General features: G+C 48.6%; 1 long non-coding RNA gene across 3 annotated transcripts; it reads right to left on the bottom strand.

The window, feature by feature from the left end:
* Positions 1-770: 770 nt before the first annotated feature.
* Positions 771-25,670, bottom strand: LOC119966595. Of its 3 annotated transcripts, none has more exons than XR_005460801.1 (3): positions 25,651-25,670; positions 3,277-3,611; positions 771-1,813 (listed from the first exon to the last, which is right to left on the bottom strand). It is a non-coding gene; the product is annotated as an uncharacterized LOC119966595 (long non-coding RNA). The 3 variants fall into 3 exon arrangements; XR_005460799.1 differs by lacking the exon at positions 25,651-25,670 and adding an exon at positions 8,389-8,429; XR_005460800.1 differs by lacking the exon at positions 25,651-25,670 and adding an exon at positions 8,074-8,094.
* Positions 25,671-60,948: the final 35,278 nt, after the last annotated feature.

The raw sequence follows: 60,948 nt of genomic DNA, 5'->3' as shown, positions 1-60,948 counted from the left end.
ATTAAGGTGCTAAACTGGGGAAAGGCAAATTACAATATCAGACAGGAAATGAAGAATTTGGATTGGGTGTGGGAGAGTAAATCAACATCAGCCATGTGGGAGTCTTCCAAGCAACTTGATTAGGATTCAGGAAAACCACATTCCTCAGAGAATGTAGTAGTATTGGAAGCTTAGGGAGCCTTGGATAACGTGGGATATTGTTAACCTTGTCAAAAAGAGGCTTTTGCACGGTCTAGAAGGGTGGGGACAGTCAGAACCCTCAAGTATGAAGTAGGAAGGTACTGAAGCAGGAAGGGGTCGTGAAAAGTCCTTGGTAAGTAGGATTAAGGTGAATCCCAAAGTTTTTTATTCATATGTAAAAAGGGAAAGGATTGGACCACTTAAGGACAGTAGGGGGGGGGAATCTAGGTGTTGAGCCAGAGGAAATAGGCTGAGGTACTAAATGAGTACTTTGCATCAGTGTTCACCAAAGAAAAGGACTTTTTGGAAGATGATTCTTTGATAGGGTGTGGGGATGGACAGTTTGGGTCACGTTGACATCAAGTAGTAGTATTGGGCATTGATGGCACGATGGATGTGTTCACTGGATCTAGGGGGACATGTAACAAATCCAAAACCCCATCTAGCACACATGGCCTAACCAGGCTGAACACTGGAGCAAACCTCAAATGGGAACACAATGAATGGAAGAGCACTGACTACTGGGAGATATGAAATAAAGTGGGAGATGACATGTGGAAAACACAAGCATGTTTGCAAATGATAAGCCATTTAGTCAGAACAATTAGTTTAATTAAATGATTGCAAAATAGCTTCAATGTATTACACAATTCCAAATGGCATTATGGTCTATTATAATTGAGTCCCAAATCAAGAAACTTGACAACTCAAATGCTGCATTTAGCACATCCATCCACACAAGTCTGCCTCCTACCAGATATTCACTACAAAGCCCAGGCAGTGTCTCACCCTGTCCTGGAATTTGTTCATGAGCTTAGTCTGCACCCATCAGACTGCAAACAGGTACCTGCTCAGACTGGGACTGGGGCTATGAGGTACCCTGCCTCCCCACCCCCCGTGCTGACGGTATGCACAACTGGATCATGATGCAGAGCGAGACCAGCAGCACAGGTTCAATTCTCATACAGGCTGAGATCATTCAGTTTTTTGTTTTAAAAGTACCCAATTCTTTTTCTCCCCCCCAATTGAGGGGCAGTTTAGCGTGGCTAACCTGCACATGTGTGGAGGTGAAACCCAGACATGGGAAGAATCAGTAAACTGGGCCGCAGTGCTAACCACTGCGTCACCGTGCCATCCTGGCCAAGGTCATTCATGAGGGCCCCGCCTTCTCAACCTTGCCCGAGGTGTGGTGACCCTCAGGTTAAATCATCACCTGTCAGCTCGCCCTCTCAAAGGGGAAAGCAGCCTTTGGTCATCTGGGGCTATGGTCACTTAAGGCTGCTACACCTGTAATGTTTTCCAATTCCGATGATGAACTGGATAGTTAATTATTTCTTGCTGCACAGCAGCTCCCCAACCGGCTGAGTATTTCTAACATTTTCTGCTTTTATTCAAACTCATGAGATGATCTCGGGTGAATTGCCCAGCTGATAATTCTGACTTTCCTCCCAGCTTTAGCCTCACTGACACTAGGGAACATCCTGTGCCATTCCTCAATTCGCAGGACTCATTTCACACCCCCATGGCGAGATGGGGGCATTCCAGCCAGACTGATGTTCTTCCAGTTTATTTCCCCCGGTCTAACCATGCTGCTTGTAAGAATTCCAGTCAGGATCAGTTCATTTCTTCAAATCTAAAACAGAAGGTAAAGACACTTTTATTATTCTGCATTTGGTGTTGGTGTTGAAACTTTCAATCACTCCCATAGCCAGATTTGGACATGCTCTGAAATGTTAAAGGAACATTGGCACAGTTCTTGAATCATCAAAACTTTTTTTAAAATGCTAGTTCAGGACAGAATGGTCTTGCTCGGGCAATGTGTCTCCAGTTCAACATTAGAAACTCTGCACGTCAGTCAACAGAGAGCTGGACATTGACCCTATCTTATGATCCCCCACTGCAACAGTTGTCCAACATCCAAGATTGGGGGCAGAGGCGCAAGACAAAGAACAAAGGAAAGTACAGCACAGGAACAGGCCCTTCAAGTTCGTGCCGACCATGCTGCCCGTCTAAACTAAAATCTTCTACACTTCCTGGGTCCTGGGTCCGTATCCCTCTATTCCCATCCTATTCATGTATTTATCAAGATGTCCCCTAAATGTCACTATCGTCCCTACTTCCACCACCTCCTCCGGCAGCAAGTTCCAGACACCCACTGCCATGTAAAAAAACTTGCCTCGTACATCTCCTCTAAACCTTGCCCCTCGCACCTTAAACCTACGCCCCCTAGTAATTGATCCCTCTACCCTGGGAAAAAGTCTGACTATCCACTCTGTCTATGCCCCTCATAATTTTGTAGACATTTTGGAGCATTTCCTGCCATCAAGCCATTGTCTTCAGAGCCTGTTCCCTAGATCTTCCTGCAGCTCTCTACATGGTAATATGGTTGAATCAAACTGGTTTAGTCAACGGAGATGAACTTCCAACCCCACACCTCAGCACTGCCAAGATATTTTCCAACACAATCCCATTTTAACAGATGCACATAAGGAGGTCCAAGGTAGTTTAGAATCGATGTGACCTGCTTCAATACTTTGCCTAGCTCTGCACTCAGTTCTTTGGTTACTAGCTGCTCCCTGTGAATGAGACAGTGAGTCCAAACAGCAGTTGGAACAACTCTGCACCAAGGCACGCAGCCCAAACTTGTGGCCCACCACAGATGGAGCACAATCTGTATAAAATCCTAACATGCGATCCCAGGGAATCTCTATCCTCCCTGTAGCCCTGTAACACACTGAATATTCCCTGTGCCACTTCATCAGGACACAGGGAAACAGAAGAATGTCTTCATGAATATTATTCTCCCACATGTAGCACACAAAAGCCAATGTGCACACCACACCCCTCACTGCTCACATCAACTTGCAGAGCAAAAGCAGATGTGCAGTTCAGACGTTCCGCTAATGTAAATTCCTGATCAGCTGCAATTGCTCCAGTTCTCTGCTTCACTATGCTGCTCAAGAGGGGGATACTGATCTAAGCTTATTTGCCTCCACCTCCCAACACTTTATTTTGACTATATTGATTGTAGCTGGTAAAAATTAAAGATCCTGCGATCGCGCGAGGCTCCTTTGCCCAGGCGATCCGATAGCTCACCTCAAAAGATGCTCTTCCAGCTTGCTTAGACACTCGCTGTCAAAAGATGCTCTTCCAGCTTGCTTAGACACTCGCTGTCACTCGCTCATTTCCGATGCTGAAAAAACAATCACGGTTTTCCGACACATTCCTTGTGAACACACTCCTAAGCGTCGCCTGAGCTTATTTGGCTTCATGCTTTCACTGGACAGCACTCGAAACGAAGGAGATACTTGGGGCTTTTCTTCAGATTTGTCAATTATGCTCGTGAGCCCATGGTCAAGGAAAAGAGTCAGCATATTTCCAAACACGTTTCTTACTTTGTGTCTCAGTTGCAATGGAATCAGGTCGAAGCTCTGCTGAAAGATTTGTCCAGTGTTAGAAGTTGCTGTTAATACCCAAAATGACAACAGTTGTGCAGACATGGCCTTCTGAAAGAAATTTAACTGTAAACGGCAACCGGCAGGAACCAATGTGCCGACTGTATCTGTGTGGCACATCAGCAATGGACTCCAGAGAAATAGACACCATAGGGATTCTATAATTGGTGGGGATTGATTCCAATTCAAAGTGACAGATCTTATGCCCTGATTTACTGTTTTAACTTAATAATCTTTATTGTCACAATTAGGCTTACATTAACACTGAAACACAGGGGCTGGTTTAGCTCACCAGGCTAAATCACTGGCTTTTAAAGCAGACCAAGCATGCCAGCAGCACGGTTCGATCCCCGTACCAGCCTCCCCGGACAGGTGCCGGAATGTGGCGACTAGGGGCTTTTCACAGTAACTTCATTGAAGCCTACTCGTGACAATAAGCGATTTTCATTTCAAATGAAGTTACTGTGAAAATCCCCTAGTCGCCACATTCCGGCGCCTGTTTGGTACACTGAGGGAGAAACTGGAGGAAACCCACTCCGACACTGGGAGAACGTGCAGACCTGCAGAGACAGTGATCTAATCCAGGTATCGAACCTGGGACCCCAGCACTGTGAAGCAAGTGATAACCGCTGTGCTACTGTGCCCCCCTCTGTGACCCATTTTGGGAACAGCTGGTTCACTTGAGGAATTTACATTTAGAATCTACATGCAACGCGCTTCATTTTACTGTCATCTTATAACGGACACCCATTCGCCTGACAACCCCTGCTCCCAACCTATACTGGTTCATCAACCTGTCCTCGATTTGGGTTTACAGCTCAAAATTTTTATCGTCGCACACGTCACCAATAACTCTCCCATGATCTGCTTCTACAATTTTTGCCGCGCCTCATTTTACTGTTAATGGCACTACACACGTATGAAGAGTAAATTTAACAGCTCCCATTACCTGTAAAACGCAACCCATGCTCTGACATTTATACAAGCTTTCCTTTAATCTGAATACAAGTCAGGGGCAGGAATAGGCCATTCGGCCCCTCCAGCCTCACTAAGCTCGTGTCTGATTGCGGCCTCAATTCCACTCTCCACCCATTCCCATTAATGACTGTCCTGACAATCAAGACCTCACGGTAGCATGGTGGTTAGCATCAATGCTTCACAGCTCCAGGGTCCCAGGTTCGATTCCCGGCTGGGTCACTGTCTGTGTGGAGTCTGCACGTCCTCCCTGTGTGTGCGTGGGTTTCCTCCGGGTGCTCCGGTTTCCTCCCACAGTCCAAAGATGTGCGGGTTAGGTGGATTGGACATGCTAAATTGCCCATAGTGTAAGGTTAATGGGGGGATTGTTGGGTTACGGGTATACGGGTTACGTGGGTTTAAGTAGGGTGATCACTGCTCGGCACAACATCGAGGGCCGAAGGGCCTGTTCTGTGCTGTACTGTTCTATGTTCTATGTTCTATGTAATTCAGCCGTAAAAAATATTCTATGACCTTGCCTCTATTGCTCTTGTGGGAGCGGAGACTTGCAACCCTCAGGAAACAAATTCGCATCTCTTGTCTTAAACGCAAAATCTGTTCTGTTCTCAGCCACAAGAGGTAACATCCCCTCCCCGCAGGATCGAGTATGTTTCAATCAGATTGCCCCTTGTTCTTCTAAACTCCAGCAGATACAGGCCAAACCTGTCCTTGTGGATAACCCCACACCCCAGGAACCAGTTGAGCAAACCTTCACTGAACTGTCTTTCCGAGACCACAGCTGTAGACTACTCTATATGTGGCCTCACCAATAGCCTTTAGCACCTGCAGCAAAACATACTAACTTTGTGATTCATGCACCCAGAAGCCAGATCCCTCTGTTCAAATATGCTTTTTTAATCTTTCTGTCAAAGTGGACAAGCTCATATTTGCCCACATTATACTCCATCTGCCAAATTTTTGCCCACTCACTTAACCAATCTATATCCCCTACATCAAAAATTGTTGAAATCAAAAGTACAGCACATTACAGGTTACCCTTTATCCACGCTGTTCGTTACTTCCACAAAGAACTTCAATAAATTAGTCAAACACCATTTCCCTTCCACAAAATCAGACTCTGGGTGGCTTTGTGAAGGGAAAATCAAGTTTGAGTTATTTGTGGAATTCACAAGCAACGTGGACCAAAAGATCTAGCCCCCCCCCCCCCCCCCCCCCAACTCCTTGACAAAAGAGCAAGGGACAAGGTCACCAAGGCCGACTCCGAAACTTGCAAGCCAGAGAAATGTTATCCTGTACTTGGCGTTGGGACCTACCAATCACTCCTACACAGCCAGACGGGCACATGTTCTTCAGTTTAAAAAGGATCAGCACAGCTTTTTAGAAAAAGACATGAATAATCAGTCTCAGGGCTACATCACTCCATGCTTTCCAGCAATATTTGCTAGGTTCATTGTTGCACCTCTCATAGCAACATTTAAAAACCTACGGTTCCGCATTAAAGTCAACACCCAGCTGTACCTGACCACTAGCTCTTCCCAGTCCACTGCCACCCAATGACCCAACATTCAGTTTTGGGAGCAGAATCTTCTGCAATTAAATACTAGGGCGAACAAAGCCACTGGCTTCAGACCCTGCTCCCTAGCTCTTTCCACTTCCCTTTCTGTGACCACTTGTTTACAGCCTTGCATAAAACCTGCCCGTATGAACGTCAAAACTCACCTGCCCCGTCTACCAGGCTACCCATTTCCCATCCGTGCTCATCTAAACTCATCCAAGCCCAAGACCTGCATCCATACTTTGCCTCTAATTTTCACTACTTAAACGCTGATGCAACCAGCAATACTCCCCCAACCCTCCGGAATTTCCTCCATAAACCTACGCTTCCTCAAAGATGTTCCATAACACCTACATCTGTTCTAATCTCACATAGCGCAGCACCATCAATTCTATTTGATTATGCTGCTGTGAAGCATCCTGGGAATGTTAAAGCATTGTATAAATGCACGTTGGTGCCAAACGAAGCAGACGTGAGGATATACCATCAGCATGATCTTATTAAATGGCAGAGCAGGCTCGAAGGGCTGAATGGCCTACACCTGTTCCTATTTCTTATGGTCCTAAATATGGAATGGTTCCTCCATTCTAACTAACGTTCATAATTTTGACAATGCACGTCTTGAACGCCACTGGTTTGAACCTTTGAAATCTCAAACTAGTCAAGTAGCACCTTTGAGAAAAACATGTGGCTCTTTCTGGAGAGTGGGAGGATGAGAAAAAGTCTAACAAAACAAAGATTGAGCCAGAGGGGGGAGAAGGAATAGCCATGAACTGAAAAATACAGGGGTTTGGGACCATTTTCAAAACAGGGGCAGCAGAAACAAGATAGACAAAACCTGCAGTACTGAACACAGCTTTGGTCTCTTTTAGGATATTCATGCATTGGAGGCAATACAGAAAAGGCCCACAAACTGGTTTCTGGGATGATGTGGTTGTCCTATGACAGGAGGCTGAATAAGTTGGGCCCATGTTCTAAGGATGTTTCTCATTGAAACATACAGCATTCTGAAAGGGTTTGATCACGTCGATGCTGAAAGTGGGTGAAAGGTGCCACACAAATGGCTATTAGGCAAGAGGAAATTAAGGTGATCAATACCAGCAAAGAAAATGTATTAAAAGTCAAGGGATTAAAATGCAAAAAGCCCCCAGGACATGACCTGAACAGATCTAGGGAAAAGAAAATCGGCCATTCTTGCCTGGTCTGGCCTACATGTGACTAGATCCACAGCGATGTGGTTGACTCTTAAATGCCCTCTGAAAAGCACTCAGGCATGGGAAATGAATGCCAACCACATGCCAAGAAATAATTTTAAACACGTGATGAGTTGCGAGTAGAGGCAGTGGTTTGCACTGCCCCCTCACCAGGGCAAAGGGAGCCAGGTTCAATTTCAGCACTGGGGTGACTGCGTGAACTTTGCCCTTCCACCCACCAAGCCTGCACCGACCATGCTGCCTGTCTAAACTAAAATCGTCTGCACTTCCGGGGTCCATATCCCATCAATGTATTTGTTAAGATGTCCCTTAAGCATCACTATTGCCCCTGCTTCCACCACCTCCTCCGGCAGAGTTCCAGGCACCCTTTGTGTAAAAAAAACTTGCCTCATACCTCCTCTAAACCTTGCCCCTTAAACCTATGCCCCCCAGTATACCCTGGGGAATCCTCCCACAGATGTGGTTAAGCGGATTGGTCATGATCGATATGCAGCATTACAGGGACATGGGGGTGGACCCTCCAAAAGAGCACTCTACCTGGGCCCACTACCACGTGACTGGACCATAGCCACCAGCACTGGGCCACCTCGCCTCCCAGGAGGACCTCTCCCACCTGTACCTGGTTATAACATTGTCCACACAGGCAGACAGCAGGGAAATGGGACCAGTGTGCCAAAGGATGGTTCACAGAAACCTGCCATCTCCTTCTGACCACCGGTGCAAAACATCCCCAAAAGCAGCCATGGCACCTCACCTTGCAAGAGAACAAGGTGCAGGGGGACAATAGGGGGAAAACAACGTCAAAGCTCTGGGTGGGTATAAGCGGGATGTATGAAGGTCCTATAAACCTTGTTCCAAAAAGTGAATAAGGTCTCAAACCCCTCGTTATTAATATAGCAAGTATTAGGAAGAGACAGCTCACAGTGAGCTGTCCTGCTGTGACTTGCATTGAAGATACAGGCAGCCTGCGGCCTACAGGCCCCATAGCCCGACATTAACTCCTACTCACCTCACCCCACCGCCGCCGCCTCCGGAAAAGACCGAGCCGCGCTCCGTCACCGCCTTTTATAGCGGCCGTCACCCCCTCCACGTGACCGCCGCCCGACCAATTCGACGGTTCGTGGAGACGGACCGACGAGCTGTGGAAGCGACAAGAGGGCCCCTCCCCGTCTCCCGCGAGGCCGTCACTCCCCTGCACAGCGCCGCCACCTTGGAGGACCGCCGGTGCGGATTGTGCTTCTGCTGCTTCAAAAAGGGGGTGTTGACTGCATCGACCCCCCCACCCCCTTCCTAACAGCACTTCGGGGCCTCACGGTAGCATGGTGGTTAGCATCAATGCTTCACAGCTCCAGGGTCCCACGTTCGATTCCCGGCTGGGTCACTGTCTGTGCGGAGTCTGCACGTCCTCCCCGTGTGTGCGTGGGTTTCCTCCGGGTGCTCCGGTTTCCTCCCACAGTCCAAAGATGTGCGGTTTAGGTGGATTGGCCATGCTAAATTGCCCGTAGTGTAAGGTTAATGGGGGGATTGTTGGGTTACGGGTATGCGGGTTACGTGGGTTTAAGTGGGGTGATCATGGCTCGGCACAACATTGAGGGCCGAAGGGCCTGTTCTGTGCTGTACTGTTCTATGTTCTATGTTCACTTTCACGGGGTCAAAAGCCTGGAATCCCCTCCCTAACAGCACAGTGGGTGTACCTACACCTCAGTGACTGCAGCGGTTCAAGGCGACGGCTCATTGCCACATCCGGAAGGGGCAACGAGGGATGGGCAACAAATGCTTCACAACCACACCCTATGGAAGGAATCGTGCGACTCGACCAATGTAGTCTACCTCATACGCTGCAGGAAAGGATGTCCCGAAGCGTGGTACATTGGCGAGACCATGCAGACACTGCGACAACGAATAAACGGGCATCGTGCGACTATCAACAGGCAGGACTGTTCCCTTCCAGTTGGGGAACACTTCAGCAGTCAAGGACATTCAGCCTCTGATCTCCGGGTCAGCATTCTACAAGGAGGCCTTCAGGAGACGCGACAACGCAAAATTGCTGAGCAAAAACTTATAGCTAAGTTCCGCACGCATGAATGCGGACTCAACCGGGATCTGGGATTCATGTCGCATTACATTCGGCCCCCACCAACAAGCCTGGACTTGCAGAGGCCTACCGACGGAACTGGCTTGGGACAATTCACACCTCTTTAACCTGGAGTTACCTCTCTCTCTGCATCTTTGATGATTTGATTGCCTGCAGGTGCTCGCATTCCGGGGCATCTCTGACTGTGTCTATATAAACATTTCTGGAACAAGCCTTTCCATTCACCTGAAGAAGGAGCCGTGCTCCGAAAGCTCGTGTTTGAAACAAACCTGTTGGACTTTAACCTGGTGTTGTAAGACTTCTTACTGTGCTCACCCCAGTCCAACGCCGGCATCTCCACATTATGGAAGGGTCAACAGTACACTGCAGCTTACTGCAGTCAATGCTACCAACCCTCCAAGCACAGCCCGGGAGTCAAATTTACATTTATTAGGATGTGAAATGAAATTAAATGAAAATCGCTTATTGTCACGGGTAGGCTTCAATGAAGTTACTGTGAAAAGCCCCTAGTCGCCACATTCCGGCGCCTGTCCGGGGAGGCTGGTACGGGAATCGAACCGTGCTGCTGGCCTCCCTTGGTCTGCTTTAAAAGTCAGCAATTTAGCCGAGTGAGCTAAACCAGCCCCTGTGAGCTAAACCAGTGTAATCTCCCGGTCGCTGCCATCAGCAAAGAGGGACTGCAAGTGTTCTAGATTTTAAAACATTTCCTTTGAATAGTTTCATTGGGCGTATGAAAATACTGGGATGTAAAAAGGCTTTTTGGGTTGGAGGTGGTATGATAAAACCTACAGGAATATTCGCAACCAGAGTCGGCAGCCCACCTGCAGTTGAAGATAGAGTTTTATGATCATTAAACCAAGAACAATACAGCACAGGAACAGGCCCTTTGGCCCTCCAAGCCTGTACCAGTCATGATACCACCTTTGGCCAAAACCCTCAGCACTTCCTAGTGCCGTATCCCTCTATACCCATTCTGTCCATGTGTTGGTCAAGATGCTTTTTGAATGCCGTTAATGTATCTGCTTCCACAGCCTCCCCTGGCAATACGTTCCAGGCACTCATCACCCTCTGTGTAAAAAACCTGCCTCACACATTGCCTCTAAACTTTGCCCCATGGACCTTAAACCTATGACCCCTAGTGACTGATCCCTCCACCCTGGGAAAGAGTGCCTGCCCATCCACTCTATTCATGCCCCTCAATCTTGTAAACCTCTATCAGGTCGGCCCTCAACCTCCGTCGTTCTAATGAAAATAGTCCGAGTCTATTCAGCCTCTCTGCATAGCTAACACCCTCCAGACCAGGCAGCATCCTGGTAAACCTCCTCTGCACCCTCTCCAAAGCTTCCGCATCTTCTGGTAGTGTTTGTGGCAACTAGATTTGTACGCAATATTCCAAGTGTGGCCTTACAAAGGTTCTACAGAACTCTAGCATGACTTGCCAGTTTTTATAATCGATGTCCCGTCCAATGAAGGCAAGCTTTCTTGACTGCCTTGTCCACTTGTGTTGGCACTGTGGATCTGCACACCCAGATCTCTCTGACGTCCTCTATTCCTAAGAGTTTTGCCATTTACGGTATATTTCTCCTCTATGTTAGGCCTACCAAAATGTATTTGTCCGGATTAAACTCCATTTGCCATTTCTCTGCTCAACCTATCCAATAATAATAATCTTTATTGTCACACGCAGACTTTCATTAACACTGCAATAACATTGACTGTGTGTCCTGCAGTATGCTCTGATAATTCTCAACACTTCTGTGCTGTAACTTTTCTATGATTCTACTATCTGCCACTCCACCAACCTTGGTGTCATCCACGAACTTAGGGCGAAATTCTCCCCCCCCCACGACGGCTGGGAGAATAGGGGGAGGGCCTTCCCGACTTTTTTGGCGCCCTCCCGCTATTCTCCCCCCCCCCCCCCCCCCCCCCCCCCGCCGAAATCCCGACACGAATCGCTGCCGCCGTTTTTTTACGGCCGGCAGCGATTCTCAGCTGTTAGAAGGGCCGAAGTCCCAGCCCTTTACGACCTTTTTACGAACGGCAAACACACCTGGTCCTGCCGTTCGTAAAAACGTCGTGACCACCTGGAAAAAAATAACCATGGCACCGATTGGCACGGCAGTACCACGGCCGTGCCAAGGGTGCCATGGGCCCGCGATCGGTGCCCACCGATCGCGGGCAGCGGGCCCGATGCCCGCGCACTATTTGTCCTTCCGCCGCCCCGCAGTATCAATACGCGGGGCGGCTGAGGGGCAACCCGGACCGCGCATGCGCGGGTTTCGCGCAAAAACGCGATGACGTCACCCGCGCATGCGCGGGTGGAGTCTTCCCACCTGCGCATGCGCGGCTGACGTCATATGACGCGTCAGCCGGCGCTAAGTCTGACAAGCGGGCTTAACGATTTTCGTTAAGCTCGACTTGTCGGAGCCTCCGACGTCGGGCTGCTAGCCCCGACGGGGGACCAGAATCGGTCCCCCGTCGGGAAGGGGCGCGATGCCGTAAAACCCGCCTGGGTTTTACGGCAGTTTGACGATTTCTCCCATTTTGGGAGAATTTCGCCCTTAGTAATCAGACCGGCTACATTTTCCTTCAAATCCAGTAGACTACAAACAACAGAGGCCCCAGCACAGATTCCTGTGGAACACCAATAGTCACAACCTTCCATTCAGAAAAACACCCTTCTACTGCTACACTTTGCTGTCTATGCCGAGCCAATTCTGTATCCATCTTGCCACCTCACCTCTGATCCTGTGTGACTTCACCTTTTGTGCCAGCCTGCCATGAAGTACCTTGTCAAAAGCTTTACTGAAGTCCATGTAAACAACATCCGCCACCCTCCCCTCATCAATCATTTTTCTCACCTCCTCAAAAAATTTGATCAAGTTAGTGAGGCACGACCTCCCCTTCACAAAACCATGCTGTCTATCGCTAATGAGTCCATTTGTTTTCAAATGCGTATAAATCCTGTCCCTGAGAATTCTCTCCAATGATTTACCTACAACAGATCTGGGGCTCACCAGCCTATAGAACATAGAACAGTACAGCACAGAACAGGCCCTTCGGCCCTCAATGTTGTGCCGAGCCATGATCACCCTACTCAAACCCACGTATCCACCCTATACCCGTAACCCAACAACCCCCCCCTTAACCTTACTTTTATTAGGACACTACGGGCAATTTTAGCATGGCCAATCCACCTAACCCGCACATCTTTGGACTGTGGGAGGAAACCGGAGCACCCAGAGGAAACCCACGCACACAGGGGGAGGACGTGCAGACTCCACACAGACAGTGACCCAGCCGGGAATCGAACCTGGGACCCTGGAGCTGTGAAGCATTTATGCTAACCACCATGCTACCCTGCTGCCCCTGTAGGCCTATAGTTTCCTGAATTATCCCTGCTACCTTTCTTAAACCACATTAGCTATTCTCCAATCCTCTGGGATCTCCCCTGTAGCCAATGAGGATACAAAGATGACAGTCAAGGCCCCAGCAATTTCCTCCCTTGCTTCCCTCGGTATTCTGGGGTAAACCCCATCAGGCCCAGGAGACTTATCTACCTTAATATGTTTTAAAACACCCAAATACCTTCTTTTCGATATCAACATGACCCAGACTACCCACATACCCTGCCCAAGAATCATCTTTTACAAAGCCCTTTTTTCGGTGAACACTGATGCAAAGTATTCATTTAGTACCTGGTCCATTTCCTAAGGGCTGGTTTAGCACATTGCAGAACAAGGCAGCATCGTGGGTTCCATTCCCGTACCAGCCTCCCCGAACAGGCGCCGGAATGTGGTGACTAGGGGCTTTTCACAGTAACTTCATTGAAGCCTACCTGTGACAATAAGCAATTATTATGATTATTATCTGGCTCAACACATAGATTCCCCTCACTATCCTTAAGTGATCCAATCCTTTTCCTGGCCACCCTCTTGCATTTTACATACGAATAGAAAGCTTTGGGATTCACCTTATCCTACTTGTCAAGGACTTTTCATGACCCCTCCTAGCCCTTCCAATTTCCCGTTTCAGTACCTTCCTACTTCCTTTATATTCCTCAAGGGTTTTGAATGTCCCCACCCTTCTAGACCGTACAAAAGTCTCCTTTTTCTTTTTGACGAGGTTCACAATAATAAATCTTTCTTGTCACAAGTAGGCTTACATTCACACTGCAATGAAGTTACTGTGAAAAGCCCCGAGTCGCCACATTCTGGTGCCTGTTTGGGTACACAGGGAGAATTCAAAATGTCCAATTCACCTAACAGCACGTCTTTCGGGACATGTGGGAGGAAACCGGAGCACCCGGAGGAAACCCACGCAGACCCAACCCGGTGTTCCCCACTAACCCGCTGCACGGCTGGGCGGAAAACCCCAACATTTAAAAAATCCTGCCTCTTGACTCAAAACCAATCAACGTCCCGGGCGGAACACGAAACTAGAATAAATCTTTTCTTTAATTTGGAATTGAAAATCTCCCAGATCCCAGAGAAGATTGAAACATCCAGCCCTCCGACAAGGCTTCCGGCCACAGGGTTAACCAAAACAGGGGCAAGGGTCAAATGTCACATAAACAACAGCAATAGAGCGATTGGCCAAATTTTTCAAAACTTGTTCTGGGGATGTGGGCCTCACTGGCTGAGCCAGCACTTATTGTCCATGCCTAATTGCCCCTTGAACTGAGCGACTTTCCCCCTTCTTATTTTTTTTGAGGGTCAACCGCATTGCTGTGGAACTGGAGTCACGTGTGGGCCAGACCGGGTAAAGACTGTTATACGTTTAGCTGCTGTCGCATAAAGAGTCAAAGGTTCTGCTCCTTTTCCACAAACCCCTTTAATTTACTTCAACTGACTCTGCACAAAACTCTAACATCATATCACCTGACACAAAGGCCACCTGAAGCCCCTTTACATAATCCGTGTCAATTATTGGATACTTAACATACATGAGACTACTAATTGGAATGTCTCTGAACCCATTACTTAACAGTCTCCCCTTCCTTGGAGAAAAATAATAATTAGGTGAAAACAAAATTACAGGAAACTCAAAAACACACATGCAATTTCCTTCTTACTTTTTTTTCATTTTTGGAAAAGAAAATAGTCACAGAAACAGTATCTAATATCTAATATCATTAACAATATCTAAAAGTTTCTGTGAGCTAGCCCCTCTTTTTCTAAAACAGCCTAACAATTGATAGCTACTGTCGACCCATTTAATTTTGCTATTTCCCCTCTGTCCAACATCTGCTTCAAACTGGCGATGTCGATCCTTAACCTTTTTTCACTGACACTTTTTGTAGAGTGCCCATTTTCCCACAGGGATTTATTGTCAATGTGACATTCAATAGGTATATTACCCAAATCCAATAATCGCAAAATGTCTGTCAATATCTGAGATATATAAAAGGCCATATCCACCGCCTTTACAAGGCTCAATGTCTCAGCAGCCAAAGTGCTTTTGACCACTCGCCTTATTTTCTTTGTTTCCCACACAAGAGCGTAACATTTACCATTGTTCCCAAAAGGAAAATTATAAAATCTCCTGCGCTTGAAACCCCATCACATAAATTTGCATAGGACGCATCACTATAAACTATGAGTTTCAAGTGCCTAAGGTCACCTAAAACCGGGAACCTCAAAACACACACCCGCATTTTTAGTTTGGCCAACGCTTTATTTGCTCTTATTATGTCTTCCACTTTGGGATCATTCATTTTTTGTACTCAACTCTAAGACATCAAAACTCACGTCCGGTCCAGTCTGTCTACCTAACCAATTCAGTTGCCCAATTAAACTTCACAGTTGCTCTTTTTCCATCTTTGAAACCATTGCGTCTTTTTGTGAAACCCGGCCATGACTAATTGCTATTGGGCTGATGCTTTCCAAATAAGATTGCTGATGTAAAGTTGCCCCTAACTGAGTCTGTCCGATTTCCAGTCCAATATATTTAAATGCACCGGAAGCCTGACTTCCAACCCTGAATTCTTTCCTCAAACCAGAGATTACAATAGCTTCAAAATCACTAGTCCCACCGCACAAAAAATCATCGACATGCGTCATAAAGATGCCAGAAAGATTTCCTTTATGGTGCCAGTAAAACATTACCGGATCTGCTTTCAACTGGCAACAGCCTAACGTTAACAAAACTGACCTTACCAAAAAGTACCAGACTCTAGACGCATCATTCAATCCAAATATACATTTGTTCAACTTCCAGAGTACCCCTTCTGTGAAATGAAATGAAATGAAAATCGCTTATTGTCACGAGTAGGCTTCAATGAAGTTATTGTGAAAAGCCCCTAGTCGCCACATTCCGTGCCTGGTCAGGGAGGCTGGTACAGGAATTGAACCGTGCTGCTGGCCTGCCTTGGTCTGCTTTCAAAGCCAGCGATTTAGCCCAGTGTGCTAAACCAGCCCCAGTGTTAGCTGCCTCTTTAGGAGGATGGAGATAAATGTCTCTCTGGAGCTGATGCCCCTGCAAGAAGGCAGCTTTTATGTCTATAGATTTGCATTCCCCATGCCTTTGTGGCTAATAGAGCCAAGAAGATCTTTAAAATAACCGTTCCTGCCGTAGGTGAATCTACCCTTAAATCCTGATCTTCTAAGTTTTCTTCAAATCCCTTTGCCACAACTCTGGCCTTTGCCTTATAAGTTCCATCGGAAGAACCTTTTCCGTGCAAATCCATCTGTGGGTCAGAGCTCTTTGTCCCCTATCCATTACCTCTGTGTATGCCCCAAATTCACTCCAACAATGCAATTCTTGCTGTTTGGCACCTTTGATAACTTTTTCATCTAACTTATTGGAAGCCACCAAAATCTCACATGCATGTGGGCTTCTACTCCTAATAGTATTTGTAGTCTTACTCATGTTCCGAGACTTTGATAAACTCTCCCACCTGGTACCTCATTCTGTACTGCTACTGCTTGATCTTTCCCTTCTGCTGTGGGATGTCCTTTCAATAGACCTCGATCTTTTCCTGTGGACCTGTTCACTATCCGATGTACTATCTGAACTAGTACTGCTTTTCTGTGCCCTCCATTTTTGAACTTCGTGTTCCCAATCCATTGTCTTGACTCCTTCCCCTGAATGCTGTATATTCAACCAATGTTTATACTTTCCAGTGGCCTTCCCTGCTCTACTAATAACAGTTGCACCCTGCCATTGACTAGACCCTTCAGGCAAGTATGTCACATTTTACCAACTTTTGGCAGTTGTCCTTTTGGAAAAATAGCCTGTTCTAAATCATCAGAAGTGTTGTGTTCCTCTACAGAAACTCTGGGCGGAATTCTCCCATTGGGAGACAAACAGCCCCGGAGTGAAACCCGGAATGTTTCACTCCGGCGTCGGAGGCCGCTCCTCGCCCCCTATTCTCCCCCCCACCCCCCCCACCCCCCACCCAGCGGGGCGAGGAGCGGCGGCGCGTGAATCTCGGGCGCCGGGCCTTGACGCTTGCGTCAAAGCGGCGTGCCGGGAATGGTGCTGTTGCCGGCACCTAAGTGACTTCAGCCGCGCATGCGCAGGTTAGCCGGCGCCAACCCACGCATGCGCGGTTGTCGTCTTCCCCTCCTCTGTCCCGCAAGACATTGCGGCTTGATCTTGCGGAGCGGCAGAGGGAAAAGAGTGCTTCTTTTAGAGACGCCAGCCCAACGATTAGTGGGCACCGATCGCAGGCCAGACATCTCCTGAGCATGCCCCTGGTGCTCGATCCTCCCTCCGACCCCCCACAGGCCCCACACACAGAGGTCGCGCGCTGTTCACGCCGGCAGCGACCAGGTGTGGTTGGCACCGGTGTGAACAGGTCGGGTTCGACAGGCCGCTCGGCCCATCCGGGCCGGAGAATTGCCGGTCGCCGTGAGAAACGGCGAGCGGCGATTCTCCGAGCGGCCCATCGAAAAATGCGACACGCCATTTTGGGGGGGTTGGGAGAATCGCGGTGGTGACAGGGCGGCATGGCATGATTCGCCCAGCCCTCCTGCGATCTTCCAGCCGGCGTGGGGTGCGGAGAATCGCGCCCTCTGTCTGTATCAGTTAACTGGTTCTCATAGTTCTGTAACACATGCGTACCAGATGACTCTGGTTCCTCGTCATGTCTGTCTGCTCTGTCTAAATTTGAAAATTTGTAATCTGTGCCCATTATCCTTGATGAATGTACCCTAACATTTGCCATCTATGCCTATGATCTTCCCTGGGCCTTTCCATTCATTAAAATAATCTCTCTTATAGTATACTATGCTCCTTGCTGAAAAACAGTATCTGAAAAACATACATTATGCCTCATATCTCTGCAAATTCTTTCAGAGACTTCTGCTTCCAAAAAAACTTTTCTACTGCTATGTAACACGTTTAAATGCTCAGCAAAGGCAGAGCTAATTGTAGAGGCTGGTCATCCAAAATGGATGGAATTTTAGGATTTCTACCAAACACTAATGAATAGGGACTATAGCCCTCAACCATCTGCAATGAGTTATTTGCACATACCGTCCATGCTAAAGCTGAATTCAGCTTGCAGTTTGGTCTATCTGCCAAAATTTTCCGGAGTATGTCATCTATTATCGCATGGTTTCTTTCACACACACCATTACTAAATGGGCTTCCTGCAGCCGTATTCAGAACTGTGATATTCACATTTTCACACATATCCCTGAACTCATCATTAGCAAATTCTCCCCCATTGTCCGAAAGGAATTTTGCCGGTGGGCCCTGATGAGATCTACCATGCGGAATTAGTGGGGTCTTTCTACTCAGTAGAAATTTGAGTTAAACTTCTCGGATGCAAACAAGAATCGTTATTGCCTCTATTTGATTACAATTAGGAGAAATGTAAATCTATTCTCAATAAAGTCCCGCTAGCAAAAGGATTTAAAGAGAAATAACTTGTACGCAATTTAACTTTCAAAATAATACAGAAATGGTTTCTTGCTTACGGCAAAACAGCTTGCATTTACTTCAAGAGTTAGAGTGGAAAAGTGAAAATATGAAAATAGAGATAGTGAATAGTCAATGTATAGGATGATCCCAGAATAAAGATGGCCGTACGATCCATCGTGTTTAAAGGAAATCTTATCAGTCTTGAGCCAGCTATCTAAACCTCTAGGTCGTCCCAATTGGTTTGGGTTAGAATCAAGTGTATTTGATTCGATGGTTAGCTGTCAATCCTAAATGTGCAACATAAGTTCTGAATGTTTCATGTTTGAATATTTGTGTATGTTATGGAATGCGATTCTGTGCTATTATCAAAACTGGTTTCTACTGGTTTTCTGCTGACTTCGCTTTATCCACATTATGAACAATGGTGCCTTCATGTTGCTTTGGTGCCTGCTTCGTCCTTGATCAGATTACTGGTACAGCTCATTTCTTAATGTCAAACTGTCTTTGAAAATATGTTTATTAGAGCAATAGCTTTTTCATCTTGCTTAGTAAAAATGTTGTTTTAATCTCCAATGAGTTTATGCATGTGTCAGGCTTTGTGTACCTCTGTTGAAGCTGTGTGTTTTATCCTGACCTGAGGTTATGAGTGGTATTAAAACTGGAGCTTAATATTTACACTAAATAGCCTTCTTTTACCTATCAGATCTATCAGGAAATAGTCGATTCCTATCAGTCGGCGCTTTTGATAAATCGAAAGATCAAGTGAGATATATCACAAGAAGATAAACTATAGAATAAATGCGATAGGATAGGTAAAAGCGCAAAGAAGAACACATTCATATTGTCATTGCAGTTTTCAACGATTGCATTACAAGCATTTCAGCAAAAATTATTATAATTCTTAAAGAATCATAATTATAAAATAACAATCAATCAAATTTGATGCTACTGATTCAGTATTAATCTATGAGCAATATGTTAATAATACAGGCAAATAATTGATTGATGGGCAGTGGGGTTAGTATGAATCATTCTGACTGTTGGGCCCTTGCGTTTAGTGAATAGTTGTTCAATGCACTTGATACACTGGTAGGTTGTGTAAATGATGAATTCTGCTACACAGGAGAAAAAGATTATTCTTACTGTGGACATTCCAGTGTGTCCCAACCACCTGCAAAGTTTCTCCCAGATAGAGATATCGGGGGGTGGATCAAGTTTCTTGATTTCCTTTTGGATATGTGATACCAGGTCTTTAACTTCCTGTGAATTATCTGGAATGAAAGTGCAACACTCCGCACCAATCAGGGCGCAGGTTTTTCAGCCAGCACATAGTCAAGTGCCATTCGATTTTGTAATGCCACGGTTCAAATTGCTCGCATTTCGTCAGAAACTTTATCTCGGCCAGTGGTGGTGTAATCGGCTACGTTTTGTATGATGATTGTTATTTTATTCAATTCATTGCCCACCCTTACTTCCCAATAGAAAGGAATAATGTTAGCATAAATTGCGTCTCATAAGGTCATGGAACGTTTATTTCTTCGAGTGGCTGGTTCTGAAACATAAGGGAGATGAGGAAGATGACGGATGGCAGGTGCTATGTATCCTAAATAGCAAGATCCTGACCAGTATTTTGGGAGCCAGGAATATGCTTTGTCATTACAAATAAAATAAGTCCCATTATGTGCAGAGTATAAGTAAATATATTCTAAGTACAAATGATCTGAGAATGTTTTATTATTTGTAATATTGTTTATGCCTGCTATTGTTGAGGACCGTTCAGTTTTTTGTAATAAATTCTGCGTACATTTATAAGCTCTGTTAACATTCAAATAATTAGTACAAACACTATTACCCATTTTCATCCCTTTAGAGTGATTACTAGTGAGGCATATTGATCCTTTTCGTTTAATATTAGTTGAAAGGCTAATATATTGAGGATTTTTGTTTGGGTTATATTTAAGTTGGTTCCATCCTGAAAAGGTGTTTAGTGGATAGCCTGCAGATTTCCATCGGTCAGAAAGCGTTTGATAGAGTTGAGTGGGGGTACCTGTGAGAGGTGCTGGAGCGGTTCGGATTCGGGGAGGGATTCATCAAATGGGTGAGGCTGCTCTACGTGGCTCCGATGGCAAGTGTAGTTACTAATGGAAGGAGATCGGAGTACTTTAGGCTCTACCGTGGGACCAGGCAGGGGTGCCCCCTGTCCCCCTTGCTCTTTGCACTGGCGATTGAACCTTTGGCTATGGCGTTGAGGGAGTCAGGGAGATGGAGGGGTCTGGTGCGGGGTGGGGAGGAACATTGGGTATCGCTGTATGCGGACGACCTGCTGATGTATGTGGCGGATCCAGAAGGGGGAATGCCGGGGGTGATGGAGCTGGATTTGGGGGCTTCTCGGGCTATAAGTTAAATTTAGGCAAGAGTGAGGTATTTGTAGTACACCCGGGTGATCAGGAGGAGGGAATTGGGAGACTCGCATTTAAGAGGGCAGTGAAGAGTTTCAGATACCTGAGGGTGCAGGTGGCCAGGAGTTGGGGGACTCTCCATAAGCTTAATTTTACCAGGCTGGTGGAGCAGATGGAGGAGGAATTTAAAAGGTGGGACATGGTGCCGCTATCGTTGGCGGGTAGAGTGCAGTCCGTCAAAATGATGGTTCTCCCGAGATTCTTGTTCCTTTTTCAGTGTTTGCCCATCTTTATCCCTAGGGCCTTTTTTAAAAGGGTGACTAGCAGCATCATGAGCTTTGTTTGGGCGCATGGGACCCCGAGGGTGAAGAGGGTCTTCTTGGAGTGGGGTAGAGATGGGGGGGGGGGGGGGGGGGGCTGGCGTTACCCAATCTCTCGGGGTATTATTGGGCGGCCAATGTGTCGATGGTGCGCAAGTGGGTAATGGAGGGGGAGGGGGCAGCATGGAAACGGATGGAGAGGGCGTCCTGTGGAGATACAAGCCTGGGGGCCCTGGTAACGGCGCCGTGGCCGCTCCCTCCTACGAGGTATACCACGAGTCCGGTGGTGGCGGCTACCCTCAAGATTTGGGGGCAGTGGAGGCGACATAGGGGAGAAGTGAGGGGCTCGATGGAGGCTCCGTTAAGGGGGAACCATAGGTTCGTCCCGGAAAACATTGATGGGGGATTTCAGGGTTGGCACAGAGCGGGCATCAGACAGCTGAGGGACCTGTTTATTGATGGGAGGTTTGCGAGCCTGGGGGAGTTGGAGGAGAAATTTGGGCTCCCCCAGGGAAACATGTTCAGGTATCTGCAGGTAAAGGCATTTGCTAGGCGGCAGGTGGAGGGACTCCCTTCGCTTCCCGCGAGGGGGGTGAGTGACAGGGTGCTTTCGGGGGTCTGGGTCGGAGAGGGGAAGATATCTGATATCTACAAGGTTATGCAGGAGGCGGAGGACGCGTCAGTAGAGGAGCTGAGGGGGAACTGGGGGAAAAGATCGAAGACGGGACATGGGCTGATGCCCTGGAGAGGGTTAATTCTTCCTCCTCGTGTGCGCGGCTTAGGCTCATCCAATTCAAGGTGCTGCACTGGGCCCACATGACTGGGACGAGGATGAGTAGGTTCTTTGGGGGTGAAGACAGGTGTGTCAGGTGCTTGGGGAGTCCAGCGAACCATGCCCATATGTTCTGGGCATGCCCGATACTGGAGGAGTTCTGGAAGGGGGTGGCGAGGACGGTGTCGAGGGTGGTGGGATCCAGGGTCAAGCCAGGATAGGGTCTCGCGATTTTTGGGGTGGGGGTGGAGCCGGGAGTGCAGGAGGCGAAAGAGGCCGGTGTGCTGGCCTTTGCGTCCCTAGTAGCCCGGCGAAGGATCTTGCTACAATGGAAGGATGCGAGGCCCCCAAGCGTGGAGACCTGGATCAATGACATGGCGGGTTTCATTAAGCTAGAGAAGGTCAAATTCGCCCTGAGAGGGTCGGTACAAGGGTTCTTTAGGCGGTGGCAACCTTTCCTCGACTTTCTGGCTCAACGATAGGGTACGTGGACAGTAGCAGCAGCAACCTGGGGGTGGGGGGGGGAAGGGGGAGGGAAAAGGGGGGGGGGATACGATGACTATGTTTGTTTATTTAATTTTAATTTATTTTTAAGTTCTTTTGTTGTTCATTGGGGTTGGGGGGGGGGGGGGGGGGGGGTGGGGGGATGTGATACATGCGTTGATACGGTATGGATGTCCATACCTCTCCATTCACCTGAGGAAGGAGCTGCGCTCCGAAAGCTAGTGTTTGAAACAAACCTGTTGGACATTAACCTGGTGTTGTAAGACTTCTTACTGTGCTCACCCCAGTCCAACGCTGGCATCTCCACATCATTATTATTTGTCAGTAATGGAATACAATAGTGTCCCAATTGTGTAAATTGTAAGTCCACCGTCTTTCCAAAAACTGTTGCCTTATCCTGTTCCATATCCAGTTTCATGTGTGCTTTCTTCATCGACGGTCTGCTCAGAAGCAAAGGTATCTCACTTGATACAACATCCGTGCTAATGAAATGGTTCACTCCGGCAATATTGCAAGGGATCACCACTCTTTTCAGCGACTTCAGAGTATCATCATCCCCAAACCTAAAACTTGTGCAACTTTCAAATTCCTTAACCTTGTTACGATTTTCAGCATTCAAGGAGTCCAGATAACATTTTAACCAGTCAATTCCACACACAGTAGTGTGACTGTCCAATACAGCACAATTGAAGGATTCTGCAACCAACACCCTAATTACCGGCGTAAAACTACTTGTTAATAGGACAATGCCTTCTTTCTGGTCACTATCTTTTTCCTCTTCTGACTCTTCAGTGTCATGTGTCACTTCAAATGCTCTATTCTAACGTGTTGGACAGTTGAAGGCATAATGGTAGAGGGTCACGTCGAAAACATCGATTTAGCATGCCCCGTGCATTTCTGGGGATCATCTTCCTATTGTCGGTTCTAACTGGGTTTCTGGCTTCATAATTTTCAGGTCCTGATCTCCTTCTATAGTCTTGGAACCTATTTGTCGCCGTGCGATTTCACCATCCTGTTAGTAGTGTATCTTCCATATTCTGCTTTATTGCAGACTGACCTGTTTGAGTCATGAGGGCCATCGGAATTGAAAGTTTCCTCAGAAACTTTTTTAAAGCTTCTGTCATCTGATCGAATAAGGTATCCTTATCCCCAAACTGAACTCCTGTCAAAACCAGGAGCCTATCCATGTTGTTCACTCTAGCACAGTCAAGTAATTTAAAGGCCAACACAGACTGTGGAAACTCCAGGTAGTGTTTCTGCAGCCTTTATATAGTCTGCCAAATTCCATTATATAGTCTTCCATGGAGAAATCCTCTATTTTCCGGAACCTATCAAAATCCGACCATGCTTCATACGCACTTAACAAGTCATCCTTCTTATAGATCTTATCCGTATAGCGTAATAGAGTCTCCAGACCATTTTCTGAGTCTAACTCTTCCAATTCCAGCTCAGAAAACACTTTGCTTCGGATTTTGCTATCATAAGGTAGAGAAAGAACCAATACCATACCTTGTTTTCTCTTTCCCAAGGCAGTTACCTTAGTCCACATAACTACTGCGCTTCTCCATTGGTCGTACGATCCCATTTCAGAAAATAATGGGGGGGGGGGGGGGTAGTCATATCCGGCCACCTTTATCCTAGGTTCAGCCATATAGATTTGTTTTTTTTTTCTTCTCACTCACTCCTTGGTTTGGTCAGGAAAAGTTGTGTCTTTCAACCCTTCACATTCTCACAGCAACCATCCTCTGCTACCATTTGTTCTACATTTAGCTGCTGTTGTATAAAGAGTCAAAAGTTCTGCTCCTTTTTCACAAACACCTTTAATTTACTTCAACAGACTCTGCACAAAACTCTAGCATCACATCACCTGACACAAAGGCCACCTGAAGCCCCTTTACATATCACTGTCAATTATTGGATACTTAACATAAATGAGACAACTCATTGGAATGTCTCTTAACCCATTACTTAACCGTCTCCCCTTCCTTGGAGATGGAAGATAAAAGATATAGATAAAATGTTCACTTGGCGCTTCCAATAGTTACACACACATTATAAGCACTAGGTAAACCCAATATTTACATCTAACGCAGAGAATATACAAGGGACAAGATTGAAATAAATCTTATAAGCTAGAATCATAGAATCAACAGTGCAGAAGGAGGCCATTCGGCCTATCGAGTCTGCACCAGCCCTTGGAAAGAGCACCCTACTTAAGCCCACACCTCCACCCTATCCCCATAACCCACTAACCCCACCTAATCTTATTTTGGGCACCAAGGGCAATTTACCATGGCCAATCCACCCAACCTGCACATCTTTGGACTGTGGGAGGAAACCGGAGCACCCGGTGGAAACCCACACAGACACGGGGATAACGTGCAGACTCCACACAGACAGTGACCCAAGCTGGGAATCGAACCAGGGATCATGGAGCTGTGGAACAACAGTGCTACCCACTATGCTACCATGCCGCTGTACAACGGAAAGAAAAATGTTGCATTTATACAGTGCCTTTGACACAGTCAGGATGCCCCACACAATGACAGCCAGTGCAGTCACAGTTGGAATGCAGGGAAACACTAATGTTTGAAACACATTAAATGTTCACTTTGCTCGCTCAAATCCAGGTAAATCCAAAATTCACATCTAAAGTTTGTTATCACATTGTATGCTATTTAAAGCAGAAACGTAGGGTGCCATTCAGCCACCGTATTGCACCTGTAATCCCGCGAGAGCCTCAAATTGGGATCTGCCTTGGGCGCCTGACCGATCGTGAGTCACCCAATCCGCTCTGCCCGGCGTGATCCGCTTCTCGCTGAGCATGATCCGTATCTGCATGTTTAAGTTGGCTGGGTGGCTTATTTAAATACCCGGACGCTGCTTTCGCCCGGCACCAGGGCGGCAATGGCCTGCGCCTGCGAGGTCGCAAACATGGATCAAACGTGATGGCCCCGCCGGGGGTCCCGCAGGCCATTCGAGACCCCCGGGTGGTCCGGCACAAGGCAGGGTTGTACCCTGACCCCCGGGGCACCTTGGCTCTGGCAACCCAGGCTCCTCGGCACTGGCATCAGGGAGAGGAGCTCCCTAAAAAGCAGACAATCAGGAGAGCGGATAATTCGGAACATGGGAATGGTGATGATGGGGTTGGGGGAGGGGGTGGGGTCGGTCAGAAACGCCTGGTGGGAGGACTGCACTTCCAGCATCCAGATTCAGTGAAGCATTTATAACAAATTTAACTTTTAAGCGGGGCAGCCTGTAGCGGTCCCTTTAAGGACAGCTGATCAGGTCATACTCTGACCTGGTTTACCTTGGTGTAGCTCATGTTATCTATCTTGGCTAGGTAAACCAATATAGCAGATGGTGGCCCCAAGTAGACACAAGGCTGCCTATTTGCCGACGCGCATTGTTTCAGAATGGGACCCAAGATGGCTATTTATATTTGTAAGCACCCAAAATGGCCGATTGTACACTTCCTGCTCGTATTGTGTCGTCACTTCCTGTCTGTCATATTCTAGTTGCCTGAGAGACAGGCGTGACACCACTGAATCTTTTGGCCATGTATTCGCATAAAGCTTCCAGTAATTATAAAGTGCTGCGTGAACCCAATATTTATATCGAAAACAGAACGCACATATCGTTATCTAAAGCATCAAGGGAGTATAATATCTGCAGCTAAGCCCTGTATAAATGCTGTATCTCTTCAACTTGAAAACACTGAAGAAATATAAGATACAGATATTAAGTTTACTTGATGCTCCATAGTTACAAACAGACATACAAAGCACCAGGTAAATCCAATATTCATATTCAAAGCACTATTTTGTGTTTTGCATGCCGCTGGCTTGAACCGAGAGGTTTGGTCGGCCATTTCAGAGGGCAGTTAAGAGTCAGCCACATCGCTGTGGGTATTACGATCCCGGACCCAACGGTGGTTAGGATACTGGACAGAAAGCCCAATATTTTAGCTTCATTTTGTGAGGCTGCGAGGAAAGAATACCCCACTCCAGAAGTGATTTCACGAAGAATTAGGGATTATGGTATATTGAAACAAACTTTATTACTAACGCAGTATTAACATCTTTAACATCACACCCGAAAAACAGCTGACAATTGCCCCTTAAGCAATGCTGGTCAGTACAGTGACACAATAACCCTCAACTGCTATCTTTATTCCCACTCAAACAACAAAACCACCTCAGCTCTCAATCCACTTATAGATACAATTAGCAGGCCCAGGCATATTTGCCTCAGAGATGTTCTTTGAGAAGGTTTTAGGAGATAGATCGGAATCCTGTCAGCATGATGCAGGATCTCTAGTGTGAGTCTTCAGAAACTGTCTTCAATATTTGCCTTTCAGGCCAACTAAAAACTAAATTGCTTCTCTGCAAAATGCACCCCCCCCCCCATTAGTTACATCATATTGCCAAGCTGAAACACAAGGGGCGGGATTCTCCGTAGCTCGACGGCGAAATTGGGATCGGCAATTGGGCGGAGAATGGCTTCTGACGAGGGAATCGGGACAGGCATCGGTTTGACACCTTTTGCCGATGCTCCGCCCCCTCCAAATCAGTGTCATCGGGATGGGCACCGCAGCAATTACAACACCATAGGCGAGTCATCAGCTGCCCGATGGGTCAAGTTCCCAACGGGCCATGTTTGGTCCCAGCGGTCGGGAACCTGGTGTGCCGGCTGTGGACAATGTCCAGCGCCGCCACACTCCGTCGGGATCTGTGCCCTTGGCCAAGGGGCTTGTGCTAGTGGTGGAGGGTGGCCAGGGTGTGGGTTGTGCGGTTGGGGTGGGCGGGTACGCAGTCTGGCATGGCCGGAACCATGTTACCCAGTAGGGGTTTAGGCGTGCATGGCTACAGCTTGTCAGCCCTGCACATGAGCGGTCTGGGATCCAGTGATTCACCGGCCATTCTCCGCGCGATCTATGGGTGTTCCTCGCGGCGCCGGTGCTAGCCCCTCACCAGTACTGGAACCGATGAGGGATTCGCGCCGATTTTCCCGGCATGGGGCACGATGGTTTCTCCATTGGCGCCGGCACTTAGCCACAGAAATGGAGAATCCAGCCCAAGCTTTTCCCTATTGCACAGGGAACCACTGTAATCCAAAGAAGAAAAAAATAAAAATAAAATAAAAATAAATTATCCCAAGCTTTTACGATGCTTTAATTGCACCGCTGGCTCCCAAACACATAATTGCCTTGCAGACCAGGATTCCTGGCTACAGGAGTCTCACACACACACTAACCCAAGAAGAAGTCTTCCAACACCAGGTTAAAGGTTTGTTTCAAACACTATGGGCGCAATTCTCCGCACTCACGACGGTGCGGAGAATAGCGGGGGTCGTAAATTTTTACGGCCACGCTAGTCTGACGCCCTCCCGCTATTCTCCCCCCCCCCCCACGCCCGACTCCCGACACGAATCGTTGCCGCCGTTTTTTTACGGCGAGCAGCGATTCTCAGCTGGCCGATGGGCCGAAGTCCAAGCCCTTTACGGCCGTTTTTACGAACGGCAAACACACCTGGTCTAGCCATTCGTAAAAACGGCCGTAAAGTCCCGATCTTGGCAACCATGGCACCGATTGGCACGGCCGTACCACGGCCGTGCCAAGGGTACCATGGGCCCGCGATCGGTGGGCACCGATCGCGGGCAGCGGGTCCGATTCCTGCGCACTCTTTATCCTTCCGCCGCCCCGCTGTATCAATTCGCGGGGCGGCTGAGGGGCATCCCAGCCCGCGCATGCGCGGGTTTCGCGCAAATGCGCGATGACGTCATCCGCGCATGCGCGGGTTGGAGTCTTCCAATCTGCGCATGCACAGCTGACGTCATGTGACGCGTCAGCCGCCGCAAACTCTGGCAAGCGGGCTTAACGAAATTCGTTAAGCCCGCGATGCCGGAGTTCACGGCCGCGGCACGCTAGCCCCGACCGGGGACCAGAATCGGTTCCCGGTCGGTGGGGGGGGGAGAGGCTGGCGTCAAACCCGCCCGTTTTTGACGCCAGCCTTACGATTTCTCCCTGTTTGGGAGAATCGCGCCCTAACTTTCGGAGCACTGCTCCTTCCTCAGGTGGATCTCCACATCACACACTAACCCAGGCATTTAACCCTGGCTACACCTGGCATTCATCTCATGGGTCTGGAGCCACATGTAGGCTGGACCATGTAAGGGTGGCAGATTTTCTTCCTTGAAGGACGCCAATTAACCAGATCAACAGATCAACAGATCATGCTCACCATTACTGAGATTAGCATTCAAATTAATATTTTCAATAAAAATGGATTGCCAAAGGAAGGAGGTGCAATGTGGCCAGTAGATCACATCCTACATACTCCATCTGCCAAATCTTTGCCCATTCACTTAACCTGTCTATATCACAGAACACAGAACACAGAACGATACAGCGCAGTACAGGCCCTTCGGCCCTCGATGTTGCACCGACATGGAAAAAATCTAAAGGCCATCTAACCTACACTATGCCCTTATCATCCATATGCTTATCCAATAAATTTTTTAATGCCCTCAATGTTGGCGTGTTCACTACTGTTGCAGGTAGGGCATTCCACGGCCTCACCACTCTTTGCATAAAAAACCCGCCTCTGACCTCTGTCCTATATCTATTACCCCTCAATTTAAGGCTATGTCCCCTCGTGCTAGCCACCTCCATCCGCGGGAGAAGGCTCTTGCTGTCCACCCTATCTAACCCTCTGATCATTTTGTATGCCTATATCCTTCAGAAGATTAAACGCTGAATCAATGTTTCTATTAAATCAGTTTCAGTGCAGTATCAGACAATAATACTTTAAAGAAATGTTAGCTTCCCATGGTTTTTTCTTCTCCCATCACCATCCCTCTTTTTCCTCTTCGTCTCTCTACTCCTCTGTTTTTCTCACCTCCTCTCTATTTCCATCCTCTCCTCTCTCCTCTCTATCCATCTTTACTCCTCTCCTTCCCTTTACTCTCCTCCCCTCTCCCATCACCACTCCTGACCCCTCCCCTCCCCTCTCCAGATCCCGTTTCAATCCTTTTCATCTCCTTTTACGTTCTCTCTCCTCTCCCCCCGTTCCTCCTATCCTATCCTCCCTTCCGCCCTCTTCTCTCTCCTCTCCTTCCCTCTTCTCCTCCCCTCTCTTTCCCTCTTCTTTCTTCTCTCATTCCCTCTCCTTGCCCTCTCCTCCTCTCCCCTACCCCTTTCCATATACCCCCCTCACTTACCCCTCTCCTCCCAGCTTCCCTCATTTCCCCCCTCTTCCCGTCTCTTTCTCTGCCCTCTCTTTCCTCTCTGCTGCTCTTCTCCAGTCCTCTGCTCTCTCTCTCTCTCTCTCTCTCTCGCGCGTTCCTCTCTTTTCTGACCTGTCCTCTCTCCTCCGCTCTCCCAGTTGCTCTCCCTCTCCACACTTACCAAACAGACCATGGGATCACGCTGTTGAGGAAGTGACACTTGCAAGACTGTCCCCGACAACCTACCCAGGGGCTGTATGCAGTGCCGAGACCCTCTAGACCCTGAATCTAATAAATAAACTGATGTAATACAGTAATGGACTCATTTGCATTTCAATATTCATGGAAAACTTGACTTCTGACCTTTTCCCCTTTGTCAATTGGTGCTGGGTCAAGTAGAGTCTGGGTCGAGGCTCATTGACTTTTCCTTCACAGCTGTCACTCAAACTCTCCAATTAATTCTCCCAAATGATCTTGACCGCATTTAATGTTGGGGTCATTGATATTTTGATTCAGAACTTAATGGCCTCTTCTTACTTTGAACTGTTCAAAGTGCGTCCCATCCATTCCATTGCTCGCCCAAGAAAAATAAACAGAGGTCAGGGCATAGAAATTGTCACGATTTCTACCCTTTTAATCTGCATTGAAAACAAATGAAAGACTTAGAACCCCTACAGTGCAGAAGGAGGCCATTCAGCCCACCGTCTGTGCCGACCCTCTGAAAGAGGCCCATTCCCCCGCTCTTTCCCTTTAATCCCGCCTAATCTGCACAGCAATGGACACAAAGGGGCAATTTATCACGGCCAATCCACCTAACCTGCTCATCTTTGGACTGTGGGAAGAAACCGGAGCAGCCGGAGGAAACCCACACACACACGGGGAGAAAGTGCAGACTCCACGCAGTCACCCAAGGCCGGAATTGAACCCGGGTTCCTGGCGCTGTGAGGCAGCAGTGCTAACCACTGCGCCGCCCATGCTTGCAAGGCAGAAATGCAAAGGGAGACATTTTGGTAGGAATAATCTTTATTATTGTCACTAGTAGTCTTACATTAACACTGCAATTAGGTTACTGTGAACAGCCCCTAGTAGCCACATTCCGGCGCCTGTTCAGGGTACACTGAGGGAGAATTCAGAATGTCCAATTCACCTAACAGCACGGCTGGGATTCTCCGACCTTACGGCGGGTCGGACAATCCCTGGGGGGAGGTGTGAATCCCGCCCCGATGCCGGCTGTCCTATTCTCCGGCGCCGTTTTTCGGGGGCGGCGGGATTCCTGCCACGCCGGTCGGGGGCTGTTGACAGCTGCCCCCCCAGCCGGTGATTCTCCGGGCCCCGATGGGCTGAGAGGCCGTCCAGTTTTGGCCAGTCAAAAGGAGGGGTGCGCGGGGAGGGGGGGAGGGGGGGGGAGGATCCGACCCCGGGGGGGGGGGGGGGGGTTCCCCAAAGTGACCTGGCCCGCGATCGGGGCCTTCGATCCTGCGGTCTGGCTGTTTCCTGCCCGACCTTCGATCGGGCCTTCGATCCTGCGGTCGGACAATCTGCATACTGTGTTAGAAAAGCTTCCTGGACACACGGCACAAACACCACCCCATCCAAACTATTTGATCTAAAAAGTTTCCACTCAATGCTTGGGAAGTTGAAGTCACCCATGACTACTACCCTGTGACTTCTGCACCTTTCCAAAATCTGTTTCCCAATCTGTTCCTCCAGATCTCTGCTGCTATTGGGGGGCCTATAGAAAACTCTCAACAAGGTGACTGCTCCTTTCCTATTTCTGACTTCAACTCATATTACCTCAGTAGGCAGATCCTTCTCAAACTGCCTTTCTGCAGCTGTTATACTATCTCTAATTAACAATGCCACCCACCACCTCTTTTACCACGCTCCCTAATCTTATTGAAACATCTATAACCAGGAACCTCCAACAACCATTTCTGCCCCTCTTCTATCCAGGTTTCCATGATGGCCACGACATTGTAGTCACAAGTACTGATCCATGCCTTAATTTCACACACCTTATTCCTGATGCTTCTTGCGTTGAAGTATACACACTTCAACCCATCTTCGTGCCTGCAAGTACTCTCCTTTGTCAGTGTTACCTTCCCCACTGCATCACTACGTGCTTTGGCGTCCTGAACATTGGCTTCCTTAGTTACTGGACTACAAATCCGGTTCCCATTCCCCTGCCAAATTAGTTTAAACCCTCCCGAAGAGTACTAGAAAACCTCCCTCCCAGGATATTGGTGCCCCTCTAGTTCAGATGCAACCCGTCCTGCTTGCACAGGTCCCACCTTCCCCAGAATGCGCTCCAATTATCCAAATACCTGAAGCCCTCCCTCCTACACCATTCCTGCAGCCACATGTTCAACTGCACTCTCTCCCTATTCCTAGCCACGTAATCACGTGGCACCGGCAACAAACCAGAAATGACAACTCTGTCTGTCCTGGCCTTTAACTTCCAGCCTAACTCCCTAAACTCGTTTATTCCATCCACACCCCTTTTCCTACCTACGTCGTTGGTACTAATGTGCACCACGACTTCTGGCTGCTCCCCCTCCCCCTTAAGAATCCTGAAGACACGATCTGAGACGTCATGGACCCTGGCACCTGGAAGGCAACAAACCATCCGAGAGTCTTGCCCGTGCCCACAGAACCGCCTGTCTGTTCCTCTAACTATTGAATCCCCTATAACTAGTGCTCTCCTAATCTCCCCCCTTTCCTTCTGAGCCCCAGAGCCGGATCTCGTGCCAGAGACCCAGTCACTGCAACCTACCCCTGCCAGGTAATCCCCCCAACAGTATCCAAAGCGGGATACTTATTGTTGAGAGGAACCACCACAGGGGATCCCTGCACTGACTGCTTCCTTCTCTTCCCACCTCTAACTGTTACCCAGCTACCTTTGTTCTCAGGTGTAACTATGTCCCTGTAGCTTCTACCTACCACCCCTCAGCTTCCCAAATGATCCTCAGTTCATCCAGCTCCTGCTCCAGTTACCTAACACGGTCTGTGAGGAGCTGGAGATGGCTGCATTTGCCACAGGTGAAGTCAGCAAGGATACCGGTGGTCTCCCTTACCTTGAACATTCTGCAGGAGGAACATTCCACTGTCCTCACCTCTACTTAGTCTCCCAGTAAAAAAGAAAGAAAAAATAGCTTACCTGCTCACTGCACTGAGTCTTATTTTTTAGGTTAGACAGTGTGAACACTGCCCAGTCCATCATTCAAACCCACCTCCCATCCTTTGACTCTGTCGACACCTCCCGCTGCCTGGGGAAAGCGGGCAGCATAATCAAAGATCCCTCCCACCCGGCTTACTCACTCTTCCAACTTCTTCCATCGGGCAGGAGATACAGAAGTCTGAGAACACGCACTAACAGATACAGCTTCTTCCCCGCTACTACCAGACTCCTGAATGACCCTCTATGGACTGAACTGCTCTCTCCATGCATTTTCTCTACTGAGTCGCACTACGCTCCATATTCTTCACCCGAGGTCCATGTCTATGTATTTACATTGTGTCTTTATCGTATGTCCTATGCTTCCCATGTATGGAATGATCTGTTTGGACTGTACGCAGAACAATTCTTTTCACTGTATCTCGGTACGTGTGACAATAAATCTAAATCAATAAATCAAAATATCAGTCTCTACCTTGGCAAGTACAGGTAAGATAGTAAGAAGATTAGGGCATAGCCTCAAAATAAGGGGAAGTAGATTTCGGACTGAGTTTAGGAGGAACTTCTTCACCCAAACGGTTGTGAATCTATGGAATTCCTTGCCCAGTGAAGCAGTAGAGGCTCCTTCATTGAATGTTTTTAAGATAAAGATAGATAGTTTTTTGAAGAAGAAAGGGATTAAGGGTTATGGTGTTCGGGCCGGAAAGTGGATCTGAGTCCACAAAAGATCAGCCATGATCTCATTGAATGGCGGGGCAGACTCTAGGGGCCATATGGCCTACTCCTGCTCCTAGTTCTTATGTTCTTACAACTCAGTTACGCTGTGGATTGGAGGCCACAGTGAGTCGTGACAAGGGAGAATTTGAGAGGCAGGCAAAGGACACAAATTGAGACTTGAAGACTGGATTGTGTGGAGTCAGGCCGACTCTGGAGATATTACAAAATGGCCGACACTGATTTGGAAGTCCCCCCCCCCCCCCCCACCCCTCCACCCAAACCCCGCTGCCCAACACCCTTTTCCAACAGACCCCATTTTTACCAAAAGGGAAAAGGCTGCAGGGCGTGAATTTCTTAGGCGGGCAACCCAAACTCAGCGGAACCATTTGAAATTAGTTCTGAGCTCAGACAGACACCATTCCCCCTGTTCCAACGGCCTTAACCCACAGTGTGGGAGTCACAAATTTGTGGAGCAAACGTAAATGGTCTTGAAGTTTGGATAAGACCTGCTTAAGTGTCATGATCTGAAGAGTTTTTGAATCTCCAGCCCTTTAAACATGAAAAACATTGGCAGAAGTTGCCATTTTCTGTTGGACTATTCTGATTGACCACCATCTGGTTCAGGTTAGAAAAAATCTATTACCATCAGCCCCTGCAGTTTCCATAGAGTTCTTTGTTGAAATTTCCCGAGGGCTGTTGTTATAGTTGATGTTTTTTTGAATGCTTGACAAAAACGATTATGTTAGCTGGCAGGGGAACTGAATTTACATTTTGTTTGACAGTTTAATAAAGGTATTAAAGGATTAGATTTCTTTGATGTGGCTACCGAATAGAAGCGTGTTTGTTTTTAATAACAGATTGAACACTTGAGGGGATTTAAAATCTTGGAGTGGAAGTTTTATTTTCAGTATCAAATGTGTGTGAGCGAGGGCTGTTTTAGATTGTTAGAATTTAATTATTTTTCATCTCCACTTGGCCCCTGAGGTCTGCCCATAGTGAATGCTGGGTAAGTGGCTATGGAGGTGGCATGGGGGTATGCAGTGGCATGGGAGTGAGGGAGCATGGATGGTGGATGAGAGGGGATGGGTCTGCATGGAGGGGGCATGGGGAATTGGTGATGGGGCTGTAATCAATGAGGGCTAGACAGCCTCACAGCTTCAAAGTCAATTCGGACGAATGAGTTCATTTCATTTTATCTGAAAAAACAGACCACAATATCATGAATTTACATTGCTTTATTAGTAAATTTGGATAACACAATTAGAAACACCTTAATAATAAAAGTATTCAAGGTACTTAGATGTTATCGACAAGTGTTACAGAGGCGCTTTAAGTCATGTCAAATTAACTCAGTATTAGCTCGTATCATTAATCACAGCTTGAGGAACAACACTTCATCCATCAATTAGACTCAACGTTGATTTCAGCGATGCCAAAGCAAAATTCTGCCATGTTCTGAATCTGAAATAAAAACAATACATGTTGGAAATACTCAGCAAGTCAGGAAGCTTGTGTGGAGAGAGAAACAGAGTTCATGTTTCCTGTTCATACCCTTTCAACATCAGTTATTGATTACATCAACCCCCAGGTCACAACGACTGCTTCCATTTTTGTCGGTCGACAGATACTCGTGACGCTGGTATAGCTTCCACCTCCTCCAACCCCCTTCTTGTTCTTTTATTTACCACAGGGGTGAGAGAGGGCGGCTCACCACCCAAGGGCAATTAGGGATGGGCTTAGTCTCGAGAATGAATGCAGAAAAAATATGGCCCATTACCATCTCCTTTTGCCTCGCACCATCATTCATTTTGCTGTTAGGGCTCTCATGCTTTCTACCCTATGTCAGAGAATCCAACAGATTCACGACCCTTTGAGAGAAGTAATTTTTCCTCATCTCTGTTTTAAATCTGCTTCCTCTTATCCGAGAACTATGAACTCTCGTTCTAGATTGCCCCACAAGAGGAAGCATCCGCTCTACGTCTACTCTGTCCATACCTTTTATCATCTTGTATACCTCTGTACTGGGGCAGCCTTCTTGTAGCCTGGTCTGCCCACAGGAACTCAGGCAAAGCTCGTGACAAATCAACTTTGAAGGACCGGGCAGCACAGTAGCATAGTGGTTAGCATAAATGCTTCACAGCTCCAGGGTCCCAGGTTCGAATCCCGGCTTGGGTCACTATCTGTGTGGAGTCTGCACGTTCCCCCCGTGTGTGCATGGGTTTCCTCCGGGTGCTCCGGTTTCTTCCCACAGTCCAAAGATGAGCAGGTTAGGTGAATTGGCCAGGCTAAATTGTCCTCAGGATCCAAATTGCCCTTAGTGTTAGGTGGGGTTACTGGGTTATGGGGATAGGGTGGAGGTATGGGCTTGGGTAGGGTGCTCATTCCAAGACTCGATGGGCCGAATGGCCTCCTTCTGCACTGTAATTTCTATGAAATCTATGACTGGATGTTGTGTCGAGAAGATCAATAACCGTCTCCCTGGCGGGTCCTGTTCCAGGGCCCAACGTTCCAGGGAAAGTCAAAGAAAACGCTTCAAAGACACTGGCACTGTCCTTAAGGTGTGGTAGCATTGATATGAGTGACTGGGAGGAGCTTGCTACCGATCGGTCAGTATGGCGACAACTTGTCCCTCAAACTTGTCCCGAAAGGTGGGTTGAAGTGTGTCTACTTCAATGCAAGGAGTATCCAGAATATGGTTATGGTGTGGAATGGACTGCCTGCTGTGAGAGTGGAGTCGGACACTTTAGGAACTTTCAAGCGGTTATTGGATAGGCACATGGAGCACACCAGAATGACAGGGAGTGGGATAGCTTGATCTTGGTTTCGGACAATGCCTGGCACAACATCGAGGGCCGAAGGGCCTGTTCTGTGCTGTACTGTTCTATGTTCTATAAGCTGCATCGCGCTTTGAGACCTTAACGATGAGGCAGAGTGACGTCGGAGGAAAAAGGAAAGGAAGCCAGTTCTGTACTCAATAGGCCCAAAGATCTTCTGGTCGAGAATCAGCCTGCTCAGACCCACAGAGACCCGTGTCAGAAACTTGCCAGCCTGAATAGATGTCATCTTCAAATCAAGGAACAGTCAATAATGGCCTGCTCAAAATCTATCGCACCTTTAAATTCTGACGAAAGGTCATTGATCTAAAACTTTAACTTTGTTTTCCGCTCCGCAGGGACCTGCTGGGAATTTCTGGAACTTTCTGTTTACATTTCAGATTTCCAGCATTTTTCTTCAATCACTGCCATTTTGATATTGTATTCAACGTGCAGCCTAGGCACTCTGAAGCGTTACGCTGTCAGAGGGACCGGCGTCCTGACAGCGCAGCACACGCACGGTACTGCGCTGAGGTTTTACGCTGTCGTTTCTGGAATGAGACGATAAGCTCACAACTTTATTACTCGAATCATAGTATATATAAATGATTTGGAGGAAAATATAACTGGTCTGATTAGTAAGTTTGCAGACGACACAAAGGTTGGTGGAATTGCGGATAGAGATGAGGACTGTCAGAGGATACAGCAGGACTTAGATCGTTTGGAGACTTGGGCGGAGAGATTGGCAGGTGGAGTTTAATCTGGACAAATGTGAGGTAATGCATTTTGGAAGGTCTAATGCAGGTAGGGAATATACAGTGAATGGTAGAACTCTAAAGAGTATTGACAGTCAGAGAGATCTAGGTGTACAGGTCCACAGGTCACTGAAAGGGGCGACACAGGTGGAGAAGGTAGTCAAGAAGGCATAGGGCATGCTTGCCTTCATTGGCCGGGGCATTGAGTATAAGAATTGGCAAGTCATGTTGCAGCTGTATAGAACCTTAGTTAGGCCACATTTGGAGTATAGTGTTCAATTCTGGTCACCACACTACCAGAAGGATGTGGAGGATTTAGAGAGGGTGCAGAAGAGATTTACCAGGATGTTGCCTGGTATGGAGGGCATTAGCAATGAGGAGCGGTTGAATAAACTCGGTTTGTTCTCACTGGAACGACGGAGGTTGAGGGGCGACCTGATCGAGGTCTACAAAATTATGAGGGGCATAGACAGAGTGGATCGTCAGAGGCTTTTCTCCAGGGTAGAGGGGTCAATTACTAGGGGGCATAGGTTTAAGGTGCGAGGGGCAAGGTTTAGAGGAGATGTACGAGGCAAGTTTTTTACACAGAGGATAGTGGGTGCCTGGAACTCGCTGCCGGAGGAGGTGGTGGTAGCAGAGATGATAGTGACATTTAAGGGGCATCTTGACAAATACATGAATAGGATAATTTGATGTCGCTGGTTTCCGTTGCAACTTCAAAGTGATTCCTTTGCATGATTCGAGTTAAACTCTGAATGGATTACGTGATTTCACATTTCTGTTGCTCTCATTTTCTCTGGATTAGATGGTGTCAGAAACACATGCCGGTCAAGTTTCATCCCTGGCACTGGGATTTTCTGGTCTTGCCCACCTTCTAGGTGAATGGAGGACTAAACATGCGACAATTTATCCAATAAAATGCGCTGACTTCCGGAATTCTCCCACCGAACGTGTGCTACAAGAATGGTTAATCGTGGAATTTACAGTGCAGAAGGAGGCCATTCGGCCCATCGAGTCTGCACCGGCTCTTGGAAAGAGCACCCTACCCAAGGTCAACACCTCCACCCAACACTAAGGGCAATTTTGGACACTAAGGGCAATTTATCATGGCCAATCCACCTAACCTGCACATCTTTGGACTGTGGAAGGAAACCGGAGCACCCGGAGGAAACCCACGCACACACGGGGAGGATGTGCCGACTCCGCACAGACAGTGACCCAAGCCGGAATCGAACCTGGGACCCTGGAGCTGTGAAGCAACTGCGCTATCCACGATGCTACCGTGCTGCCCACATTATCCTGGGTCCTCTGGATAACGAATCGGATGACATTCCCACCAAGCCACCATGATCCCCAGATAACTGTGGAAATCTGTCATCCTTACCTGGTCTGACCCACACGTCACTCCAGTCCCACAGCAATGCGGTTGACTCTTAAATGCCCCTCCATTCAAGGGCAATTAGGGATGGGCAACAAATGCTGGTCTTGTCAGCGATGCCTACATCCCATGAGACAATAAATAAAAACTGTGATCCTTAGAAACCTTCGGCTGAAATTAACATTGATTTAAATCAAATTCTATGCGTATGTCTATGTCTATTTACAAAGTTTAGCAGACCCTCCTTTTGTAGTTGATAGCTCAATTTATAAAACCCAGCGTCCTGTATGCGCTGTTAACAATCTTTTCAAATTATCCTGCCAGCCATGAAGATCCCTGCACCTTCTGTAAATTGTATATACACAATTCTAGATTAGCTGTCTTCATCTTCCTTCCAAATGCAACGTTTCACACTTCTTTGCAATAATTCAATTTGCCGTGTGTTTGACTAATTTTTAAAATTACTTCATGGGATGTGGATGTCACTGGTTAGGCCAGCATTTATTACCCACCCCTAGTTGCCCTTGAGAAGGCGGTACAGTAGCACAGGAGCACAATGGCTAGCAATGTTGCTTCACAGCACCAGTGACCCGGGTTCGATTCCCGGCTGGATCACTGTCTGTGTGGAATCTGCACGTTCTCCTTCTGTCTGCGTGGATTTCCTCCGGGTGCTCCGGTTTCCGCCTACAAGTCCCGAAAGACGTGCTGTGAGGTGAATTGGACTTTCTGAATTCTCCCTCTGTGTACCCGAACAGGCGCCAGAATGTGGCGACTCAGGGCTTTTCACAGTAACTTCATTGCAGTGTTAATGTCAGCCAACTTGTGACAATAATAAAGATTATTATGAGAAGGCAGTGGTGAGTTGCCTTCCTGAACTGCTGCAGTCCCTGAGGTGTAGGTATACTCACTGTGCTGTTAGGGAGAGAGTTCCGGGATGTTTCCCCAGTGGCAGTGAAGTAACGGCGATATATTTCCAAGTCGGGGTGGTGAGTGACTTGGAGGGAAACCTCCAGGTGGTGGGGTTCCCAGGTATCTGCTGCTCTTGTCCTTCTAGATGGTAGTGGTCGTGTGTTTGGAAGTTGCTGCCTCAGGAACTTGGCGAGTTTGTGCACCTCACCAAATGGTCTACTTCTGTTTCTGATGTCCCGCGCGTTCTGTGTAAATCAATTGTTTCCCAAAGGTTTGAAGCCAGTTGATTTGTTTCTCGATAAATTATGCATGTTTTTTCCATTGTTTAAGTTAAATATGAAACTCATCTCAGACTGAAACCAGGGATCCCATTTCATTCTGGTAAGTGGAGCACGAGAACAAAGAGAAAATAAAATGGCCCAGAATTTTAGGAGTTAAGTCAGACTTGTGCGACTAATATCCAAATTATTGGACAATTTGTGGAAATTGGTGAGATCACGTTATAATGAATGCATCAATTTAACTGGTGAGCACTTTTTATTACCATCAGAATACGTTTGATCTTTTCCCTTCCCAGACCTTTTAGTGAAATTATCTCATTTCATTTTGACAACTGATTACAAATTGATTGACACTAGCTGTGACTGAAACTCTCCCTCTCTCTCTCTCTAACCTATCTTTGGCATCCATGCATTGAGTCAGTGCAAGTTTCAGTAATAGGGGGCGGAATTGTCCATTGCGCTCACAGTGGGTTTAGTGATGGGGTGGGGGCTAATGTGGCAGGAGATCCAAAATCGGTTTTCCGCCAGTGTAAAACGATGATGGGAACGTGCGCCCCTGCCCGCCATTGTAGGTCCCGATTCCCACCAGATGGGAACGCATGCCCCTGCCCGTCGTGGTGGGTCCCACTTCCCATGAGATGGGAACTGTTTTGTTTCCTGTGTGATAGGTGACATGTGCTACTCAAACCTTGGTTAGTGATGAGGTACTCTGAATCTCGATGAAGAAGATTCAAACTCGTCCAGTAGTAACAAAAGGTTTATTCAGTAACTACAACAACAATTGTATGAGAGTCTCTTTCCTCGGATGGTGATGACCAACACGAGGGGACACAGCTTTAAATTGAGGGGTGGTAGATATAGGACAGATGTCAGAGGCAGTTTCTTTACTCAGAGAGTAGTAGGGGTGTGGAACGCCCTGCCTGCAACAGTAGTAGACTCGCCAACTTTAAGGGCATTTAAGTGGTCACTGGATAGACATATGGATGAAAATGGAATAGTGTAGGTCAGATAGGCTTCAGATGGTTTCACAGGTCGGCGCAACATCGAGGGCTGAAGGGCCCGTACTGCGCTGTAATATTCTATGTTCTATGAGTTTTTTACTTTAACTTTGATACTAGTGATACGGTTAACAAGATCTAACTACGGTAACTATACCTAACTCCACTAGCCATCTGAACTAGTCTGCTATTGTCCTGGTCACAGTGCACCCAAGGGAGAGAGAGAGACCCAATGTGGCTGCCTTTTATACCCCTGTTGGTCCGGCCCTCTAGTGATCATGTGGTGCAACTGATTACGCATTAACCCCTTGTCTACATGCACATATAGGGATCACTACAGGAACGTGCGCCCCTGCCTGCCGTGCTGGGTCCCGATTCCCACCAGAGTCTGGTAGGAAACCCATTTGCACCTCACTAACGTGATGCAGATGAGACCTTGACCAGAATCGGCCTTGACGCCAGAGAGAAATCATGACAGGCCAGGGACACATCTGGATCAACATGATGAGCAAAGGTTGGGCTCACATTAAGAAGGCATTGGGGAGCTCGTTGAGATGGGTAGAGAGTGAAATCTGCGACGCACGGGACCCTGAAACGCCATGTACAGCACTAAGTGGGTGGAGCATCAACCATGTGGACCTTCTCAGCACAGGAACATCCAGGAGCTGGTTGGTCTTGGAACAGCAAGATCTCCCAGTCCTCGGATCTTCATCCGGAAACCTTTCCCAGGCCTCGGATGTTCAACTGGAAACTCCTCCCAGAACTCGGATCTTCAAACAGAAATCCTTCCCACGACTCAGATCTTCAACCGGAATCTCTTCCCAAATTCCTCCCAGAACTCGGATCTTCACCAGGAAACTCTTCCCAGGACTCAGATAATCATCCGAAAACTCTTCCCAGGACTCTGATCTTCAATCAGAACTCCTCCAGGGCTCAGATCTTCAATCAGAACTCCTCCAGGGCTCAGATCTTGAGACAGAAATTCCTCCCAGGACTCAGATCTTCAACTGGAGGCTATCTGAGGAAACCAGGTAGGAGCGGATGGTAACTCCTTGAGGGGAAGGGGAACCTGGAGGGCGGTCGAGGTGGCCCATTCCCTTCTCACATAGCTACACAGAAGCCCACCCATGGCCAGCAATGATGGAATGCAATCTGTCCACGTCTCTGGCAGAATCTGCTTGACCAGATTCTCCATGGAGTCCACTACGCTCCCCATGGGGACCGCGATGTGTGCACAGGTCAGCACCATAATCAATCAGCAGGCAGTTGGACTCCTCCACCTCACGTGCCACCCTGTTTTTTTTTTAAAATAATTTTTATTCAAATTTTTGCATAATATCAACAACAAAAAGACAGAATTTTTTTTAAAACAAAGAACAGAAAGAACAGTCCCCCCCCCCCCCCCCCCCCCCCCGCGCATACACAGCGGAAGAGATAAACTAACACCCATCATTCCCCCAAAATGCCCGTCCCTTCAATAGACAGGACAGGAACCCCTCCCCCCCACGTATACACAGAAGAGGAAATGAATTAATGCCCGACATTGGCACAGAACAACTATGCCCGTCTCTTTAGTACAAAACAACAAAACATCCCCCCTCCCCCCCCTCCCTCCCTCCCTCCCTCCCTCCCTCCCCCTCCCCCCTCCCCCCGTCCCTCACCCTCCCCCCCGCGTATACACAGAAGAGGAAATGAATTAATGCCCGACATTGGCACAGAACAACTATGCCCGTCTCTTTAGTACAAAACAACAAACCATCCCCCTCCCTCCCCCTCCCCCCCTCACTCCCTCCCTCCCTCCCTCCCTCCCTCTCCCCCTCCCCCCCTCCCTCCCCCACTCCCTCCCTCCCTCTCCCCCCTCCCTCCCCCACTCCCTCCCTCCCTCTCCCCCCCCCTCCCTCCCCCACTCCCTCCCTCCCTCCCTCCCTCCCTCCCTCCCTCCCTCCCTCTCCCCCCCCCCCCCTTCCCCCCCGGGTTGCTGCTGGCCTTTTCCTATCGTCCTGCCAGGAATGTCCAGGAATGGCTGCCACCTCCTGAAAAACCCCTGCACTGATCCCCTTAGGGCAAATTTCACCTTCTCTAGCTTGAGAAACCCTGCCATGTCATTGACCCAGGCCTCCACGCTTGGGGGCCTCGCGTCCTTCCACTGAAGAAGAATCCTCCGCCGGGCTACCAGGGACGCAAAGGCCAGAACACCGGCCTCTTTCGCCTCCTGCACTCCCGGCTCCTCTGCAACCCCAAATACTGCGAGCCCCCAGCCCGGATTGACCCTGGATCCTACCACCCTCGACAACGTCCCTGCCACGCCCTTCCAAAATTCCCCCAATGCTGCACGTGCCACCCTGTTGAGGGCGTCTGCCATCACTGCCTGATTTCCCCCCCCCCCCATCTCTTGCTCCCTCCCCGGCATCGCTTGGAAGGCTGATTCCAGAGGCCTGCCTTTAGACTTGGATGTCACAGATGCCTCTTCTCCAGCACTCCTCCGAGTGCCGGTGATGCGGGCTGACCCTGCCTCCTGCCACGGACACATGTCTGTGCAGCGACCACCAGAATGTGAGTCCCATCCCAAACTGATATTAATGCCCACCGCAGTGTGTGCCTGTGGGCTGGTGGAGGGAGCAGGTGGCTGCTGTGACCTCTCTACAGGTGCACCTTGGTCATCAGTGATGTCACCTGTCCTCTCCGAGTTTGTGTTGGAGCTAGGCAGGACTTCCTGAGGCTCGGACCTTGCCAACTTCCTGTGAGCGAAAGAAGAGAGAGAGTGACGACATGAGCTGTCTCCAGCATAGAGGCACCCTTGACCCTGGGGTTTCTATGACGTGCATGGACCCTAATTAGGTGGAGGCCGCAAGCCAACCTTTGTCCCGCTCCAAGCCTGCCAGCTCAGCTGCCCGTTCCTCAAAGGCCGAGGGTTTTGTTCAGCTGTGGCTGATCCCCTCCCCCTATGATTATGGCGTGACTCCTCCTGCGCAAAGGGAGACGATGGGGTTGAGAGCAATTGTATTTAGAATTTAACAGCAGGGGATAAAATGCCTCAGTTTTTGATTTTTATATTCTTGATTTCAAGCACCTCCTTTGCCCCAGCCATTCTCTGTAACCTTCTCCACCCCCACACCCCCACTCTCAGCTGACTGGGCTCCTCCGATTCTGGTCTCTTTGCATATCCGCAAGTTTAATCACTTCACCATTGGTGATGGTGCCTGTGGTGATTGTAGATCTGAGTAGATGCAATACAACTGAGCCAGCACTAGAGGGAGCACGGGACAGCTATAAATACACAGGGACAGGAAGTGAGGACACACTTCACAGAAGGGGGACTTGGCAGCAGGACTGGCAGACACAGGCAGGCAGCATTTGAGGTAGCCCGTAAGTTAAGCTCTGAAGGCAGAACGAATTCACAATAAAGCATCTTCTCCAACTTTGAGACTACGAGCTTTATTAAGACACAAGGAACAACACAGTGCCTTCTGCTGTGCAGGCCTTAAACTCTGGAATTCCTTCTCTAAACATCTCCATCTCTCTATCAGTCCCTCTCCCCCTGGAAAACATTCCTTAAAATCTAACTCTTAGACCAAGCCTTTGGTTGTCTACCCGAATATCCCTCAGTGGCAAATGTTGGCTAATTCTGCTCCTTTGGAGTGTTTTTACTACATTAAGAGATGCTGCATAAATATAATGTAATGACTTAGGCCAGGCCTTTGTGATTGGCCAATTAGAATATGAGTTCCCTGATTAGTGGCCCAATCAGGGAACCTCTTTCTGTGTATATAACAGGGAGTGTCAGATCCTCTGCACGCCCGGTGTAGACAACAGACGGAATGGTCATGGTTGTTCAGCTGTTGGGTTTGTAAATGAAAGGAGTTCTGGTGACGGGACTTCTGCCTCTGTGGACATGTTACAGAGGCGACGAGGAAAGCGGAACGACCTGAAGGAACCTGCTCTTCAGCAGCTGCCGCATATTGAGGGTAAGCCACTGACAGGCAAAATGCCTTTATTCGGAAAGTTGGACTCTTTTGACTCTGCAGTTGAAAGACTGGGCCCAATATGTCTGTGTGGAGTCTGCACGTCCTCCCCGGTGGGTTTCCTCCGGGTGCTCCGGTTTCCTCCCACAGTCCAAAGATGTGCGGGTTAGGTGGATTGGCCATGCTAAATTGCCCGTAGTGTCCTAATAAAGTAAGGTTAAGGGAGGGGTTGTTGGGTTACGGGTATAGGGTGGATACGTGGGTTTGAGTAGGGTGATCATGGCTCGGCACAACATTGAGGGCCGAAGGGCCTGTTCTGTGCTGTACTGTTCTATGTTCTATGTTCTATGTATGAAGTACTTCTTTAGAGCAAATGATATAATTCCGGAAGAAAAACAATGGGTCATTCTGCTGACCGGGTGTGGGCCAGGCAGCCTTTGTAATTATGCGCAGTCTCACCTTTGGGGCACCCGCCGGGGCCAGATCCACCCGCAGCCCCCCCCCCCCCCCCCCCCCCCCCCCCCCCCCCCCCCCGCCCCTGCTGCCCGCAGAGCCAGGTCCCACCGGTAAGTACCAGCTATAGTTTATGCTGGTGGCACCGGCCTAAAACAGGTGGCCACTCAGCCCATCGCGGGCTGGGAAATTCAGCTGGCCCCTTGACCCGCAGCGTCACGCTGGCCCTCGCCATTCTCCGTGGCGGGCGGCGTGATTCACGTCAGCGGGATTTGTGAGGGGCCGGAGAATTCGGCAGCCGGCGCAAGGTGGGATTCACGCCCACCCCCCGGCGATGGGTTGGAGAATCGTGCCCAAAAACTTTCCAGGAATTGACGAACTTAGTAAAAGAGTACTAAGATCCTCAGCCACCTCTGATCCTGCCAAGGTACCAGTTTTACTCAGCATTCCGAGACACCGGGGAGTCAGTTACAAACTTTTTAACAAGATTAAGACGATTAGCAGAGGCTTGCAAATTTGGCCCGACGCAAAATGAGATGCTCCGAGGCCTTTGGTATGTGGTATAAATAATTTAGCAATACAGAAACGTCTGCTAGCAGAGGCCGAGCTGGATTGCAAACAAACATTGCAGCTGGCCTTGTCCTGAGAAAAAGCGGCAAGCCGAGCACATGAGTGACAGGGTACTCCGATAGAGGTAGACGCCCACACCAGTGAAACTGAGTTAAGGGACTGCCGCTGGGGGATAGGCAACTGCATAGCCACCCTCAGGAATGACGCAGATACTAAGGTAGCCAGGCCCACTCGCAAAACCGCCCCCTAGCAAAGGGAAAATTAGGACCAGACAGACGGTAGCCCCTGCAGCCTTTCGCCCGGAAAGATATTGCAGTTGTTGCCAGAGGTCAGAGACAGAAAGGAGGAATAGAAGCCCACAACCATCATCCTGGAGAAGGTCACGTAGGGGTACAGGAGAATGCATACCCTAGAAGCCCCACCTACTTCCAATGAGGAACAACTAAATTGTGTAACGATGGTGAAATCAAACCCATTAAATTATCCATCAGGTTGAATGGACGTTCCACACGTCCATTGTCGAACCTGGAGCAGCCGTATCAGTGACAGGGGAAACGGTATTCAATAAAATTCGCACTGGACTCCAACCCTTATTCCTAACCAGGACCTCGGCAAAACTGAGGACATACACAGGGGAACCACTGAGAGCGTTGGGCACAACGCATGTAACTGTGGCTTATGGAGAGCAACTGGTTAGGCTGCCTTTAATGGTAGTGAAAGGTATGGGATCAAGCTTATTGGACGAAACTGACTAAAAGAAACCCAGCTGGATTGTGTAAACATTTTCCAGCTGGAAAATGGCCGCCTGAGCGAACTGCTGTGCAAATACCCAGAGGTTTATCAAGAAGGGCTCGGAACAATAATGGGTGCAAAGGCGACATTGCATGTAGATCCAGAGGCAGTCCCAAAATTCTACAAGGCCCGACCAGTACCCTTCACATTAAGGCAGAAAGTCTATATGGAAATAAAACGATTGGAGCGTGGGGAATAATAAACCCGGTCCAGTTTGCAGAGTGGGCAGCACCCGTGGTGCCTATCGTTAAGCTGGACGGCTCGGTCCGCCTTTGTGGAGATTTCAAACAAACGATTAATCGCGACTCACAACTGGACAAATACCCAATTCCCCGGATTGAGGATTTGTATGCAAAGCTGGCTGGAGGACTCCTATTCTCAAAGTTGGATATGAGCCACGCATATCTCCAGCTGAAGCTGGATGAAGAGTCCCAAAAATTCTCAACGATAAACACCCTGAAGAGCCTTTTTCAGTGCACAAGATTACCCTTCGGGGTATCGTCACCTTGTGCGATATTCCAGAGGACAATGGAGAATATATTGCAAGGGCTACCACAAGTCGCCATTTACCTGGACTACGTCCTCATTACAGGAAAAACAAAGGCAGCACGGTAGCATTGTGGCTAGCACAATCGCTTCACAGCTCCAGGGTCCCAGGTTCGATTCCGGCTTGGGTCACTGTCTGTGCGGAGTCTGCACATCCTCCCCGTGTGTGCGTGGGTTTCCTCCGGGTGCTCCGGTTTCCTCCCACAGTCCAAAGATGTGCAGGTTAGGTGGATTGGCCATGATAAATTGCCCTTAGTGTCCAAAAGTGCCCTTAGTGTTGGGTGGGGTTACTGGGTTATGGGGATAGGCTGGAGGTGTTGACCTTGGGTAAGGTGCTCTTTCCAAGAGCCGGTGCAGACTCGATGGGCCGAATGGCCTCCTTCTGCACTGTAAATTCTATGAAATTCTATGAAATTCTATGAAATTCTATAATGCCTGCAAAACATGGAGGAAGTCCTTAGGAGGTTTCCAGCAGCAGGCGTGCGCCTAAAGAGGGAGAAATGCATTTTCCTCGCACATCAAGTAACCGAGCTGGGGTACAAGGTTGACAAATCAGGGCTACACCGTTTGGAGGATTGGGTGAGGGTGATTAAAGATGCCCCGGCCCCCACCACAATCCAGGAGTTAAGGTCTTTTTTAGGACTGGTGACGTACTGTTGAAAGTTCATACAGAACAGAACTTCCATCTTGGACCCGGGGACAGCAGTTACTAAAAAAGGAGCAAGCCTGGGAGTGGTCCGCCCGCCAAGACAGGGCTTTCAATAAGATCAAAGAGCAGCCTTCCTCAGAGAATGTCTTGGCGCTCTGTGACCCCAGGAAAGAGTTGGTGTTCACGTGCGACGCGTCTCCATATGGCGTTGGTGTAGTTTTGGCACAGAGGGCAAAATGAATAGGAACGACCTATAGCGTTTGCTTCCAGGACGCTGGCAGCAGCAGAACGAAAGTACGCCCAAATCGAAAAGGAAGGGGTGAAGAAATTTCACCAGTACTTGTACGGGCGGAAATTCACTATCATTACAGACCACAAGCCATTGCTGGGTTTGTTGAAAGAAGACAAAGCAATACCACCAATAGCTTCAGCCCGGATCCAACACTGGGCCCTACTACTGGAGGCGTATCAACTGGAGCATCGGCCTGGAACACGGGAAATGCCGATGCACTAAGCAGGCCGCCATTCCCGGACGCCCCACCATCAGTACTCAAAATAGAGGAAACGGTAGTGACGTTACATTTCCTGGACACCCTTCCAGTCACCGCACAAAACATTCGTTTATGGACCCAAAGGGACCCGGTTTTATCAAAAATAAAACATATATGGTGCTCACTGGGGAGACGGAAAGACCGGTCCAGGCGAAATTCCACCCTCACTGGAGCAGAAGAGAGCAGATCACCGTGGAAGACGGGATCCTGCTATGGGAGGCTCGAGTAGTCGTTCCCAGTCAAGGCCGTCGAGCCATGCTGACTGAACTACATCATGGGAATCCTGGAGTCTGAAAAATGAAGATGCTGGCCAGAAGCTATGCCTGGTGGCCGGGCCTGGACACAGACATAGCAGCATTGGTAGGTCGGTGCCAAGAATGCCAACAAGGGCAGAAGGTGCCGCCCCCGCTGCACCCATGGGAATGGCCAGGTAGACCATGGTCGCGTTTATGGGTTCAATGTTTTTTTATAATAGTAGTTCAGTCAGCATGGCTCGACGGCCTTGACTGGGAACTACTACTCGAGCCTCCCATAGCAGGATCCCGTCTTCCACGGTGATCTGCTCTCTTCTGCTCCAGTGAGGGTAGAATAGTAGACGCCCATTCCAAATGGCCGGACGTCTACAAAATGAGCTCTGCAAATTCAACAACTACCATTGAAAAACTCCGCACCTCGTTCGCAACGCATGGTATCCCTGAGGTGTTAGTTTCGGATAATGGATCAGTTTTCACCAGCCAGGACTTCACAAAATTAATGAAGTCGAATGGCATTCGGCACATAAGGGCGGCTCCATACCACCCGGCATCGAATGGTTTGGCGGAGAAAGCCGTCCAGACCTTAAAAGTCGGGTTGAAGAAACATCAGCAGCATCATTGGACACCAAACTGTCGCGCTGGCTATTTGACTGCAGAACAACACATGTCATAACGGGAATAGCACCGGCGGAGCTGCTCATGGGCAGACGACTCCGAACCCGGCTGAGTCTACTACTCCCGAATTTAGGTGGCAGAATAGAGCGACACCAAGAGGCCCAATGCAGGGGCCACGCCAACACTCGCCGAAAAATGGCAGTTTAACACGGGTGAAAATGTATGGGTCAGAAATTATGCGAATGGCCCCACATGGGTAGCCGGAACATGGTCAAGGCCAGGACAGGACCCGTGTCGTATGAGATACGTGTGGGAAAACATGTAACAAAGAAACACCTGGACCAGGTGCGGGCCTCAGATTCGTTTCCTCCTCCGGAGCTGACTCAGTCCAGCATACCAAGAACCGTGGAGAGTTCTCCCCGACACACTATTCACGCCCCTCCGACACCACTGGTGGGGACATCGGACTCGGATAGGGTCACCGTGGATAATGCCGCAAGCTGTAACCTTGCCGCTGGAGAAAAGGGGCAAACCGCCCCTCAGGTGCTCACATCAGAAAAGACGGGCGCCTAGCTGTTATAACCCCGCCCCCTACACGGAGGGCGACGTGGAGGAGCCGGACCCGGCGCAAAAACGAAGCAGAAGACCCGTGAATCAGGAGGACCGCGGGGGCTCCTCGGACTTTGGGGGGGGAGGGGTGTAATGACTTAGGCCAGGCCTTTGAGATTGGCCAATTAGAATACGAGATCCCTGATTAGTGGCCCAATCAGGGAACCCCTTTCTGTGTATATAACAGGGAGTGTCAGATCCTCTGCACTCCCGGTGTAGACAGCAGATGAATGGTCGTGGTTGTTCAGAAGTTGGGTTTGTAAATAAAAGGAATTCTGGTGACGGGACCTCTGCCTCCGTGGACTTATTACATATAAATTGTTGGTATTTGACACGGCTCCGCTTCCCCTCTCCATCGGCTTCACATGGATGCTGAGAGGATGTTTCCGCTCATGGCGCCGAGGTCCCAGGTTCGATCCCGGCTCTGGGTCACTGTCCATGTGGAGTTTGCACATTCTCTCCATGTTTGCGTGGGTTTCACCCCCACAACCCAAAGATGTGCAGGCTAGGTGGATTGGCCACGCTAAATTGCCCCTTAATTGGAAAAAAATTATTGGGTACACTAAATTTAAAAAAAAAAAGTATATTCAGGGCTGAATTAGACAGATTTTTGATTGAAAAGGGAGTCAAGGGATATGGTGGGAGTGGCCGTTAAGAAGACAATCAGACCGACAATGATCTCACTGAATGGTCGAGCAGACTCAAGGGGCCAAATGGCCCACAATGGGTGTAATGTTCTTGTCGGATGGCCTGATTTTTATGACAAGAACACTTGTAGCTAAAGCTATAAATGATTTATTAACATTAACTGTGGGTAAACTTTCGGCAAGACAACAGATGAATAACAGTAAAATCGTGCACAAGCAACCTCTCTATTCAGCTTCCTCCAGCCAGTCTGTGGTCAGCTGACTCTAACATTCACTTCTATACTAGTGAGACTCCTAGTGGTCAGTCGGTGAATTACAACACAACCATGATATCACGACAATGGGAGGATGCTATTCAAAGTCGTGTCAACAGGAGGCAAGCCTCGTAAAAAGGAAAAGATCTCCACATCGCAAGTATTGAAATGCCCCAACATTCCTGGGCAAGTTTTCTGCAGAAACTACATTTTCACGTTGCGGGATACGGTTGTCTAGCAATGGGAGTTTGCCTTGAAGTGCGAAAGGGTAACGCCGTGGGCGGCTACACCCAGGAAAACTCAGAAAATGGTGAGCATATGTACCTCTGAATGCAGAGTCTGCCGAATGGAGCATGAGTACTCCTCCTGTCGCCATATCAATCCACCTCCCCCACAGAATTGGAGAATTGTTACAGCAGTGAAGAAGGCTATTTGGCCCATCGTGTTGATGCTGGCTCTCCAAAGCAGTAATTTACTTTGCGCCACCCGTCCCCCCCCAACCTTCTCCCGTAAAACTACCCAATTCCCTCTTGAATGCTTCAATTGAATCTGCCTCCACCACACTCCCAGACAGTTGTGGAAGCCAGCTATTTAAAGATAGCTATTTAGCATTGAGCCCCTAGCCTATTAAATACCATTTTAAAATTCACTCATAACCTCAGGTTATTTCAAAACACATATTCAGCATTTCAAAACATAGCTTCAACAGAACACAGAAACAGATAGATTAAAACAACAATCTTATTCAGCTAACAAATACATTTGCAAGATAGCGTGACCAAGGACAGGGCAGGCTCCGTGGCAACGGCACAGTAACCTAAAGGTGCGATTGTCCTCAGCAAGAATCCAGTTCAAGCAGCTTGCAATAAGAAAGCCGAATCGCATTCCATAGCTCCTACAAGAATCCATTTAAGCTAATGTTGCCTATTAATGATGGACAGCTAAAACATCGAATCAAACTTATTTGATTCTAACCCAAACCAATTTGGATTACATCGGGGTATAGCTAGATGGCTAAAGTCTGATATGATTTAGTATAACCGTGAAAGATCGTACGGCCATCTTTCACTCTCTCTTTCATTAATCAATCTATACTTTGACTTAACTATTCGCTGTCTCTCTGTTTTTCATATTTCACTTTCTGACTTTGACTTTTTAAGTTATTGTGAGCTGTTTGCCGTGAGCAAGAAAATCATTTCTGTGATTGTTTGAAAGTTGAATTGTCTACAAGATTGCTTCTATTGAGTCCTTTGCTTGCTGGACTTGTTAGAGAATATGACTTTAAATGATTCTCAATTGTAATCAATAGAGGTAAATAAAACAGATTCTTATTTGCAGCTGAGATGTTTTAACTCTAATTTCGACTGTGTTTTAGTGATCGCAAAGTGCCGCTAAATCTGTATGGTAGATCTAACAATTGTGCATTCCGGAACTGAACCACTTGCCTTGTGAAAAGGTTTCTCCTCATGCCGCCATTGCTTCTTTAGCCAATTACCTTAAGTCTGTGCGCTCCCGTCCTCGATCCTTCCCCCAATGGGAACAGATTCTCCCTATCTACTCTGTCCAGACTCCTCATGATTTTGAACATCTCTATTAAATCTCCCCTCAGCCTTCTCTTCTCCAAGGAAAACAGTCCTAACTTCTCTAATCTATCTACCCAACTGACATTTCTCATTCCTGGAACCATGCAGGGGCTGGTTTAGCACACTGGGCTAAAGAGCTGGCTTTTAAAGCAGACCAAGGCAGGCCAGCAGCACGGTTCAATTCCCGTACCAGCCTCCCCGAACAGGCGCCGGAATGTGGCGACTAGGGGCTTTTCACAGTAACTTCATTGAAGCCTACTCGTGACAATAAGCGATTTTCATTTCATTATCATCAATCTTTTCTGCACCCCCTCGAATGTCGGCCACATCCTTCCTAAGGTGTGTTGCCCAGAACAGGACGCGATGCTCCATAACTCTGAGAGTTCAGGAACCTTCAGCCTGGATTTTATCTTGCGAGCCTGAGATCTCGCCTCCCCCCCCCCCAGTCCCCCACTTCCACCCAACCTCTTGTTTCTACATCCTTGACCTCGGAGCACCTACGCCCGACCTCTGAAATCCTGGCTCCGATCTCTTGCCCCAAGATACTCTGGCCTCTCTCCATACCTCAGCCTTACCTTCCCTGACTCAGAGAACCCAAAACATCTGACCTCCTCCCAAACCCCCTATCTGTTGCCACCACCTCCCTGGCTCTAGGATCTCAAATCTGCAGACTGTTGTCAACTGATGGTTTAACCACCCCCCATCCCCTGCCCCATCCCCCTCCAACCACTGATTGAACCCCTCGCTCTAGTCACATATCGATCTCCCAACCACCACCCCCGCCTAACAATTGATCACTTCCCCTTTCTTATTTCTATTTATTAATAAATACCCGAAACAAGAGAGCAACAAAGAGCAAAACCTCCTCAGCAAACTTGCTGGCTCTTCATGGGGTGTATATGCTCAGATCTACTCAGATCTGTCTACTCAGCTCCAGAGTACCATGCACCAGTCTGGTACAACTCATCCCACACCAGTCTTGTAGATACCCAGCTCAATGCAACAATGTGTATCACCCCGGGTCCCCTCCGGTCAACTCAATCCCCATGGCTCCCAATCCTGAGCAATATCCCAGCCCCTCACACAAGGGGGGCGGGGAGACTGCAACAAGCAAGATCCTGGAGAACATAGTGCATACAGTGCAGAAGGAGGCCATTCGGCCCATCGAGTCTGCACCGACCCACTTTAAGCCCTTACTTCCACCCTATCCCCGTAACCCAATAACCCCTCCTTTTTGGACACTAAAGGCAATTTAGCATGTCCAATCCACCTAACATGCACATCTTTGGACTGTGGGAGGAAACCGGAGCACCCAGAGGAAACCCACGCAGACACGGGGAGAAGGTGCAGACACCGCACAGACAGTGACCCAGCGGGGAATTGAACCTGGTTAAGGATAGATCAACCCAAGGACCCTTCCCAATCCACCAACCACTTGCCTCCTATCACGCCAGCCTGGATGGCTAAGACGACCGTGCCAAGGAATAAAAGCAGAGGCCCTGTGGCAGCAGGAATGGAGCAGGCACACCACCATTAAAAAACACTTCCTCAGGGCAGCACGGTGGCACAGTGGTTAGCATTGCCGCCTCACGGCGCCGAGGTCCCAGGTTCGATCCCGGCTCTGGGTCACTGTCCGTGTGGAGTTTGCACATTCTCCCCGTGTTTGCGTGGGTTTCACCCCCACAACCCAAAGATGTGCAGGTTAGGTGGATTGGCCGTGCTAAATTGCCCCTTAATTGGAAAAATTGAATTGGATACTTTAAATAGAAAAAAAACACTTCCTCATCACAGATCCCGCAGCCCGCCCAACAGGCTTCACCCTGCCGGGCCAACACTGGACACTCCTCGACCGTTTCCACAGTCCAAGCCGTTTGTGCAGCAAATCAGCACAACTGGGGCCTTGCAAGGACCCTGGGCTGACACCCGCTGACATAATTCATCAGCGAGCTCCGTTTAGCCGCTGCGGAAACTGTTGCCTGGCTTGCTGATTACTGCACACGCGAATTGAAAAATAAACAGTGACAACCGCAGTCCTCAAGGACAACACTGATATCTCCTCATCCCCGCAGGTAACCCGACTCTGCAGAGAAAAAAAAGTCAGCACTGTACAAAAAAACAATCCGTAATAATTAACCCGCATAATCAATATTAAATGTCATTCTGTTCGGGCCAAAGTGTGCCAGGGCAAGGCAGTGACTGCAGCTGGAGACCGAGAGAGACAAGATGAAAATCTTAGTGACTCTACTCCTGTGTGCCCGAGTAGTCACGGTAACGGTCGCCATTCCGGTTACCCAAACGTCACCGATGGAGCAAGAGCCAGTTCCTTCTGCTGTGACTTCGCAGGGAGAGGATAGAGTTGCAAACAAAACTTTGCGGATTTTCAACGCCTTGAAAAAGGTGCAGTGAGCGACATAAAACGCAGGAAAGGAGGGCCCCAGGTTCAGTTCCGGCCTTGGAGTGGGGAAAGAAGTAGGGCCTCAATTTATATTTATGTCGAAAGATGCAGAGGAGCAAATTTCAGAGCAATGCGAATACTGTCGCGATGACGGGGGTTTTAATTATTCGAACATAAACTGGGCTGGCAATGGTACAAAGGGCAGAAAGGGAGAAGAGTTTCTGAAATGCTTCCAGGTCAGCACTCTGCCTCACAGCGCCAGGGACCCAGGTTCAGTTCCGGCCTTGGGCGGCTGTCTGTGTGTTCATAGAATTTCATAGAATTTACAGTGCAGAAGGAGGCCATTCGGCCCATCGAGTCTGCGCCGGCTCTTGGAAAGAGCATCCTACCCAAGCCCACACCCCCACCCTAACCCAGCAACCCCACCCAACACTAAGGACAGGTTTGGACACTAAGGGCAATTTATCATGGCCAATCCACCTAACCTGCACATCATTGGACTGCGGGAGGAAACCGGAGCGTCCGGAGGAAACCCACGCAGACACAGAGAGGATGTGCAGACTCCGCACAGACAGTGACCCAAGCCGGAATCGAACCTGGGACCCTGGAGCTGTGAGGCAATTGTGCTATCCACAATGCTACCATGCTGCTCCGTGTGCAGTTTGCATTTTCTCCCCGTGTCTGTGTGGGTATCCTCCCACAGTCCAGGTTAGGTGGGATTATGGGTGGGGGAGCTAGCCGAGATGGAGTGCTCTCTGATAGGCTCGCTGCAGGCTCGATGGGCCGAATAGCCTCCTTCTGCACTGTAGGAATTCTATGGTTCAGTGGAATATTATTGTAGTTTGTTTCTGACCCAACAAGGAATTAGCCATTGCTGGATCTGGTTCTGGGGAACGGGGAGGATCAAGTAACAAGAGTACAATTGAGGATGGTAGCCCTCCTTCCAGCAGCTGCCAGTCCCGCCAGAGGGTTCAACAACCTCAGCAACGTCACAGCTAACGGGAGCCACTGCTCAGCCTGCTTGACCAAAGAAGAACGGTGGGCCGCCTTCGAGAAAGGGAAATTTAGTCGGGGATGGTGGAAGGCGGTCGCCAAGAGGGCGGCCATTGTTGTTGGCTTGTCCCTCCGCAGGTCCTGGGTCGCTCATTGAGGAGGGTTCCCCCACATAGAACCCCCCCCCCCCCCGGGTGGTGGTCGCCAGGGTTTACCTGCCCGTCTCCCCGCATGGCAGCGGGCCCTCCCTATAAGGGCAAAATGACTGAGCGGCCAAGTTTCCCACCACCAGCAACACCGTACGACAGCAGGAGGACATTTTTGTGTCTCGTGTTCCAAAACATTCCCTTGCCACACTGCCAGCTCGCCTACCAATCAGGATATTGCTGGCGGCCTGGGATAATTCAGCCCAGAGATGAAGCTGAAATAGGGTGCACGTGGCCAATGCCATGTTAATTATACTGTTATGGGCCAGGGTTTAGAAAACCCTAAAGTGTAGCATGGAGTTCACCTGACCCACAACTTTTACTAGATTGTGGTATGGGGAGCACACGGCCCACTCTACAGGTGTGGTACAGCAGAAATGGAAAAGTATTTTTTAAAGCAAAACAATGTTTATTCTATGAACTCAAGTTAACCTTTTTAAAGCATACAGTGAACATCTTAGCAACCATTAATTCAAATACAACCCCCAAAGAATACAACACTAAGTAATCCTTTAAGCTTTCCTTTTAACATCCATACGTCATAAAACACCTTTTACCAGAAACACATTCTCGGGCAGCACGGTAGCATGGTGGTTAGCATAAATGCTTCACAGCTCCAGGGTCCCAGGTTCAATTCCCGGCTGGGTCACTGTCTGTGTGGAGTCTGCACGTCCTCCCCGTGTGTGCGTGGGTTTCCTCCGGGTGCTCCGGTTTCCTCCCACAGTCCAAAGATGTGCGGGTTAGGTGGATTGGCCATGCTAAATTGTCCACAGTGTCCTAAAAAGTAAGGTTAAGGAGGGGGGGGGGGGGGATTATTGGGTTACGGGTATAGGGTAGATACGTGGGTTTGAGTAGGGTGATCGTGGCTCGGCACAACATCGAGGGCCGAAGGGCCTGTTCTGTGCTGTACTGGTCTATGTTCTAAAGTCACTACTGTTATTAGTTTTAAATCACCAGGATCGATTTACAGTCTTTAGATTACAGAGAGAGATTCATACACCTTCTGGCTGTGACTGCAGCTATCCAGCTCTGAAAACGAAACTAAAACACACCCTGCAGCAAACAGCCTAAAACAAAAGTAAAAAGCTGACAGACAGGCCAGCTCCAGCCACTCTCTGACATCACTGCAGTAGTAAACACCCATTTCTTAAAGGTACTCTCACTACAGATATGTATATACATACCTCATTTATAAACACCCATTTCTTAAAGGTACTCTCACATGACAATACAAGCCAGGGTATACAAAGTTCAATGCAGAAGTAAAAGAGCAAATGAGGGGCAAAGAGAGGGTATGTGAAGAAACTGTTTTGCATCCCTGTGCATTCTCGCTGCTTGCTTTTAAATCCAGCTTTCTATTGTCAGCAAAATGGATGCATTATATAGGGTTATACCTGGCACAAAGGAAGATGGTTGTGGTGGTTGGAGGTCAATCATCTCAGCTCCAGGACATCACTGCAGGAGTTCCTCAGGGTAGTGTCCTAGATCCAGCCATCTTCAGCTGCTTCATCAATCATCCCTTCCATCATAAGGTCAGAAGTGTGGATGTTTGCGGATGATTGTACAATGTTCAGCACCATTCGCGACTCCTTGGATACTGAAGCAGTCCATATCCAAATGCAGCAAGACCTGGACAATATCCAGGTTGGGGCTGACAAGTGACAAGTTAACATTCGCGCAACACAAGTGCCAGGCAATGACCATCTCCGACAAGAGAGGATCTAACTATCACCTCTTGACATTCAATGGCATTACCATCACTGAATCCTCAACTATCAACATTCCTGGGGTTACCATTGAGCAGAAACTCATCGGAATGAATCTTATAAATACTGTGGTTACCACAACAGGTCCAAGGCTGGGATTCCTGAAGCGAGTAACTAATTTCTCAAAGCCTGTCCACAATCTACCCACAAGTCAAGAATGTAATGGAACACTCTCCACATGCCTGGATGAGTGCAACTTCTTTTTTTTTTAAATAAACAATTTTATTGAGGTAGTTTTTGGCTTTATAAACAGTTACAGACATCATCAGAAAGAAAGCAAAAAAGGCAAAAATGTGCAAACATCCACGTACTTTCAATACTTCCATCGTAACATATTGCACAAGCCCGCTCCCCTCCCACCGGTACTACCCGCCATATTTTCCCTCCTACTCTACTCTACCCGCCCCCCCCCCCACCCCCTGCTGACGCTCACTCTCCCGCAAATAAGTCAATAAATGGTTGCCACCTCCGGGCGAACCCCTGCACAGATCCCCTCAAGGCGAACTTAATTTTTTCCATCCCCAGGAAACTCGACATGTCCGCAAGCCACCACACAGTCTTCGGGGGCTTTGAGTCCCTCCACGCCAATAATATTCATCGCCGGGCTATCAGGGAAGCAAAGGCCAAAACATCGGCCTCTTTCTCCCCCTGGACGCTCGGGTCTTCCGAAACCCCAAAAATTGCCACCCCTGTATCCATCACCACCCTTGTTTTTAGCACCCGGGACATGACCCCCGCAAATCCCTCCCAGTACCCCCTCAGCTTAGGGCATGCCCAAAACATGTGAACATGGTTCGCTGGTCCTCCTGCGCACCTAGCGCATTTGTCCTCTATCCCGAAGAATTTGCTCATCCGAGCCACCGTCATATGGGCCCGGTGAACGACCTTAAATTGAATCAGCCCGAGCCTAGCACATGTCGCAGTCGAATTTACCCTACTCAGGGCCTCTGCCCACAGCCCATCCTCCATTTCCCCGCCTAGCTCCTCCTCCCATTTAAGTTTCAGTTCCTCTGTCTGGGACCCTTCCTCCCTCATGAGCACCTTATATATACCCGAGACTCGGCCCTCCCCTTCTTCCCTCCTAGAGACTATTCTGTCAAGGATCCCCATTGGCGGAGGCATGGGAAAGATGGGACCTGTCTACGAACAAAGTCCCGCAACTGTAGGTACCTAAAATCATTTCCCCTTACCAACACAAATTTCTCCTCCAATCTCCTCAAACTCGCGAAGCTCCCTTCCAGGAACATATCACCCACCCTTCCTGCCCCCGCTCGCCGCCATACTCGGAACCCCCATCCATACTCCCGGGGGCAAACCGATGGTTGTCGCAGATTGGCGCCCAGACAGACGCCCCCATCTCCCCCACATGCCTTCTACACTGGCCCCATATCCGCAGGGTCGCCACCACTACTGGGCTGGTGGTGTACTTGGCTGGCGGCAGCGGTAGAGGAGCCGTGACCAGGGCTTCCAAGCTGGAGCCCCTGCACGAAGCCGCCTCCACCCGCTTCCAAAAAGACCCCATACCCACCGTCCACTTCCTTATCATAGCGATGTTGGCCGCCCAGTAATAATTGATCAGACTCGGCAAAGCCAGCCCTCCCTCGCTGCGGTTCTTCTCCAACATCGCCTTCTTCATCCGCGGGGATTTTCCCGCCCAGACAAAGCTCATGATCATCCTGTTAACTCTTTCGTAGAAGGACTGTGGGATAAAGATCGGGAGGCACTGAAAAATAAACAAAAATCGAGGGAGGATTGTCATCTTTACAGTCTGCACCTTCCCTGCCAGCGACAGCGGGAGTGCATCCCATCTCCGAAACTCTCCCTTCATTTGCTCCACCATAGAACATAGAACAGTACAGCACAGAACAGGCCCTTCGGCCCTCGATGTTGTGCCGAGCAATGATCACCCTACTCAAACCCACGTATCCACCCTATACCCGTAACCCAACAACCCCCCCCCCCCCTTACCTTACTTTTAAGGACACTACGGGCAATTTAGCATGGCCAATCCACCTAACCCGCACATCTTTGGACTGTGGGAGGAAACCGGAGCACCCGGAGGAAACCCACGCACACACGGGGAGGATGTGCAGACTCCGCACAGACAGTGACCCAAGCCGGAATCAAACCTGGGACCCTGGAGCTGTGAAGCATTTATGCTAACCACCATGCTACCGTGCTGGCCAAATTTAACTTATGCAGCCTGCCCCAGTCTCGTGCCACCTGGATTCCCAAATACCGGAAATTTTCCTCAACCAGCCTAAACGGTAGCCCTCTCAATCTGTTCTCCTGGCCCCTTGCCTGGACCACAAATATTTCACTCTTGACCGTATTTAATTTGTATCCTGAGAACTGGCCGAACTTCCTCAGCATTCCCAGTATAGTTCCCATCCCGGCCACTGGGTCCAACACGTACAGGAGCAGGTCATCTGCATAAAGAGAAACCCTGTGTTCAACCCCGCCCCTCACCATCCCCTTCCATCCCTCTGCGGCTCTCAGCGCAATCGCCAGCGGCTCTATGGCCAGCGCAAACAGCAGCGGGGAGAGCGGGCAGCCCTGTCTGGTCCCTCGGTACAACCTGATGAGTGCAACTTCAACAGAACTCCAGAGGCTCGGCATCATCTAGGACAAAGCTGCCCCGCTTGATTGCTACCCCTTCCAAAAACATTCACTCCCTCCACCACCGACACTCAGTGGCAGCCGTGTGTACCATCTACAAGATGCACTGCAGGAACTCACCAAGGCTCCTTTCAGACCCACAATCACTACCATCTGGAAGGTCAAGGGCAGAAGATACCTGGGAACCCCACCACCTGGAGGTTACCCATCCCGACTAAGAAATATATTGCCGTTCTTTCACTGTCGTTGGGTCCATAGCCTGGAACTCCTTCCCTAACAGCTCAGTGGGTGTGCCTACACCACATGGACAGCAGCGGTTCAAGAACGCAGCTCACCACCACCTTCTCAAGGGCGATTATAGATTGGTGAATCAAATTAGTTACAGTGCAATAGAGGGGGAGTTTCCTGAATGTGTACGGGATGATTTTCTGGACTAGTATGTTGAGGAACCAGCAAGGGAACAGGCTATCTCGGACTGGGTGTTGTGCAATGAGAAAGGATTAATTGGCAATCTAGCTGTGAGAGAACCCTTGGGGATGAGTGACCATAATATGATGAAATTTGTTATCAAGGTGGATAGGGAGGTAGTTCATTCAACACTAGGGTCCTGAATCTCAATAAGGGTAACTATGAAGAGTATGAGGCATGAGCTGGCTAAGATGGACTGGGAAACAGCGGACAGGCAATGGCAGGCAATCAAGGAACAAATGGGTGAACTCCAAAAGTTGTTTATTCCTATTTGGCACAAGAGTAGAAAGGGAATTGTGGCCAAAGCATGGCTTACAAGGGAAATTAGAGATAGTATTAGATTCAAAGAAGAGGGCATACAAATTAGCAAGAAAAAGCAATAGACCTGAGGATTGGGAACAGCTCAAAATTTAACAAAGGCGG

The sequence above is a fragment of the Scyliorhinus canicula genome, chromosome 5, assembly GCF_902713615.1.
Source record: "Scyliorhinus canicula chromosome 5, sScyCan1.1, whole genome shotgun sequence".
NCBI lineage: Eukaryota > Metazoa > Chordata > Chondrichthyes > Carcharhiniformes > Scyliorhinidae > Scyliorhinus > Scyliorhinus canicula.
Note: the sequence above shows the minus strand (reverse complement) of the source record. Positions and strands in the feature narration are given on the sequence as shown.